Source organism: Dermochelys coriacea, chromosome 11, assembly GCF_009764565.3.
Source record: "Dermochelys coriacea isolate rDerCor1 chromosome 11, rDerCor1.pri.v4, whole genome shotgun sequence".
NCBI classification, from domain to species: domain Eukaryota; kingdom Metazoa; phylum Chordata; order Testudines; family Dermochelyidae; genus Dermochelys; species Dermochelys coriacea.
In genome coordinates, this window is record NC_050078.2 from 34,208,819 (window position 1) to 34,280,907 (window position 72,089).

Consider the following 72,089-nt stretch of genomic DNA (forward strand, 5'->3'; position numbering starts at 1 on the left):
CTTCTGCATTTTCAAATATATTCATTTCAATTACAACACAGAATACGAAGTGTACAGTGCTCACTTTATATTTATTTTTATTACAAATATTTGCACTGTAAAAAACAAAAGAAATAGTATTTTCAATTCACCTAATATAAGTACTGTAGTGCAATCTATTTATCATGAAAGTTGAACTTACAAATGTCAAATTATGTGCAAAAAATAATTCAATGTATTCAAAAATAAAACAATGTAAAACTTTAGAGCCTACAAGTCCACTCAGTCCTCCTTCTTGTTCAGCCAATCACTCAGACAAACAAAAAGAAAAGAAGTACTTGTGGCACCTTAGAGACTAACAAATTTATTTGAGCATAAGCTTTCGTGAGCTACAGCTCACTTCATTGGATGCATTTGTTTCCACCAAATGCATCCGATGAAGTGAGCTGTAGCTCACGAAAGCTTATGCTCAAATAAATTTGTTAGTCTCTAAGGTGCCACAAGTACTCCTTTTCTTTTTGCGAATACAGACTAACACGGCTGCTACTCTGAAACCTGTCAGACAAACAAGTTTGTTTACATTTGCAGGAGATAATGCTGCCCGCTTCTTGTTTACAATGTCACCTCAAAGTGAGAACAGGCGTTCACATGGCACGGTTGTAACCGGCATTGTAAGATATTTAGCCAGATGCACTAAAGATTCATATGTCCCTTCATGCTTAAACCTCCATTCCAGAGGACATGCATCCATGCTGCTGATGGGTTCTGCTCAATAACGATCCAAAGCAGAGCGGACCGATGCATGTTCATTTTCATCATCTGAGTCAGATGCCACCAGCAGAAGGTTGATTTTCTTTTTTGGTGGTTCGGGTTCTGTAGTTTCCGCATCTCAGGTTTGCTCTTTTAAGACTTCTGAAAGCATGCTCCACACCTCCTCCCGCTCAGATTTTGGACGGCACTACAGATTTTTAAACCTTGGGTCGAGAGTGGTAACTATTTTTAGAAATCTCACATTGGTACCTTCTTTGCATTTTGTCAAATCTGCCGTGACAGTATTCGTAAATCAAACAACATGTACTGGGTCATCATCCAAGACTGCTATATCATGAAATATATGGCAGAATGCAGGTAAAACAGAGCAGGGAACATACAATTATCCCCCCAAGGTGTTCAGTCATAAATTTAATTAATGCACTAGTTTTTTAACAAACATCATCAGCATGGAAACATGTCCTCCGGAATGATGGCTGAAGCAGGAAGGGGCATACGAATGTTTAGCATATCTGGCATTGCAACACCAGCTACAAAAGTGCCAGGCTCTCACTTTCAGGTGACATTCTAAATAAAAAGCAGGCAACAGTATCTCCCGTAAATGTGAACAAACTTGTTTATCTTAACGACTGGCTGAACAAGAAGTCGGATTGAGTGGACTTGTAGGCTCTAAAGTTTTACATTGTTCTGTTTTTGAGTGCAGTCATGTAACAAAAAAAATCTACATTTGTAAGTTACACTTTCATGATAGAGATTGCACTACAGTAATTGTATGAGTTGAACTGAAAAATACTATTTCTTTTATCATTTTTTACAGTGCAAATATTTGTAATAAAAATAATATAAAGTGAGCACTGTACAGTTTGTATTCTGTGTTGTAATAGAAATCAATATATTTGAAAATGGAAAAAACATCCAAAAATATTTAATAAATTTCAATTGGTATTCTATTGTTTAACAGTGCAATTAATTGCAATTAATTTTTTTAATTGCTGTTAATTTTTTGAGTTAATTGCATGAGTTAACCACGATTAATCAACCGCCCTAGTATGTACAAATATTTTCAGCTGATTTTTCTCTTGGCATGCTCTAACGAAGAATGTTTAGAGAAACGGGGGGACAGTGTTTGTTTTTTCTTTTTAAATTCTCCTCTGAATCAAATGGCTGAAGGGTTTTTTTGTTTGTTTTTTGTTGTTGTTTTTTTTTAAAGTTTTCCCAAATAATTTACCTTTGGGAAGAAAACAACCCTGGAAAACGACAGCATTTTTCATACAGTCACAAGCATATGAAAAAACATGGGTGACAATGGAAAATGGTTTGGATTCCTAACTGAAGCAATTTAAAGTGCTACTAGGATGACATTCACCTCCTGGCAGCAGGCCACTCCAAAGCCTTTGCACCAGATAGAAAAGGAGTACTTGTGGCACCTTAGAGACTAACAAATTTATTAGAGCATAAGCTTTCGTGAGCTACAGCTCACTTCATCGGATGCATTTGGTGGAAAAAACAGAGGGGAGATTTATATACACACACACAGAGAACATGAAACAATGGGTTTATCATACATACTGTAAGGAGAGTGATCACTTAAGATAAGCCATCACCAGCAGCAGGGGGGGGGGGAAAGGAGGAAAACCTTTCATGGTGACAAGCAAGGTAGGCTAATTCCAGCAGTTAACAAGAATATCAGAGGAACAGTGGGGGGTGGGGTGGGAGGGAGAAATAACATGGGGAAATAGTTTTACTTTGTATAATGACTCATCCATTCCCCGTCCCTATTCAAGCCTAAGTTAATTGTATCCAGTTTGCAAATTAATTCCAATTCAGCAGTCTCTCGTTGGAGTCTGTTTTTGAAGCTTTTTTGTTGAAGGATAGCCACTCTTAGGTCTGTAATCGAGTGACCAGAGAGACTGAAGTGTTCTCCAACTGGTTTTTGAATGTTATAATTCTTGACGTCTGATTTGTGTCCATTCATTCTTTTACGTAGAGACTGTCCAGTTTGGCCAATGTACATGGCAGAGGGGCATTGCTGGCACATGATGGCATATATCACATTGGTAGATGCGCAGGTGAACGAGCCTCTGATAGTGTGGCTGATGTGATTAGGCCCTATGATGGTATCCCCTGAATAGATACGTGGACAGTGTTGGCAACGGGCTTTGTTGCAAGGATAGGTTCCTGGGTTAGTGGTTCTGTTGTGTGGTTTGTGGTTGTTGGAGAGTATTTGCTTCAGATTGGGGGGCTGTCTGTAAGCAAGGACTGGCCTGTCTCCCAAGATCTGTGAGAGTGATGGGTCGTCCTTCAGGATAGGTTGTAGATCCTTGATGATGCGTTGGAGAGGTTTTAGTTGGGGGCTGAAGGTGATGGCTAGTGGCGTTCTGTTATTTTCTTTGTTGGGCCTGTCCTGTAGTAGGTGACTTCTGGGTACTCTTCTGGCTCTGTCAATCTGTTTCTTCACTTCAGCAGGTGGGTATTGTAGTTGTAGGAATGCATGATAGAGATCTTGTAGGTGTTTGTCTCTGTCTGAGGGGTTGGAGCAAATGCGGTTATATCGCAGAGCTTGGCTGTAGACTATGGATCTTGTGGTATGATCTGGATGAAAGCTAGTGGCATGTAGGTAGGCATAGCGGTCAGTAGGTTTCTGGTATAGCCTAGTGTTTATGTGACCATTGCTTATTAGCACTGTAGTGTCCAGGAAGTGGATCTCTTATGTGGACTGGTCCAGGCTGAGGTTGATGGTGGGATGGAAATTGTTGAAATCATGTTGGAATTCCTCAAGGGCTTCTTTTCCATGGGTCCAGATGATGAAGATGTCATCAATGTAGCGCAAGTAGAGTAGGGGCATTAGGGGACGAGAGCTGAGGAAGCGTTGTTCTAAGTCAGCCATAAAAATGTTGGCATACTGTGGGGCCATGCGGGTACCCATCGCAGTGCCGCTGATTTGAAGGTATACATTGTCCCCAAATGTGAAATAGTTACCTGTTAATCTGCTGTGTGGTTTTATCAGTCAAGGAATGGAAATAAAGCTCCAGCCCCCTCACTATTGCAATGCCTTTTCCTCAAGGCTTGATTATTATCCACCAAACAATCACAAAAGCAAATCAAGTGAAAAACACAAGACAATAATTTCCCCAGAGACCTCCCCCTTTCCCTTTGATTCACCCTAGTGGCCAGGTATCCAGCTGGAACTTGGTAATCCTTTCCAGACTGCAGCATCTTTACCTTCTCACACCCAATTGTGGAGTTTTAAATGGTAAATAGGCCTTATAAACTCAGTTTATAAATTTCACTGTACATTTTTTTGGTGGGAGAAAAGTATTTTCACTAGAGATAAAATTCACCCAAGTCCAAGGTCTGTAGCACTTAAGTCCCTTTAGAGCAGTGGTTCCCCAACTTTAACAACCCGTGAACCCCTTTCATTAAAATGTCAAGTCTCGCAACCCCCCTCCTAAAAATGAATATTTCTGGGGATTTTCTCCTTTACCTGAGTATAAATTATAAAAGCAGTGATCTTGGAAATATAAAATTTGTTTTTATGACATGCTTATTACACACTATTTATTATTAATTATTATTTATCATTACAGTACTTTTATTACATTATGAAAACGGTAACACTCTTCCAAGATCTCACTTTTGTAGCTTGTATCACTTTGAATAAGCCTGTTATAAGACAAGGCTCCTATGTTTCATCAAGGAGTATCAGATGTGAAACAGTATGAAGGTATTTAAGAAGCCAACTCAAAGAGTTCCTCCTACACAAGCATTCAGGTCTTGAGCAGTCCAGGCAAACAACGCATGTTACAACAAAGCTTAAACTTGTTCTTCACAATAATTTTAAAAACAATACTAGCTGCCTGTTTAATTTTAAAAACAGCTAAAAATATCCACCTCCCCTTTCCATTTCTTGTAAGAAGTCTTGAAGTTTAAATCTCTTCACTGTGATAGATATGCTTGCTTTGATCTGCTTAGCCCTTGGAAGTCCAGGGGCTCCGGGCTACTGGCCCCATGTTGCCCGGGGTCCCTAGGGACAGCTCTGTCCACCATTAGGGAATTTTTTCCCGAGAACCCCATGTAACGTTTCACAAACCCCCAGGGGTTCACATCCCCAGTTTGGGAACCACTGCTTTATAGCTTAAATGAGACTTAAGTGGTGCCTAGGTTTTGCTCAGGCTCTCTGCAGAGTGATGAATTACACCCCGTACTGACATACCATATACATCTAATCTCTATATATTTTATCTAGGTATATACAAAGTTGTCGCTTTTTACTATCAGCATGGTCAGTGACACAGACTTCATGTGAATTTTGGGTCCAAGGTTTAGCAAAATATTAGATTTTTTCCCCCCTATCAAGAAATAAAAAACTAGTTGCAAATGGAACAGTTATATTAGCTCTGAAGAAGCATCCATTTAAATTAATAGGGCCTGATTCTGCAACCCTTACTCACACAGAGTAGCATTTACTCATGTGAGTGGTACCATTAAAATAATTGGAACTACTCAGAGTAAGGACTGCAGGATCAGGCCCATAGCTGGTTTACAGAGTGTCTTCTGCTAAAAGGCTCTGTTGCGGGCAATATCTCATAATGATTGGTTGTTTGCAGCTGCATACAAGGAAGTTCTTACGTGGGGGATTTCTCAGTGGAAGTTCCCAGCTATCGTCAGTCATAATCAATATAGAAGACTGACTGAGCTGCATTTCAAAATCCTGTTGATAAAGCTTCCAGACTACATAAAAATTGCCTATCTTGTTACTGAAGAAAATGACTGAAGAAAAATATTCTTAAAGAGATTACTTACAAGGTAATCAAAAACTTTAACTGCTATAGTTTATAGGCAAAAGATTGCATGCAGTCAAACTGAAATAATTAAACAATGTCAGATTATGATTTTCTCCTATCTTTATTGTCTTACTGTATTGCTATAGTAAGGTTGCAAGAGGAGATGTAAATACTGTAATGGTATTCGTGTTTGCATTATTATTATAGATTACACCAAGGTGTGTTTTTTTTTTTAACCGCATTTAAAGATAACTGTTGTTTAGCTAGTCTCTGGAACTCAAGTTTTCTGTGCATTTGTGTCTGCTATGAAAATATTCCATGCAAAAACAAAACCAAATTTATGTTACATATAGCTAAAGTTTACAGATTACTACTTTCTCAGAAAAAAAGTTAGTCTCCTCTATTTTATAACAGTTCTACAGATTCATTTAAATTGCTCCACAGTTCTTTCTCCTTCTCCAACCCAGAGGTGATACTTTCCATCTGCATCAATGTACTGTAGATCCTCTCTTTAACGCTGTGACCAAACTTTAGATTTGGTCTCCTCTCTTAGTCTGATAATTCTGTGAATATCCAGAGTAACACCAATTTCTCAATTCATATTGAGCCAAAAGCTGTGTCTGCGCCTCACAATGTACTATGCTTTCCCTGTAAAAGTTAATAGTCCTGGGGAAAAAAATTAAACATCTGACGTGGGCCACCTAGTGTTTGAAAATGTGGATACATAAAGAAGCTTGGAGAAACATTTTAACCTTTCAGCTTATGAAAGTTGATTTGTAGAAGCCAATTCATATATGAGCAATACAACATCATGAAGGATCATCCTTAAACTAATAGTTAAATTTAATGTTCCTGAAGCTATATTGCATTGCAAACATATGTGTAGTAAGTTCTATCCCACAATTTATTGCTACTTGATTTACAATGGCAGTAGTCTGACTGATGTTATCTACAATAATATGTTTTGTATATTGACCCCAGAGTGAAGTATTTGTTTCTTTTGTTAAACTGTCCTTTATGGCAGGGGTGTCAAACACCCAACCTGAGGCTAGCTGCAGCCCACTTGAAGTAGTTATGTGGCCTGTCTGACCTATTCAGTTTGTGCAGAATGTGAGCCACAAAGAACAACTTCCAAACATAGACCAAGTATAACAAATAAGACTGCAGGCAGCCTGGAACAACACTTTAGAAATGTGAACTCCTCCACCCACGCTAATCTCATTGTGACGTTACTACTAAAATGATGCCACTTGAATATCATTAATGATAGTGTCAAATAGTGATGTGGGAGTGAAGCCCATAGTTGCTGCAGGGAAGGATGTACAGAGGGGAGAGGAGAGGAGGCACAAATACAGTGAAGAGGAAGAGAAAGTGAGATGGGAAAAAGAAACAAAGGGCAGAAATATCAGTGATCGTATAGGGGAATATATTCTTCTAATGAGTGATGCTAAATGTGAAATAAGGTTGTAGTGGGCCCACTGCCCCCAATACACTCCCTTATGTTGTAGGCCACAGCACAGGCAGCTTGCCTCAGTATCCCATCTTGTACTGTTCAAGAAACTCAAACAATCCATTCCCATCCCTTCTTAAGTGGTTTAACTTTATTAAATTGACAAACATTCAAACTAAAGTTTTCAAGCCCATCAAAAAGTCCACACAAATGTTTCTCTTTTTCCTCCTGGCTCTTCCTGTTTTGACAGGCCACACCCCGGCCCTACCTGGCTGGAGCCTCAGTCTTAACTCCCCAAAGGCCAAGTTCTACTTTTATATCCCAGCCCATGGACCATAATGAAAAATAGAACTTGGCCTTCTCCACCAAAATATTTTCACACCCCTGGTTTCCAGTAATCCTGTTAGAATGTATAGATTTTTACACTGTGATTTTAGAGTTACTTTTCTTTTTAGAAAGGCTATAGAACTAGATTTTTACTTAAGAAGTTGGAGACTTCTGAGGAAAATTAGGATAGGCCTTTGTACAGCATGTACCACCTTATATATCAAATCATACTTGGGGAAAGAGAAAAATAATGCTAAATATGGATCAAGGAGGAAAGACTAGCTTTCCTTGTGGCATATCACAAAATGATATTACTGAGAAGGTGCTAAATAGAAGAATAATGTACATGTATTTGGTGTCCCTCGCCTCTGTTTGCCAGAAGCTGGGAATGGGCAACAGGGGATGGATGATTACCTGTTCTGTTCATTCCCTGTGGGGCACCTGGCATTGGCCACTGTCAGAAGACAGGATACTGTGCTAGATGGACTTTTGGTCTGACCGAGTATGGCCGTTCTTATGAATTGAAAAAAATTCTAAATGGTTGTCATTTTTTGCTCAGGCAGCTTTAATAAATTAACATGAAACTTGTACTGAGTAGTATTAGAGTTTGATCAGAGAACTTCTGTTTCTTGTAAAACCATCAGCACATACCCTGAGGAAGCTGTTCATCTGGTATACATTGTCCCACTGACATCTACAGCGCTATGACAATTTACACCAGCTGAATACTTACCGGATTATATTCACTGTTGTCAGATAACATTATTTGATTTATAACACACTTAGCCTGTTTTTAATGTGGCTTAAATTGTACTAAATTTAGCACAGCTTGAATTCAATACAGCAGCTCGGGAGGTCTCTGTTATTTCAGCTACTTATTGGGGTCATTTTCATGAGCAGACAAATTGGAGCTGAAGAGCAGAATGCTGAAGTACAGACATAGGTGGCAGGACTGAATCGGTACAAAAAAATTGTGTAAAGTAAAAAAAACAAAACCGTAAAAAGCTTTATATACCCCCCCCCCAAATAAATTGCTTGAATTTGAGCCTTCTATGTCTGGTGATGGTTAAAGCCCCGTTAGAGGAAATTGAGGGCCTACTTCCCCCTTGCTTGTAGATGTCCAGGGGTCTGTAATGGGAGAGAACCTTTAGCAAGCTTTAGGAGACTTATGAGGGCCTCACCTGAGAAGGGCTCAAAGACTAATTAGGTTCCTTGTGGCTGTCTTCATAGCCATAGTAGCACTAAATGGGCCAAAACAGAGTTGTCAGCCTCTTATCAGTAAAAATTGTTTTATCAGGGACTAACTACCTTGTGGGAGACTGAGGGTAGGCCTCCATGAGCCTCCCAAGGCTCAGAGGGGCAGGGGATGGTGTGGGTCAGAGTGGCCCTTGATTCACCTCCTAAGGTCACTGGGTAGCTACCCCACAATAAGCCTTAGCTTCCCAAGAGGAATATGCATGGGACCCAATGACCTTCCTGAGGCTTACCAGGGGGTATCCTCCCCTCCTGCTGACATCAGGAGGGCCAGAGGAAGGAGATTGGGGGATGACCCAGATCTTCTCCCAGGTCTAGTCTCCTCCCCTCCCCAAGGTCCTAAAATAGATCTACAGGAGCTGGAGAGAGCAGTGTATGGGGCAGAGGCAACACAAAGTTATAATGAGGACTTAGTTGCAACCTTGGCTCTGGAGCGATTACTATTCATCCATAATTAACATGTACATGAAATGATTGATTAGCTTATTTTCTAATCTTATTTTCAAAAAGAGACAGTGCAGTGCAATTTAGAGAAACAGAATTATTTGCCCAAAATTAATTGTGTGGAAAAGTTTAGTATCACCCTAAACCAATACACAGGATCAAAAGATACTTTCAAATCCTTGGATGAAAGGTGCTCTATTGAACTGCAATGTATTATAATCTCATACATTTATCACACGTAGGCAATTTTACAAACGGCATGAACAGAGGAATCACTCCATTGGGCATGAAAGCGCAGCCACTTTGGTAGGGAGTGTGTGTGTGTGGGGGGGGGGGGTAACAAACAGGCAGAAAATTGGCACATAATACTGCACAAAGGTGAATGGAGGAGAGACGGCCAAAGGCACGGAAACAGTCTTTCTCCTGTTCTTAAGGAAAGCGCTGCTGGCGACCTTTTAACGTGCACGTGGCAGCACGAAGGGTGTGTTTGCTCCAGTTACTAACATTTACGTTAAGTCTGGCTTAACCATCCAGCAGCTGGTAACCTCTGACCTGGGGGGAAAGGGCAGAGCTGTGATGCTCGCCTGTACGCTGTCACATGGGCTGGGGCTGGCTGGGGCGGACACCACAGGAAGTAAATGCTGGTTCCTGGGTTAGAGCAGTCTGCTCCTGCCCGGCTCTAGGGAGAGGTGCCGCCTGAGCCCCGAGGAGTTCGTAAGTTTAACTCACTTTTCAGCCGTTGTCTTTGCCCTGCCGAGCCGAGCCGAGCAGCCGGGGCCTGAGCGGCCTTAGTGTCGCAGCTGAAGTTAGCGCCCAGGTCTGAGCGGACTCGCCGCACGCCCCCGAAGCCACTCGGCGAGCTGCTCCTCAGTCGCTCGCTCCTCTTCGTTTTATTCTTGCATTTACATTCGGCTTGCGTCTCCTTCGCCCGCGCCCCCCCCCCCCCGGTTTGGGGGCAACTCGTGCCCCCCTCCCCCTCTGCTCTGCAGCTCGTACACACGTAACCAGGGCAGCCTGCCTAGGGGGAGCTCTGCAGTCACCGTGCAGATCCGGACAGAAAGACGGAAGTGAAGCGCCTGCCTGGGGAGGAGGCAAAGGGGGATGGGGAGTCGGGGTGCTGGTGAGTCCCGCCAGCGCCCTGTTTTGGGTTTGCAAGGGGCAGGGAGACGTGCGGGCTGCTTGGCTCGTCTGGGGCAGGCGTGGGCGGGGGAGGAGTCGTTCTGGGGGAGCCGACAGGCGGGGGCTGAGTTCAGAAGCGGCTGCGGAGGTCCCAGGGCAGAGGGGGTTTGTTCGCTGCTCTGTGAGCCAGGCATGGGAGAAAACGATCCCCCCCCCCCCCCTCCGCTCGCTTCCACGGGTGGTTTTACTCTGCAGGGGCTGAGCACAGGTGGCTGGGACAGGGTGAATGAATGGGAGACTTTTCAGATCATGAGGGGGAAATTCTGTTGAAAGAAATATGGGGGGAGAGACTTTCATCACATGACTCTTTTCCTGGACCTGAACTGGGGGCCTTCCTTGGAATTTCTTTGCTCAATTGCCTTTTTTTAAAGGAAACTACCATAAAATTAATCAACAGTAACAATAATCTGCATTTATAAGACCTAAGAACAGAGGTCCTCAGCATTGTTCACAACAAGGCAGAGTCACTGAACTAGAGGCTTTGGGTATGATTCTGCTCTCACTAGCGGTGGTGTAAAATCAGGCATTTTGGAGAAAAGAGCCCATCTACAGTAACAACTCCTCAACTTTTTTTGAATGATGACTTCAGCTGCTTCACCAGTTCTCACTGATGGTCTGATTGTGGCAAAGTAATTTTAAAAAAATATTTCCATGGAAGAAAACTGCATAGAAAAGTAGACGAAATGTAGAGAAGTGCTTGCTGCTGGAACGGCACCAATATTCTGATGCGAACCTTTTAGCATTAAGGGGGTGTGTATACACTCAATTTGATAAATTTGTTTTTAAACATTTTAAGAAGGCTTTTGAGGAGTTGCTGGCAAGGACACTCATGGTATACATCTTCATTATCAGTATGCTGGAATATGAAGTAATACATACATATATAAATAGTAACAAACTAAGTTGTTTCTACTTCTTTATAATATGCTGAATGGCTGTCAGCTTAGTGGTACTATTAATGGAACAGCATAGCACAGCATTAAGGAACATGCTGCTTTCAACAACTGAAATCAGTCGGAGTCTCGTGTGCAGATGGCCATAGGCTCTTGTATCTTTTGTTTCCTCTCTCATGTACAATGTCTGGTGTTGTGCCCGTCACCATGGTATCTGAGCACTTTCCAATGTTTTGTTAAAACTATAACTTACTAGTCCTGGTACATGTAGCCATTTCTTATTGTAATATATTTTGCATGATATTGTACCATCCTGTAGCAGAGCAGTGTCATCAGACCTACATAAATATGATTGTGTATCTAAACAGGAAATACTTACCAAGGCCCAGTTGGGACTCCATGTGGGTGCAGCAGTTCACCTGCGAAGATTGGGCCTTATGGATGTCACATAGACCTTAACTCCCCCCTCTTCGGCATATGCATTTCAATAAATATTTAATCACATGATCACAGAGTTTGTACAGGGATGTAAAAGTGCTACTTAACACTGTTAAATGATACTGTTTGGCAAATGCAATATAATAGATGCATATGGTGTACACAGCATTTTGTATTGCTCCCTCTGTGCTGTGATTATATTGTAATTAAGGGAGGGGGCACAAACTCAAAGTTTGGAGGATCAGACAAGTATCCAGAACTGTGCATGCTTGCTCTAAATCTTTGAGGGCCCTGTTCGTGACTTGTCCTCCTTATGTCATCTCCTCTGACACCTCCCATTAACACATTATTTGGGGGAAAGATTGATAGTAAAATTGGTCTGGAATTTGACAATTTTGTTGGAAAAAATGCCAGTTTGTTGTAACTGACCAATCTCCTGACTTAAGCTTTTTGAAATGTGCCAATGTTGTCAAAATGTCTTGTTTTGACATTTTCAAAATGAAAGTTTCCAGTTCAAAACAGCTCTGTATTTAGAAATTTAAGTCTTAGACTGAACGGCTTTTTTTAAGGAAAATGAGATTGATGTTTTCTTCAGATTCAGGATGAGAAATCTTCTCTCAAATATGGATTGGACATAAACTGTTTCCTGCCTAGCTCTACTTGGTAGCCTTTCCCTTCATGCTTTGAGACCAGAATGAGTCTTCAAGGGAGATTTCTCAGTCCTCCCCCAGCAGCAGGTATCAGTGTTGGTAAAGTGATGCCTCAAAAGGCCAAGATTTGTGAGATGATTTTTTTTTCTAGGGTTCATTAAGTACTGTCTAGTCTTCTGACTTGAGTGATTAGTTAAATATTAAACAGTACATAAGGAGCCTGATCTCAGCTGGTGTAAATCACTGTAGTTGTCTTGACTTCAATGATGTTGCATTGATTTACACTGGTGGCTGACCTGGCCTCCTACCTTCAATACTTTGTCCTGAATGGTAAGTCTCAGTACTTAACATCTCTAGTCATTGGGTTACTGCCTCAGAGAATTGGATGAACTACGTTGCCCAAGCGCAAGAAACTGGGCTAAAGGTATTTTTGGAAATAATCCATCTAAAGGGTCTTCATTTTTGTACAGAATGTGAGTCATCTAAAGCTAAAAAACATACCTTCCTATGATATCTTCCTTAGATTTCTCCTGTTCACAATTCTTTCAAACTCCATTACAACCAGTTGTCAATTTTTATTTATTTATTTATTTTTAGTACAAGACATAACTCACAACAGTTTGCCTAACAACCTGTTGGGTGACTTGAGGGAAGGTATACAAAAAGGTATAAAAACAGTTTCATTGTCCTGTGCAGCCTTTCAGGAACATAAGAGCATACTTTCAGTTATTCTGATTTTTAACAATGCTTTTCCTTTTTTGCTTCCTGTAAGTTATGCAGCTAATTGCCTGCCCATCTATAGACTACAGTGAGAACTGTTTCATTTAGAGGAAGACTGCTAATCTTTGGGAAGGGGAAGAAATAGTGTACATTACACAAGATGCCTCGAGGCAGTATGCATTGCCCTTACGTTGCATTGGTGGAGGACAACGATGCCCATCATAGCCTACAATCACACCTAGCTACTTGTATTATTATTATCTTACATCCACATGGTGCCTTTTATTCCTAAATATCCGCAAGTACTTCAGAACCTAGTATATAGAAATAGCTTCACCTGCTACAAAAGTGCAGTCACTTCTAGGTTGAAATTCATCCAATTCAACAGCACTCAGAAGTACTCCACAACCGTGAGAGAAGAGTTACGTTATTCAACTGCATGTGCAGTGGGAAGTTTCGGTAGGCAGAATGTAATTATACACACACACACGGCACAGTCACTGGTGCTGTCACCCTTCATTCTTGTGAAAGATACTTGTGAGATTTAATGATCGGATACTGTTTTTCTTCCAATACCTTTACAGACACAATAATCTGTATTTTATATCTAGAGAACAAGAGTGAGGTCCCAGCAAGGGAGCACCCAGTGAGTCTCTCCTCTTTGGTATGCATCTGATCACAAAATAGATATAGCCTCTACAGCAGAGAAGAGATCTCCTCTCCCTTTAAAAGAACAGTTCAAATAAAACAAATTAGAACAGATACAAGATACATACCCAACAGTTAAGGTTTCTGGTTCACATTTCAGCTGAAAGATGACCCTTGAAGCAGTTTGAGGGCTTGTCTACACACACACATGGTACTGCTTTCACTGTACCAGTTATACACCCCCCCCCCCCATATGGACACAACTATATCAGTGTAAAATTATTTTATTCCCCATATGGGAAGGGGAAAGAGCTATACTAATATAAGGAACCTTTATACTTGTATACCTATGTCAACAGGAGGGATTGCATTGAGAACTATTTCAGTAAAAGATCACACCCCTGAATTAAGAAATTAGATCAATACAAAAATTGTGTAACATCTGACTACCATGCTGGGGGAATGGTTACGTTACTGACTCAGAGGTAGTAGTGCCACCTTCTGAATCACCAACACCATTTCCTGCAGCACCTGGGTTTTCCTATCTTCTATGTAAGTACTGACCTACCTTGACCTTATTTAGCTATGGTAGCTGAAGCAACCACAACCATAGGTGATATTGTAATGTGAAGAGAGAGCTACCATAAATGCTATGTAATGTGTATTTCCTTTCTCTGATACAATACACAATGTGTGTGTTTGTACCTGTTAGCATATTTGTAATGAAATGTTATTTATATTCAGTGTTAGAGTGACTCTCAGAGCTGATAGGACACAAATATAATGGTCTTAAAAATACTGAGCCAAGTTCTTTGGCTGGTGTAAATCACTGTGGTTCTTTAACTTAATGGAGCTATGCCAATTTACACAAGCTGAGGACTTAGCCTGTATGGCCAGAATTTTCAGAAGGGCTCAACGCCCATAATTGTGACAGTCTTTAAGCATTCAACCCAGCACCTCTTATTAAGAACAAGGAGACCAGCTGATTGCTTTTTAAAGTTTGGCTACTTTATTTAGTTGTCTAACTGGGAACTGAGTTTTTTTTTTTTTTTTTTTTTTTTTTTTTTTAAATCTGACCCACTTGTGTGTGCTGAGCCCTGTTGGAAAATTTGGTCCCACATCTACGTGTACTTAATTCCTTTCCTGATAAGACTACTAGCATTCCCCCATAAAGGATTGCAGCACTAATTAAACTGTCCACTTTGTTGCTGGTTGCTCACCAAGGAATAATCACAGAATTGTGATTCTCCTTATCATGGTCGCATGCATCCATGCATGTTGTATCCTCCCTTTTCAGGTCTTGTATATACTCTTGAGTATATAAACACAAGAATATAGATGGCCAAAGCATATGTTGCCTTCTCAGCCTGCTAACTTGTACAGCTTTAAACTAGTATCCCTTCAGTTTATTTAAATGTACTGTTTTCTTTCCATGGTAGCATAGCTTAGATAGTCATGTCACTAAAAATTCCCATACTGACGTCTTCCTCTTGTCATCTTACTAGTTTCACATCTGTAAAGCCAGACTGTTTTCTGTTCTTCTATTAGGAAGATAAGGAACTTGATGATTTTTCCCTAATAAAAGCCTTATATAAAGCATAAATTGTTTGTTTGAAACATTTCTAGTATGAAAGATTATCTCGTGTATTCTGCCTTATCTCCCCGTGAGTTTCCTTGCTTTGAAGCTTACCAGGAGCATAATTTGCTTTGATGTAGCAGGGATTGTGATCTACAATAATACTTTTGCTTCTGCGTTACTGAACTGAAGTTTCATTTAAAGTTTGCCTAAGCTCACTCTTTAACATCTAAAAAGAATGTTAGAAAAGTGCTGTAGTGGTAGAAACACTGTTAAGTCATGGTCATGCTGAATGTGGGTGTTCTGATTATAAGCTGTATTTAGAGAGAAACAATGAACAGTGTCTCAGGTGCATCTTCTGATTCCAATTCATTTGAAATTAAGTTTTAATTTTCATGTCATAATTCCTGTAGCAATAGCTGTCATTCCAGCCACCTCATTAACGTGAATTTAGTGGAAGACACAACTGGCCTAACCCTCAAAACCATAGGATCTGATTTTCTTCCCCAAGCCAGGGGCATCGGTGTAGAGGGCTACTGCGCTGCTCAAATGGAGTCTCGCAGCAAAGACTCACCACTACCTCTAAAACAACCACCCCTTTATTGAGGTTGTACTGCATGGAGGGCATGCCACAAAAGAAACCCCCCAAAAAACACTAACCACTTCAAAGTGCAGTTTTTGATGGATTTCACACCAAAGGTTCAGTGGTGGGAAGATGCACATCCCTGTTCCCCTTTTCCTGGTTTACCCTCTCTAGGACTACATCCAGATTCCTCCACAAGCTTCAGGAACATAAGTTTTCCTTTAATAAAAAATTAATGTCAAAGCAAAAGATTTATGGCATTATGTTTCATTCTGTTTGAAATAAAAATCTGCCCCAGTTGTGTCCTGGGGACTGTTATGTTTGGGAGAGGAGGGGTCACTGATTTTCAGCTCTAAGAATTGGTATTGGAGCTGTTCATTACATACAATACACGGACATCCTGTAACAGAATAGGCTGTCTCCAGAGAACCCCCTTATGGCCGGAGGTCACTCTGTAGTACCCTGCCTCTATTTCCCTCCCCTTCAGGGTCCATTACATAGAAGAAGTGTATGTTCAAAATACGCCTCCTGGGGGTCTGGGTTTATTCACAGAAGATTAACTCAAACTCTACCAAACACATTTCTGTTACCCCTTCCAGGCCTTTCCTGCTTTGGCAGGCCACTATGAAGCCCTACCTGGCTGGAGTCTTAGTCCCAATCTTCTGTTTGCACCTGCTCACTCCTTGTAGTCTCTCATTCCTGAACAAACTACATCTTATCATTGCAGCTGCCAGTTACTGTTTGTAGGGGAAATCACTTGATTCCTCTCAGGTGTGCCTCTTAAAAGTAATCAGAGTTGTCTAACCCCTGACCCTCCAGCCCTTACAGTTACACATCCTAATATATGGAGAAGGGTCTGTTGTGAAAATTGGTCTATAACTTTTGCCTGCTTAGGAATTTACCATGGAAAGTAGATCATTATTTTCAATAAAGAATGTTGATTAAAAACAGGTGCAAGAAAACCAACAGAAAAACTAGATTAGTGCAAACAACAAAGCTTAATAATATGTTGGACTGTTAAACATGTCAGACTTAGTAAACAAGGAAATACAAGTCTGGAAATGAATAAGCCAAAACTGCTGTGTCATATTAGACCTAAGTGGTTGACATATAATGAGGAGATGGGCTATTCCACCCATCACACCCTTTTTTAAATAAATGGGGCAGGAAACAAATGGCGGCTACTGGAACAAGTTTCCCCATCGTAGCGGCTGCTGCTCCCTTCTGTTTGCCCCATCACCTGGGACCCCAGACCATCTTTATCTTAATCCTGAGGGATGTCATGACCAGCTCAGGCCAGTGCGAGGGCTCCAGATGATATTGCCACGCCTACCAGCTCCAACTGAATCCCAAACACCACCTAAAATGAAACAGGATTGGATTTTTAGCAGCAACAGCTCCAGCTCATGCCAACTAACTTCTTTTACCCAAAAAGACAATTTAGTACAATCTCTAATACCTTCTAAAAGACTGTCAAACTAGAGACTCTTTCCTTCTAGTGGTCTCCAGCTAAAAGGAACAAGAATGTTGTTAAAATAAAAGCCTTACTTAGCATTTTACACTTCAAATGCTTTAACTGTTTTTATTACTTTTCTGTATCTTTAATAAATGGCTTAGAAAATGTCAATGGTGTATTTGTCATGGCATTCAGCAGACTGAAGTCTCTGTACACCAACCCCGGACCTGGTTTAACACCTTTGAATGTTAACACCTCTGACCCATTTATTCCATTTAAATTAATACAGCAGGTCCTAGGTTTTTCGCTAGTTTTCACTGCTTGTTATTGTTAACCTGTAGATAAAAGGTGTTCTGAAATTCATTGTAGTGTTTCTTATATTGGGCATTCTTGGATATGACGGGAAAGGGATGTGTCCATGTGATATTGTTTACATGGTGGTTTTTATTTATTTACTTATTTTATTTTCTGTTCCATAATAGAAAACTTTCTGGTGGTTGGACAGTTGAATAATCATTAAAATCCTCAACACTTGTGTTTTGTATATCATCAACTTTCTGATTTCAACAATTACTCAGTCTTGCAAACACTTAAAGATGAATAACACAGTGGCACTATGCATGTGCATATATAGCTTGAACCAAAGCCAAACTGACTTCATTAAGCCTTGATTCAGGCCCACACTTGCACCCTAAGCATTTGCCTGGGCAGGACCAGACGTAGTACATGACACTGGGTGATTCTGATGATTTGTCCCATGTACTTGATTGTTTTAAGTGTCTGATATTGATGCAAGTTGTTACGTGACATGATAAAATTACAAATTTACCTTTGTATGCAGTGTTTGTTAGTCCCAGGATATTGGAGAGAGAGAAGGTGAGTGGAGTAATAACTTCTACTGCACCACCTTCTGTGGATGAGAGAGACAAGCTTTCAAGCTACACAGAGCTCAACAGGGAAGAAGAACGGTACTGTGAGTGTCACAGTTTAATAATACCAGGTGGAACAGATTGATTAGTATAAGTAGTTTGGCCACTCTCCACCTTGGATATGTGCTGTTAACACCTGTGCAGTGATGGGACAAAAAGGGGAAGGAGAGGTTGGTTACAGATTAGTCTAATAAACCATAAATCCAGTGTCTTCGTTAGTACCTAGCAGAATTAGGAATTTAAGCTCCCACGCGTATCTTTTGAAAGTGTGCAGGTTTCCTTTGGGGATGAGGACTAATAGATTAGATAGAGTGATGGCTTTGTGAAAAGTGTTCACCCACAGGTGATGGGATGTTTTTGTCTTTTTTTCATTTTTCTGTGTGAGTTCATTTGAAAGCGTAGTGATTGTCACACCGGAAAACAATAAGACACAAACATCCCATCACCTGTGGGTGAACACTTTTCACAAAGAAGTCAGATAGATATAAAGTGATCTATCAGTCCTCATCCTCAAACCTGCACAACACTTTCAAAAGATGAGCCTGGGAGTTTAGATTCATAACTCTGCTAGACACTAAAAATCATGGACTGAACAAAGAGACTGGATTTATGGTTTATTACAGCAATCTGTAACCCACTAACCACACCCCCCTTTTTTTGTCCTATCACTGCAGAGGTGTTAACGGGCCACTCTACCTTACATGGTCCCTTTTTTTTTTTTTTTTTGGAATATGTGCTAACTACTTATGTTAAACAATCTGTTCCACCTTGTATTTAGCTGTGACACTCGGAGTACCTTCCCTAATCCTGAAAAAGAGCTCTGTGTAGCTCGACAGTTTGTCTCTTTCACCAGCAGAAGTTGATCCAATAAAAGATATTACCCTCACTCACCTCGTCTCTCAAATTTACCTTTGTTAATTAACTATCCTCTTTTTCTGATCACTTTTCAGGTCTATTAATTTGTCCATCTTTTCAGTGATGAGACAGTGCTGGGAAGTATGGATAAAAATATTGGAGAGCAGCTTAATAAAGCTTATGAAGCCTTTCGACAGGCATGCATGGATAAAGACCATGCTGTGACAGAACTGCAGCAAAAAGTATGTGTTGCTTTTGTTTTTAAAGCTATCCGTTCTGTTGAGAATCAAAGTAAATGTGGAGACTTCAGTTTTGCTTTACTTCAGCAACTGAAATTTCAGTGCATCTTGTTAAAGATAGAAATTGCAATTAAAAAAACAAACTACTAAATCAAAGAATAGCACATTATGGTGTGGAGAAGAAACTCCCAATATGCGTGTGTATCATCTAGCATGTCTTTAATCTTTTTATTTATTTGTAATTTTGAGGTGGTTTTAGGTGTGGGAAAGGTGTTGTCTCCGGAAGAGCTCTTTAAAAATGTAAATGTATCTTTGTATACAGCAAAGTATCCATCTTTCATGGAAAATATTAAATCTAATTTCTTACTCTTATTTTACAACAAATTGATAGGGAAATCTGAAGGTCTTTCAGACAGTTAGTTATTTATATTGTTATTACCTGACACACACATGTGCCTTATAAGTTATTAATAATTGAGATATTGGGGTCTTTGGTCACTGTACTAGATAATTAAAAATACTTATGACAGAAACTAACTTACAAGTTGTTTTAATATTAGCACTTTTTAAAATACAGGAGTCAAACTGTATACTTGTATCCTTTTATCTAACAATGAAGCAGTGAAGAGGGAGGTTCAAGGAAGATTCTGAACAGTTTGTAGCATTTTGGGTTTTTCAGAATTTTGGAATGATGTGAACAAGCATTTACAACGATATATTGCAACCATCATGTTGGACACAACAACATTTCCATGAGTTGTCTGGAGCTGCTAGCCACGCATGCAGTCCAGTACTCTGCAAAAGCAGCAGTTCGTGGCTTTGTGATACTGCCTAGCTCACGGTGATCTCTAGAGCATTTCAAATCCTGCTCTTGAATGAGAGACTTCATTGTTCATCAGTTCACACACAGTTCAATGGAGGTTCTATGGTGGGGGCCTGTCTGGAGGAACATGGGTCCTAAATTATCTTACAGTTCAGAGAGAGGAAGTTGGAGGTAAGGGAATGTCTGCCAGAGAGCATGCTTTATTCTGAAATCCAGTAACCCTCCCTACCGCGTCCCCCAAAAAAGTCCCACTGCAGAATAGCGTGGGTGCTCAGAGCACTTATTTGGATGTGAGAGACCTCAGTTCAAGTGCATTCTCTGCCTGAGACAAAGACCAGACGCTTGAACCCTGGGTCACCCACATGTTAGCTGCGTGCCTTACCTGCAAGCTGTTTGCTGTTCTGGACTGGGGCTCTCGCTCTTTCAACACAACTGAGAAGCTCCTAAACTCTAACTCTGCGTTCTTTGAAATTAATTGCTAAATTGTAAACTTAATTTTGTTCTCTTTGGATACATATGCTGCACTCAAAACAAGAAAATAAATACATGCTTATGGAACAGCCTTTCTAAAGCTCAATGGAAAATTGGAACATTCTACAGTGACGGAAACAAATTTCTGTGGAATTTTGTTGTGCGTTTCTCTTTTGTTTAGAGACTAGCAATATACAGATCTTCTATAAAGTGTTCAAAATAACTTATCTTTGCCCTAATCAACCCTCAGCAATCAGATTCTCTGACTGCAGAAAAGAACCATTAAAGGTAAAAGTATTTCCTAAGGGAAGTCAACCTATAGAAACTGCAGGTTTTCACGAAACATGAGATTATTTATTTATTTGGGATGACCTACATATGTTGCTTGCTCTAATGTTTCCTTCCTCTTTCTCTGTTCACTCCATAGCCTTAGCACTTTGTTGGCTTGTCCATCATTTTGTTGTTAACAGTTTACTAAAGTTACTGGTAGGCCACTTGTTTTACCAGTTTCTAGAGTTGGGAGCCATGTCAAACACACAGAAGCCAGAGTCATCTTGGCCAGATGGTGTTTGGTACAGATGGATAGTTGGTTGTCATGCAGATCTTCTAGTTGGTAACTTGTTGCTGCCATCTGACTCAAAGAATAATTTGTGCACACTGGCTGTCAAAAGCATCTTCTCTTCTGTCTGTTTTAGCTGTCATGTCTGTGCTCTGTACAGAAGTGTTGACAAGACATTGCTGTTGTACATTTTCAATTTGGTTTTCAGTGATTTTTCTGCTTCCTGAGGTCTTTTATAGTTGCTGGAGTGCACTGCTCTATGATCACCTTTTTTTTTTTTTTTTTTTTTTTTTTAATGCTCTCAGTGCAACAATTACTTGGCCTTTCAGAGTAACCTTTAGTCAGATTGTAGGTTTATTCTTGGTGTTGTATGGATTATGTATGCAACTTTTCAATAAGTCTTTTTAATTTAGTGAGGCTTCCAATACAGTAGTACAATAACAGTGAAGTAACTCCTTAAACAAATCTTGCCCCCACTCTTTCTGTACAGTAGTGTATCGTAATTTCAGAAAAAATTCAAATAATCCTCCTAAAACTTTCTTCTTAGAATTTCACAAGTTTTCTCCCTTAACTTCAGCACTATTAGCGATGTGCCATCAAGAATGGGCTAGTGCACTCATGTATGTATTTTAATATTTGTTGTTCAGCTACCTGAATGGTAGCTGATTGTTGTTCAGTTAACTGGCTGACCAATATTCATCTACCTGGAGTAGCTCAGTGCTCTTTTAGGTTCTAACAGGGCAGGTCAAGCTAGGGGAAAAGATCAGGCAAAGTCAGATGAAGAATAACACTGAGAAGCTATTCTTTACTTTGCTAGTTGGGCCTTCTCCCCATCCCTCTTCCAGAAGCCTTGGAAGGCAAAGGTAGCCAAGACATGCAGTTTGATGTATTAAATATAGACATGTATATTTATTCCTGGTTTGTTTGTTTGTGTGTGTTAAACAGCAAACATCAGGTATGGGGAGTGGAACTAATATTGTTTCAAATTAAGTTTGAAAAAACTAATATCTTAGATTTATTTCCTGAAAAGTTAAATTGATAGAGTCCTTATATAGATATAACTGGGGTAACTAACAGATTCTGTGAAAGAATAAATAAATATCCAAATCCTAATTTTAAAACAAATTTAATTTGTGATTGACTGAAAATTGCCTCCCGTATAAACGTTATCCTGACATTTACTACCATCGCTGTTAACCAAGAGCAGTCTTGTTTTATCTAGTAGTTTACCTTTTTCCAATCAGTACAGACTTAAAATTAGACCTGTCACAGGTGAAAACTGTCGAGTTTCTGTGCACAAATTGTAGCCGCAGGCATCCCAAAAAGAAAGCTGATAAACTGTATCTGCTAAAATTGAAGCACTTAATCAAAACAAAATAAGACTAATGCTAATTAAATTATTGTATTTTCAGATAGATAGCTATAAGCAGCAAATATCTGAACAGCAGGAACAGATAGCGTTTCAGAAAAGTATGATTACAAAACTTAAATCACAGTTGGCTCCTGTGAATGCTAACAGAGGTACGTACTCTAATTTGTGTGCTTTATATGTCTTTCCTTTAATCATGTATTGTACTGCAGAATAGTTTTGACTTCTTTATTGCTTCAGATTCTACAATATGTAACCACAAAAGGACTCTGCGGTAATGCTGTGATTAAGGGAAATAACTGCTTTTGTTCACACAGAAATAGTCTTAACATACTTTTGCATTTTCAAATTTTGTTTATAAAATGAAAAATCTTTGGAAACTTTTTTGTTTCTTCTTCAAGAAGAAACTGAAGATTTTTTTAAAAAAATTTACAGCTTGCTCACATTGAAGCCAATGGACTTTGGGTGAGTAGAGTTGTTAATTGTAACAAATTATCTGCAAACAGCATATGATTTATTTTTATGAATATTTATTACAATTGTTTGAATAATTTGTGTGAACAAGTTTTAGACTATAGTTTTTTCTAGACCTGGCTATAATAGATGTTTACTTTTTATGTTGTGTGACTGATCAGCTAAGTTACATGGCACTCTTTTTTGTTAACTTATTTGTTAAATATGTATTTATTGCTGGATTTGCCCATCCATCTGAGATTTGAGGGCAGAATTGGGCCTCTGTTGGATTAATACTAGGTCCAATAAAGGAAACTAAAATAAACTTAATATGTATCTGCAGTGATACTTGGCCCAGTGAAAATACCAAACTCATATGATGCATTTAAAAAAAAAAAAATCCTAACATGGTTGGTGGGTAGAAAAAATGCGGTGATGCTCAGAAACTTGTTTTTATTTTACAGGTAGCACACATGGCCACATTCTAGTGTCTGAAGATAGTGAATCATGGAGAAATGACACCTCCCCTAATTTAACTTTTGATCAGCTCCATGAAAAACTGAAACTAGCAATGCAAAGAGAGAAACTTTTAAAGGTACAGTATCTTGATTGTCTTTAATGTGATTATTATATTTATGCTTTTAAGCTCTAATGGAGAAATGAGCTTTCAGAGATGCCCAGAACTGCTCCCTTTCCAGGGTCTTCTGGACTTTATCCTCAGCTGATGTCAATTATCATAGCTGCACCAAAGTTGGTTGAGCTGTTCTGATTTCCACCAGTTGAGGATAAGGCTTCACTTTTTCCAGTTCTGTTGCTGTTTGGCAGGGTCGATCATGGAAATAATGTTGACTCAGGAAAAAAAAAGGGGTGGGGGAACCTGTCTGCTCACTTATTTCTTCACCTCACATATGTGACAGTCAAGAAGGAGCTCCCCTTTCCTGTAATGAGAATCTGTCACAATGCAGTCGGGGTGGGGATGGGGACTTGGCAACTCTGCGCAGCAGCAAGTGATTGGGGTGAGAAGTGACTTGCTGCGAAAACTGGCTAGATGTATTCCTTCCCCTACCCGCTGCTGGCTGAAGCCACACAAGGGTTTTCATCATCATGAGGTTGGCAGGGATAAGAATAGAGCAGCAGTGTTCAGGAGGGAGGAAGTGATTTACATGAGGCTCCCACACCCAGAGCAGACCTTGTGCACCAAGCTGATCCCTTCCCTGAACTGGTTGGCCTGCTGCATTTTCTGGGGCTTGTACATCCCATAAGGCTGAATTGTCAGTCTGAGCATGACTCCACAGTGTTGTCTTAATAAACCTTGTAAAACCAAAAGCTCAGACTAAAAAAGTTAATTTTGGGGATTTGTTTGCTAAATCTGAGCTATGGACAAAGTGATCCTGCATTTTGGTGAACTAAGCACATTTTAATCAGAGGTGTTAATTTGAAAATCATTTTATCGGATTAGTGACAGTTGCTAATTATCTTGTAGGAATCTAATTTGAGATTTTTTTATTTTTTTTTTTAATAAGCATTTTCAGTTTGTTGTTATTAGGGACATTTTAGAATGAAAGGAGCATACAAGAATTCTCTCTTCATATGGTCTCCGCCTCTGGGTTAGCACTTGTAACCCCACAATGTAATTTCCTTGGTAGTTCTTTGTATTTAATTAGAAAATTAGAGTAGAATTTAATTGGAGAGTTAACTCCTTGTCAAAACATCTTTGCAGGTCTTTCCATTTCTCTGTATTGAATTTCATTATTATTATGTGTATTCTGGTAGAGCCTAGAGGTCCAACTATGATTGAGGTCTCATTGTAATCTGTATTGTACAAATATTAAGAGACAGCCCCTACCTTGAGGGTCTTAGAATCTATCTAAATAAGACAGAGAAAAGGAGTGGGAGAAAGGAAGCTGAATTATCCCAATTTTACAGATAAGGACCTGAGACACCAAGATTATATGATGTGCTTACACTGTCATGGGAAGTCTATGGCAGAGCTGGGAAATGAACTTTTGATCTTCTGAATTCTAGTCCAGTGTCTTAACCACAAGACTGTCTTTCTTTTCGAGGCACAAACTACCTATCGGTACCTGCTCCTAAACTATTCAGGTATCTCTCTGATTTACAAAATGATGTGCATGAGTAAGAGGTGTATCCGTTGTAAATTTAATCGCTTACTTAATATGGATCTTTGGTATATATTGAACAAAATTGATCCTCCTAGTATTGCATTTTTCACCCTGCCCAATCTAAATTGCCTTCTCTGGTACACGCTGTCTTCAGTAGAACCACCAATTCTTCATCAACCCAAGTATGGTAGTTCACTTCCGTTTTGTTTTGTTCTATCAGATTTTTTTCCCCAAAACCAGGTAAACTATATCCACAGCCATTGTCCTCCACCACATGAACGCCTTTCTGCTACATCCCTAGCAAAACTGTCTCATTCACTAGCTGTATAAATTCAGTATGGGTAAATCCATGGTGGTGGTATTTAAATTAAAATAGTTTGTGTCCCCTCATTCTGTCTCTAGTTAATGTTTAGATTTATAGTGGATCTGAAACTGTGGGTCAGGACCCCAAAGTGGGTCATAATCCTGGTTTAATGGGGTCACCAGGGCTGGCTTAGACTTGCTGGGGCCCAGGGCCAAAGCCCAAGCCTGAAAGCTTCAGCCCGGGCGGTAGGGCTCAGGTTACAGGCCCCCTGCCTGGGGCTGAGGGCTTGGGCTTTTGTCCCTTGGCCTGGGGAGGTGGGGCTTGGCTTTGCCACCGCTTTTTCCCCCAGGGTGACTGGGCTTAGGCAGGCTCAGGCTTTGGTCTCCTGCTCCTGCAGTCCAACATAATTTTTGTTGTCAGAAAGGGGTCACAGTGCAATGAAGTTTGAGAACCCCTGGTTTAGAACATTCCCCAGTTATGTAATTACCCGGGTCTTCTCTAGAACTTCACTTAAATACACAAATTGTCTTCACTTGGGTCTACTGGAATCTTTCTGTTGGCTCAATCCTGTACCCACTGAAGCTGATGGAAATGTTGTTTTTGACTTTAATGGGTACAGGATCAATCCCTGATTTCTAGCGGTTCAAAATGTTGTTTGCTTAGATGTTCAGAGATAGACAGTTGCACTATTCAGGGCTAGTAGTGATTCTCAACCTTTCCAGATTACTGTATCCCTTTCAGGAGTCTGATTTTTGTCTCATGTACCTCCAAATTAGCCTTTAAGTGAGGTGTGTTTGCTTACACAATCAGACATACAAATACAAAAGTGTCACAGCACGCTGCTGTTGAAAAATTGCTTGCTTTCTCACTTTTACCATATAATTATAAAATAAATCAATTGGAATATAAATACTGTACTTGCGTTTCAGTGTATAGTATTTAGAGCAGTATAAACAAATTATCTGTATAAAATTTTAATTTGTACTGACTTCGCTAGTGCTTTTTATGTAACCTGTTATAAAACTAGTCCAATATCTAAATGAATGAATTTACCCCCTATAAGACCTCTGTGTGTGTATCCCTTGTTGAGAACATGGCTCTATTTCATCTGCATTCTGTTGACATTGTAACGCAAACAGATTTCCCAGATTGGCATTCTTATACATTGATCAAGAGGGGTGACAGAATAATTCCTATACAATCATACCTGAGAGTGACCTTGGGACATATGAGCATTGCTCAACATATCCCTGTGGATCCTCTTGCAGAGGAAAAACCATAGCCTCTCAAGAGAAAATTTGTCTTCTCTGCTGGAATCTGCAGATGTGCAAGCTACACCTCATAGTCAGCCTTTCACCTTTAAGTACTTGTATTTTTAGTTCCTAGGTCTGAAAGAACTATCATTGATATGATCTTCATACATCCCAGAAGGGGATTGACCAAATAGACTAGTGCAGTCTCTATACCATACCCAGGCTAAAACCAGAATGAAGTCATGGAAATCCGTGGACTCCTTTATATCCAGAACTGCCTCACCACAGCCTTCTCAACAATCTTCCGTCAGAAAAGGAGATTAGAGAGGGTGATAACTGGCATAATTATGAGGACCCAGAGACAGTAAAGAATGATGAAGGGACTAAAGAGTTATTTGTCAATGCTTCCCTTTAGGAAACCAAGGGGTCAACATCCCATTCCGTTCCAGGAATGGTCTTGAGTATTTCCCAGATAGATCTTATCAACTAGGAAGGGTCCACTTTTCATATCGCAGCCCAAACCTCCCCAGGATAGCCATGACCTTTGTAGGCAAAACTACATGAAACCCAAGCAAAGAAGACCTTGGATTTCTCTCCCCTAAACACAGCTCTCCCCACAAAGGCAAACAGTGTCATGTGAATCAGTGTAAATTTATCTGTGAAGCATGAATACTTGACTCCACAACCAAGACAACACAACCATATTTCCCATGCTCTTCACGTTCCTCCCAGAAATATTCCAGGACTTTAGATATTATAGCAGAAGGGAAGAAATGCTTCTACACCTCAGGCACAGCCAGGGCATCAATCTCAAAAATAATTTTATGCTGCAATAAGTTACTTTGTGGTTTAAGTTCTGAGCTGTTCAGAGCATAAGCAGAGTGGTAAGGATTGTGCTATCAGTAGTCATTCTGTGCCCCTGATCCTGGGGCTGAAATGCCGCCCCGCCGTGTAACTTAAAGCAGCCTGAGAGGCTACTCTAAGAAATGCTAGCTGGGGCAGTCCTGTGGAGTGCTGTGTGTTCCAGCCCCTCCCACCCCATATGCCTCCTCCATTCCACCTACCTCTGAGATGAGGGAGCAGCTGATGGATAGCTGATACACTGGGTTTATACCAGCTGCAGACTCTCCTGCACCTGCCTGTCGGAGACAGCTTTAAGCCTCCTTTGTGCACCACTGGACTGATGAAAAGCAGAATTAGTCAGGTGACCTCTGAAGCTGAATGGGACACTTATTATAGTGAGATAAAAGATGGTTAATGTCCCATAAGGTCATTGATAGCAGTTGGTCAGCTGACGAGCATTCTTCCTTAGGGCCATCTGAAATTTTACCTGTTCCATTAGCTTCCTAGGACAGACCATTAAAATAGGCTACCATGCCCTGATGGGAAAGATGTCATAATGGAGAGCTCCATGACAAAGGTATAATTTCTATCCCTGCTGCTAATCCCAGTACATGGCCAGATATGTTAATTGAGCCAGATACCATCTAGACAGTCCTATAGCTGTCATGGGATCATGAGATACAAGATATATGAAATATATCATGAATTCATAAATTAATCTGGGAGAGTTATCATATTGATGTTGAAGCCACCCAGACCCAATCAGTCTTGGTGACTCTAGTTCTTAAAGGTTGAATTGCCACTGTTAGTGTCTGTAAGATATGGGAAAGGCAATATCATGACTTGGATGGATAATCAAATAGAGACCCAAAACGTATCCTGCTGTAATGTCATGACAGCACACAGTGATGCCGACTTTCATCAGTATGTGATGAAATAGCTTCTTCACAACAACATGATGCTTGTTTTAGTACACAGACAGGCTGTTGTGCTGGTATGTAGTGACTCTCCCACTGAATTTCTCTTCTCTCTGCCTTCCTTATGCCCCATTGCCTTTGTTCTCCTACCAGAGGAAGACCATAGCAACTCCCACACTGCTTCTGGTGTTTACCTTGTGTTTCAGGGGACACTCCTGTAATCTGTGCTCCTCTTGCTTTGCCTGACTTTTGGCCAGAGCAAAAAGAGCACAATCCTATTTAGACTCTGCAAGAGCTGTGTGCAGGGACTGAAGGAGCCATGAACTAAGTGTTGTTGCACATTTGCCTGTTTCTAATGTATGTACTTAATAGATTTCATGCTTAACCCTGCTTTACAATTGTTACATTTTTATTTTTAACTTTACTGTGTAATGTTTTTCAGACCTCCTTATGCTTTATAACCTTTACTCTTACAGCCCTTTCCTCACTCTTTAAGAACTTCAACCTTATCCAACTCCTGGCTCCACCATAACTTCCTTCAACTTCAGCACATTCAAAACTTGTAAGAATACCTTAATCCAAAAACACCACTCACCCAAATGGTCAGGAACCTGTGTTTTAAACTTCAGCAAAGTTCTTACTTGCTTCCCAACTCACTAAATGTTGATCCACATCAAATATTACCTTGACTACAGAAACTTTTTGTGCCTTCTACTCCTCTCACTTTTGTGATTATTTCCTTTGCTTTCCCTAAGTCCCTCCTAAGTCAAATTCAGATTTAGCTGTCACATTTTGAACAATCTCATCTCTCTCTGGAAGTTGGGAACACATGACCATGAATCTAAAATCTTCAGACTTTCTATCCATTTCAGAACTGAGTACAAATATCTCTTCATGTCCCGTCAAGACTAACCCTTCTCTTGCTGCATCTTTTCTCTTCATCCCATTCCTTGGACTCCTTGGATACTAGACTTCTTTCTACTCCCTGTAATGGAGTGTATAAATCCTAACTTGGACAAGCACAGAAAGGGGTTAATGGCCTGTCCTGGAAACAGGTACTGAAATCTGTCCCACAGTACCTGGCAGAAGCATCAAACCTGAAAATAGGGTCCTCTAGCTGTAGGAAATAATCAGGAAGGTAACAGCATATATAGATGTATGAGGATGGCCTTAGAAATGGGTTGTCCTGACAATTGAGAGCATCAGGGATTTGCTAGGACTTCAGCCAGCCAGGGAGATGAGGGGTTTCCCTCCGGTGGAGAGAACCCATTTTAAAGACTGTTTTGACCACTCAGTGAGTGGAAGAAGCTGACGGTGACTCCTTGAGGCAAGAGAAGGCCAACTATGGACTAGGTAATTTGGGGGGCGGGATGAGCTGACCTGGAGCACTGACTCTTGGTTAACTGGCTTAAATTGTGAAATTTAAATATAGAAACATGTCTTCTTTAAATTTCATCCCAGAATGTGTCTATATTTTTTACTCTTACAGCAGCCTCTTTGGGACTTTGCTAATGGATTATCTGAATACACTCCTCTCCTTGTATCACCACACCTGGGGCTGGCTCCTTCTCCATTGCCTCCATCTGCCTCCATCCCATGTACACATTGTACTTCTAGTTCATTGTATTTGCATGTACAGGCTTCATAAAACATGGGGGGGGAGTGTTTTTTGGGGGGTTTTGTTTGTTTGTTTGTTTTGGTGAACCAGACATACCTTGGGCCTAATTCTTTACTCGGTTACTTAAGTTTTATCCTGTTGGAGGCAGGTACCTGGCTTAATATGGCTCATCCCTTGAGCATTCTTTATCTGTCTTCCCATTGACCTTGTTTTTAAAATAATTATTTTTCTAGGTGGTGTGACTTGCATTTTGGCACATTATTTATCTTGACATTGCATGTGACTTTTCCAGCCCTGGGTCAAAGTCACAGTGTTTCTATTTAACTATTTTGATCAGTTAGATCCATGCACTTATAAACAAACATTTAATTTTAGTGGGAAAATAAGTCTCAGAAATGAAACACCTGAATTACTCTGTTATTTGGATGACTTGCAAAGCAATTTGAAATTTTGTTTCAGAGAAAGACTTTTGTATCCAATTTCAAAATGATAAGAGCAGAACATTTCTGGTGTATTTGGTTGCTTCTGGACAAATATAATAGTAATTTGAATCAAGTGATGTTTGTCTCCTATTTGCATTGTACCATTTTAAAAATACAGTTCAGTCATCCATATTCAAATAGTTCTCTTCCATAATTTGCCTTTTCTTATTTGACTGCCACGGTGCTTCCTGAATCCTTCCAAAAATAACTGCCCAAATTCCCTTTTACTCCCCCTTTTTAAATGTGTTTATACCCATAACTGGATAATGGTAGTTAGTGCTTCTATTGTCCTCTTCAAACTTTCTAGAAATCCTGTGCTTCCATTAGTATAGAAACTTTGGGTATAGACATTTCTACCACTTTCAAGGAAAGACAGCTTTTTAGCTGTTGTAACTATGTCTCTGTGTCGCTATCCATATATTCTTTTACTGAGAAATAATCCAAGGATTGCTTCCTTATACTAAAAAACCCTAAGTTCTCCCTTTTGGTGTCCTGATAGATTTTCTCTGTACATATTAATTTCTACAAAATTCTGGTTGGATATTTGGGATAGGGCCTACGCTTAAAATGTCTAATTCCTTATCTTTTCAGCATTGCATGCAGCTTGGGTCTTTGGAAATCTAAATCATCTAAGTGATAAAGAGCTACATTTCTAACTGCTCCAGAAATTAACTCTGAAGACTTTGTCACCTTCTTTAAAATTGCTGTAACTTGATGTTTAGCATGCTATGAAACTAAATGTTACTGCACACAGTGTATATTAATGAAGTAAGACAATGTCTTCCACTTTTTTTAAAACACTAATGTGAACATCTGCTGGTTTGGCTTTTATAAACTCAAAACAGCACACAATTGTTTTGAGTAATTATCCATGATCAGACATATCTGTATATAGCACTAAATGGCCTTTTAATTATTTCAACCCAAACTTGACATTAGGGAGTAGATAAGACTCATTTCATTTAGGTTGCCAAGACTTAATTTAGTATATCCCAGGCTGTTGCATAATGATATTCTTCCTATTCTGGAAATATTAACCAATTGTGCTATCTTTAGGAACAATTGGAAACAGAGGGCATTAAATTGAAGCAAACTGAGGAAGAAAACACTCTAAAGGAAAATAAACTTGTATCTATTATTGCCATTAAAGAAGAAGAAATAAGGTTTCTAAAAAACAGATTAAAAGAAAAAAGTGAAGCACAGGATTGCATACATATGCCAATATATGAAATGGAGGTAAGTAAATAAAATGAGACACCACACCTTTGCAAATAATTATGCTTATTTAAGATTTTGTTTTATACAAATTATTCTGGTTAACAGATTTTAGTATTACAACTGTATGTAAGTTGCTAAGAAAATTGTTAAAATATATACAGTAACACTAGCTGTAACGTTCCTTCAGTTAAGCCATAAAATACTTGAATCTTATTTTGTGCAACTTAATTATCTTCATATTTTTATTTTAAATTGTTATACAATTAAATATTATATTGATGGAGAAAAATTACATGGCTGTATCGTAGTTGGTCTTTACCATTCAGACTCGGATTGCATATTATACCTAGCTTCAATCTTCCATTTTTATCCCACTCTTTTGGTCAGATTGGGTGTTTCACTTACCAGGAAAAACATCCAGGGTAGAGCAGTGGTTTTCAACCTGTGATCCACGGATCCCTGCTGGACTGTAGACTGTCTAAGATTTCCAAAAGAGTCCGCACCTCCATTCGCAATATTTTAGGGGTCCACAACTGAAAAAAGGTTTAAAACCACTGGGGTAGCCTATATTTAGTGAACAATTTACAGTCCATAAAAAGAAAAGGAGTACTTGTGGCACCTTAGAGACTAACAAATGTATTAGAGCATAAGCTTTCAAGTACTTTCAAGTACTTGTGGCACCTTAGAGACTAACAAATAAATTTGTTAGTCTCTAAGGTGCCACAAGTACTCCTTTTCTTTTTGCGAATACAGACTAACACGGCTGATACTCTGAAATTTACAGTCCATGTAATACTAGTCAAATCCACAAGGTGGTAGTCCAAGGTAACAACTTGTATAAAAGCATGCTAGATAATTTATCAGCCTTTAATCTGCTTGTTGAAAATGTTTAGAGACAATTGAGTCTTGAAATTTAAAATATATCAGTTCCTTAGAAATGAGCCTATGATATGATACATGATTAAAACTGAATTGTAATACAATACAACTTCTGTGCATTAGCTTCCCTACCTATAAAGAGGAGGATAATGCTTACCCCCGTATTAAAGTCCTGTGAGAGTCTCAAACATAGGTGCCGACTTCCCCTCTTTTCTGCGGGTACCTGACCCCCCCCCCCAGCCCCACCCCAACTCCACCTATTCCATGAGACCCCGCCTCTATTCCAACCCCTTGCCCAAATCCTGGCTCCGGCCCTGCCTCCTCCCCCCAGTCTGGAGCTTGCTAACACCACCAAAGAGCTGTTTGGCAGCTGGGTGGGAAACACTGGGACGTAGGTGGAGGAGCAGGGATGGGGCATGCTCAGGGGGAAAGGAGGAGGGGAGCTTGGCTGCCGGTGGGTGCAGAGCATCCTCTAATTTTTCCCCATGGGTGCTCCAGCTCTGAGCACCCACGGAGTCGGTGCCTGTGGTCTCGAATGAAAACCTCTGTATAAGGGCAAAATAGTGGCATTACCAAATTTGTACTAGAAGGGATTTTAAAATCAAAGAATGAAACATGAGATTTCTTGTACATTTGTTTTCTAAATGGCTTCTTGGGATACACGTAAGATTAGTTGGTTCTGCTGATTGTTGAAGAATGTTGAGACATTTGTTAATTTACCTTTGTGTTAAATCCATGTAAATGTAAGAATTGAAATTCGTACATCAGAACAAGATCCCTAATCCCATGTTTTACTTTAAGATTAAACATACGAAGATTGCTCCAGCTAGACAGGATTTATCTCCAGGGATCCCTGGTATTTTAACTGTGCATGAAAGGTAAATAATTTTACAGCGTTTTTGTAAAAAATGTTCACATTTGCTAAAAAGTAATAAGGCCAGCTGCTTCCCTCTCTTTTCACAATACAGAAAGAACAGAAAAGGGTCCAGAAGCATCGTAGGGATGGAAGCAGAGCCTGTGTGGCATGTGGACGCATAGCTGGCGTTCTGTGGATATTCAGGGATATATCAGGAGGAAGAAAAAACTACTTGATGCAGCAGGGGTTTAAGCTCCATGGGAAATAGCTATGGATGTTAATGCTGGTTATTGTATCAGCCTTAACTCCTTTTGAGGGCGAACATGCAGCCATGCTGGAATAACTAGTGCAGCATAGAAGGGCAGTGCTGCCAGGAGAGGGCTCAACAGATTGCACAAGCGACTAATCCTTCAACTTTATGGTTCCAAATCTGAGTGTTTGGGACCAGGTTTAGTTATGGAGCCTCTGCCCACAATGCAGAGGAGGCCTTGTGATCCCTGAATAATGAAAAGTCGGCATCACAGAGGTGTATGAAACTGAACCTCGCTGTATTTAATAAGTGAGTATTGCCCTTCTGCATGTTTTATGGTGAAGGGAGTTGACCAGAGCCTTAGTAATATTCTCTTGTGAAAAGTGTAGACCTAAGGCAGGTTTTTACCAACCTTTGCTGAAGGATCATTTAGAGGGAGAGTCTTAAAGGAGTCACATGGGGTGAAAAAATGGGATTGTGCTTTTTGCTACTTTTATTTTTTTCTAGAGCTTATTTGAAGTGTCTTTTAAAAAAAAAAATTATTCCCTTTTCTCTCCCCCTCTTCCTTCCCCTCCCCCCCCCCCCGGCTCATGTTTTTTTACATTAAAATTCAGCTCTTGTATGCCCAGTTCTTCTCGCAAGGCTATGCGTGACTGGAGAATTTGCAGGATTATGATATGGCATCAGAGAGAAGCAAGTGAAATCTGATTGAATAAAATATCTATGGTATCAGACTATTTAAAGCTTTGAGTGGAGTTTGGTATGTTTAACTACTAACAAACTGAAACACCTGAGAAACAGTTGGAATGAATACTAAAACCACTCACCAGCTGTCCTCATTCTTCTGAGTGAGTTCCTAATCCACATCTCTGGGTCCTCCAAAGGACACCTCCAGCAAAACGAGGAAGGCAGCACTTAATAGCCCAAACTGCAGTAGGGTGAATAAAAACACACAAAGAAAAACCTTTTGATAAAAGCAACAAAAAAAACCCTGTGGCATAAAGGAGCAAAATAAGACACACACACTCTGAGTCTCTCTCCTACCCCACCTTAAATCTTCAGTTCACCTTTAACTAAAAGTCCTTTTTGCAAGTTCTAGGAACTTACGCTTTATTAGTGTGTGGTCTCATGTGCCTCAATTCAAGTATTTGTGATGCATAAGTTAGCAGGATAATGTAATATGCCATGTTTTTCAAGAAGCCAAAAACTGCACTTGTATGAAGAGCTATGTTTTCCATTCTTAGTGTGATTTTACTAAGTATTTGACAGCCATTTAGGAACCTGTGAAAGGCCCTGAGGGGAAAAAAAAGCAAGAGAAAAAAGCTAGGATGTGCAGAAGGGAATGGCAACGGACGCCATGTCTACACTACACAGCTTTAGTGACATGGCTGTGTCACTACAGCCGTGCCTCTAAAAGTCATGCCATGTAGCCGCTGTTTGTTGGTTCTGCTGCTGACAAACTTCCACCTGCAACGAGCAGCGTTTGCATTGTCTGCAGGAGAGTGCTCCTGCTGACAAAGCGCTGTTCACACTGGCGCTTGTCGCCCGTAAAACTTTTTTGTCTTTCAAGGGGGTGTGGTTTTTGTTGTTTGTTTGTTTTAAACACCTCTGAAAGACAAAAGTTTTGTCTTTCAATAGCCAATGTAGACGTAGCCTAAGTGAGGAGTTCTCCAGCCCTCTGCAAAAATGTCACATAAGCAAGCAGAGGAGGGAGCCAGGGAACAGCTGCTTTTGCATAGCATATTTCCTTTCCTGCATGGACTAAAGTCCACAGCAAAAATGAGAAATAATATTTGTTCACAACAGCATTCGCTAATTTCTCTGGACTGACCCTCGCATAAACACAGAAGCACTATAATTGCCAAGGATGTGTTGTGCTGCCAATGCTGGAGGGAACTCGGTGAAACACGAAAGGTCTGTGGCTCAGGTTTCCTTTGAATCCCTGGCCTATAAAGGTTTATTGCTCCATTCCATCATTTCCATGCAGGGGGCCTATGCATGTGATATGACTAGAAAGCTACATATTTCATCATGTTTGACTACTTTCTTCCCTTCCATTTGCTTTTGCAAAGGAGAGTGTGTGTGTGTGTGTGTGTGTGTGTGTGTGTGCGCGTGCGCCCCTTAAGGAGAAGACTACCAGCAACATTTTTCTGGTAGTCAACGCTATCTCTGGCTTACAGTTGTGGAATTTTTTTTTTTTTTAATTCAAGGTCATGAAAGAGCTGAACTCACTGACACTTTTTGATTTAAAATATTGAACTTTTAGGGAAGATCTAGAGATGGTTTTCCAGGAGATGAAGGAAGAATGTCATCGAATATGCACACTAGCAAGAAAGCAAACAGACCAACTCAGTAAACTTAACATAAAGAGAGAACCTGTAAATGGTAACATCTTCCTTTAGCTCTTATTGTGATTCAACTGTTTGAAAGCTTTGCTTTATATTTGAAAATACTGTAAATTACACATACATTGAAAGTACTTCTACTGTTTACCATCTGCTTCTTTCAAGTCTGCTCACATGGTGCTCTGCAGTTCACTAAGAAAATGCACCATGAGTTTTGGAATTGTATGAGGAACATTCCAAATTACATGGGTAAGAGGCAGTCACCATGTAAGTGACTTCTTTTTTTTGTCCCTTGAAGTAGATCATTGGCTCTCATTCAGTCTGATGCCCCACCATGCTCTGAGTGATGGCACTTTTTTTGTTTTTTATTTAGCTCTGTTTATAAAAATGCCCATTATGAATATTTCCAGCCTCACATTTGTCAAAGAAGGCTGCTGGCATGTGGAGAGGTAGAGGACTTTAAGACAAAGTGCCTGGTGCAGATTTGAAATGCGCTTTTTTTTTTAATTTATGTATTTATTATTATAAAGACTAAAGGTCCAACTCTCACCAAAATCAGTGGAAAAACTGACTTCAGCGAGAACTGGACTAGGTCCTATGAGCCTGATCCTGCTAACACTTATATTGGACATAGTATATAATACTAGAAGTAGTTTCATTAGCTTTTGCGTGCTAGTAAGACAGCAGGATCAGGTCCTGATAGGGTTGTATAGACTGCTTTTCAAGCCCTCACAAAAAAAATTATTTACCTTACTCTTCCAGCTCCCTGCAGATGTCTCCAGTACATATTGACAAACTAGATGTTACAACTTCACATGAAATAAGAGCTAGTGGTCCATGACTTCCAGGGGGGGAAAGGGTAGATGAAAGTTGATCTTTTATTATGTGCCAAATGTGCCCCTCTTATCTCTGATTTGGGGCTCTCAGCAAGTTATTCCAAAGTTGATGTTTTGTCTTTTCTTGAGGCAAGTACAACGAAGTAGTGATCATGACTGTGATATATATTTATTAATAACGTGACTTCCAGTCCTAATAAGATGTACATTGGACTCCCTTAAAACTTGTATTCACTGTCTAACTGTTAAATGGTAACCATATTTGTGATAATTTCTCATAGATAACAATTAAAAAGATAAAATTTTAATGGTACCCACTTATGGCTGTACTCAGCTGAAATCAATATGTACAAGTATCTACTTCAGCTAAACCTGGACATCAAATGCCGAAAAGAAAATACTGAAAGAGTCTAAAGTTATGCTCCTAAATCCATATTTTAATATGTAAATAAGAGACCTGATATTCCAAAGTTCTGGGTATCTGTCAAGCTGCTTCCAGCTAATTAATAGATGCCTGTAAAATTTATTTCTGCGGGTTTTTTTGACACTACATTATTGTGTATTGTTTGTGTAGAAAAACAATATGTCCTCTTTTTCGCGTTAAAAGATTCTCTGCCTCATTCAGGAAGAGACAAGTTGGGTGAGGTAATATTTTATTGGCCCAACTTCTGTTGGTGAGAGAGACAAGCTTTCAACCACACTGAGCTCTTCCCCAGACCTGAAGAAGAGCTCTGGGTAGCTGAAAAGCAGAAGTTGGCCCAATAAAAAGATATTACCTCACCAAACTTGTGTGTCTCATATCTGGGACCTACATGACTATAACTAGTTTTAGAAGGGGCAAATTCACCCTATAATTTTAAAAAAATATATATCTGTAGTATAGAAAGCAGTAGACTTACCATGCCGGTTTCTGCCTGTGAATTTATATGGTGTCTATCACCATAGATTGGAGTGATTTCAGGAGGACTTTGCACACATGAAATATATAGTAAAACTATTCCCCAACTTGATTAGCAGTAAATATGTAGATTATTATTTGTAGTTCTCGAATGCACTGAGAGCTCTCAAACACGGAGGAAGACCATCCCTACCGTGAAGGTCTATTTACTTCAAATACTTTTGGACTACAGTGCCTATCACACTGTTGGCACTCCATAAAACAATATCTTGAGTTACAGCTATTTCTGTCAGAACACTGTAGTAAATGTACGTGAGTGTGTGTTGAGAATATGGGGCAACCTAAGAGGGATAGAATTGTTAGAGTAAATTAATCAAGCTCTGTTGTTTCACATTCTGGGTTTTTTTGCCCTTAGGCTATCATTCTTGAATGGGGTGACGAGGGTGGGAGCATCCCTCAAATTATTGGCTTCAGGAACATATTCTAAAAAAACCAGGAAAGAGAATCAAGAAAAATAACTGATCCACACGTCATCTGTGCTTTAACAATTACTTTGAAATATTATTTCCATATACGGCGTCTGACAATTTCCTTTTTTCCCCTTTACAGAAATTCCGTTTTCCATGCCTATTCAGTGTACTGATAAAACTGATGAACAAGCAGAAGAACTTTTTAAACCTCAGGTTAAACCAGATATAAATAGAGGTGTATCATGCACAACATCTATCACACCAAGAGGAGTGGGCCAAGATGAGGAAGACAACTCTGTAGAATCACTTTCTAAATTGAATGTCAAGTTTCCACCTACAGACAATGACTCTACTTTCTTACAGAGCACTCCAGATAAACCAACAGTTCCTTGTACTGCAATAGCTGAAAATATACTTCAAGATCATCATTTTAACATGAAGCATGAAGACCATACTATGAACCGGAGTAAATTGGAATGTAACCCATTTGAAACTCATGCAGTTGACCACATAACTATGCAAAACCTAACTACACTTGACAAAACAAAACCCCCAAGCCATACAACCATGCTCAAACAGAATACTCGGGACAAAACCCCATGTTTGAAAACAGCAGACATTGGTACAAAACTTGTACATCCGTACACAAATCAAGATGCCACTGAATTAAATTTTCCCTCTTCAGAAGCCACTGGGAGGGCTGTCAGAGGACCTCAGCAGGTATCTTTATATTGATATTGTATATTTTAAAGATTAATATTTCATTTAAACAAGTGCTGTGCAAAGGTCTTTCAGGCAGGAATGAAACCTATATGAATCACACCATATATATGGTGAACATTTGATTTTTATGTAGATCTGCTTTCTGACACTAAATTTTGTGTACATTAACTACATTTTCAGTGAAATAATGGAGGCATTAAATTAGATTTAAGAATATAGATGTTTGCACAAATTTCACTTCAGGAAGATATTAAGTAACTGTTTCTATATCCATTGCAAAATTGATTTTAATCACAACTATCCAAAACTTCTCTTTACCCAAGTATTTATTCCATAGAATCAAATAATGTGCATCTCTAAACTTTTCAAAAATGTACAATTGAACATTTGGGCATGTGCTATTTTTAAAAAAATACCAGATTTTTTTTTTTTTTTTCCCCAGAAGGAATTATCTTTAGATCTAATGAGGGACAAACACAGAACAACTTAAAAGGGATAAAATACTTTAGAAGTACTTGTAGAATAGGAAAATATGTATTTCCACAAATAGTCATAAATGGAAACTTAAGGAAATACAGGCAAATGTATATCTACTTTTTAAGTAGACACTAGAGGTGTGATTTTTCTGAAGTATGAACGTCCAGAACTCCAGCTGAATTCAGCGTGAGCTGTAGATGCTCAGTATCTCTGAAAATAAGGCCCTTTGGCCAAATTCAGCAAAACAATTGTGTGTCAGTCCCATTGAGTGCTCTGCTTAATCAGAGCCTTTGGATGACATCCTGGCTCCATTGAAGTCAATGGCAAAACTTCCATTGACTTTAATAGGGCCAGGATTTCACTTTTTGTCCCTTTCTCATAGGAGGAAGTGTTATCCAAAGGCTAGAGCAGATATTGATATTTAGGATTTTTGCATTTTCTTCTCAGATCTTCCAGTTATTCCCTTTGACCTTGGGCAAATTGCCTTAATCACGCTGTGCCTCAACTTTGCCTTTAAAATAAGGAAAAGAGGAGCTGTGAGGCTAAAATAACATTTACCTTGCTCTAGAGATCCTCAGATGCTGTAGATGTATTCTTAAAACTGACCCAGCCTAGTTCTACTGTCTACCTTAGTCTTAAATTTAATTTCTGAAAATTTTTGGCAGAGAATCCGAGATTTGTAGTGCTGATTTACATAATTTATTTTTTTAATTATCATAGATTCATTGTTCAAAGTGTGTGATTATATTTTCGAGATATTGTTTGTGCTGTGGTAGATTTTAATTTTATCCTGAATTATTAATTACATACTCTTTTTATGGTACTTTATTTTCCTCCAAATTCTCAGTTATAGTTGGGACTGAGTAAAAGAAATTAAACAACTTTTTTATTACAAGTAGAATTCCTGTGGATCTATGAAGCATCCATTCTACTACTTGTTGGGTTGATTTTTTTTCCCCTTTTTCTCCATTATCTCTCCTGCTTGTTCTTTTACTAGCTAGTCTGTGAATTCATTTTTCAATAGATGGCACCCTGCATTGTATATTACAGCAAGTGAAACAGCTGGTGTGTGATTACAAGTTGATAGGGAAGTATGCAGCTTTAAAAGTGCAGGAGAGTTGGTGGACAAGAGAGCATAGGGTTAGATAATTGGTATTTGTGAAAAATAAGGAAATTACTTTAGTTTGAGGGTATCATTTTAGAATGTGAATGACCAATATTACAGCTCTATGGGGAGATTTTAATATTGAATGTTACATTTAAAAAGAAAACTGGCAATACAAAATAGTTTCAATATTTATAAGTTGTATCCGTGTAGCAAAGTAGAACACAAGGACATTGATTAAAATGTTGCATCTTATCCAGAAGTTTTTGACAGAAGCCAATATTACTTTAGAATCCATTAAATATACATGTGTGTATATTTAAATAAAGGTGATGTATATTATTTAACTGTTTCCCCAAAATGTTTTCATGCATTTTGTTTTGGGTGAATTGAATTGATCTGATGTCTTTTTACTGTATATAGGGTTAGAGATTTGCTCTTAGCTGAGTTCAAGTGCTGAAGTATCATCCAGTTAGATGAATACAACTTCTTTACGCTGTATTCACATTGGCAAAACTTGGGCATGTAATTCTCTTCACTGGGTGTAGCTGCAGCAGTTGTGCTCTAGTTTAGACAGTGCCCAGATCTTTTTTACCACCTTGTCATATAGGGACTAGTAATAAACATCCAAGCCCTGTTGATACCTATTCCAAGTACTTGGAGGCCTGCCTGCGCCCTGTCTATAGTTGCTACTGGTGGAGCGCCAACAGTGGTGAATTACATGCTGGATTTTTTTTTTCTCCCCTAGTATAGACTAGGACTTTATCATATTTACTATATATGTTAATTTATAAGATGGAACAACCCCTTAAAATACAATATATTTGGCAACAATGAACCTTTGGAGCTGCTGCTCTCAGTTTGTGGTAAATTTTAGCTTTTTCCTGTTTTATGGATGTTAAATGGAAAACTCAGTGCTGTTTCCATAGGGTACAGGGCTGCACAAAGATTTTGGAGGCCTGGGACAAAATCTGAAACAGTCTCCCCTTCCCCTCCTCCCTCACGCCCCCCCCAAAAAAATAAGGGTGCAAAAACACTGAGGGGAGGCTGCAGCGGTTGGGTGTGGAGAGTGAGCCTACCCCACGCTTACTGTGTAGCAGTGGCTCTTGTACTGCGGGGCTGGGGCTGGCGCTGGCTACCCACCCTGGGCATTGTGAGCTGCTACACGGGGTCACAGTGCCAAACCTGAGTGGCACTGCAACCCCATGCGCCCAGTCACAATGCTATTCAGTTTAGGGGGGCCCCCTGCAAAAAGTCCCTTTTCCTTTCCTCTCCTCTCCTCCTCCCTTTTCTCCATCTGGGTGGCCCTGTTAGGATATACTACCTCTTTGAAAACAATGTGATTGAAACATATGGCAGATTACAATAAACATGCATCTTATTGGACCTAAGACTTTACAGATTTATAGTTAACTGTGTTTGTACATATGTGCACACATTTACAACTTAACGTCTGATTCCACAAATATTAATTATTGATGCAGTGCTTTATTTAGTGGGACTGCCAACCCTACCGAGGCCACAATTCAGAAAATCATTTAAAATGCATAATTTTAGGCACATGAATAGTCCATTGACTGTAATGGGACTACTGTTGCTTGAAGACAGTTAAATAGATGCTTAAGATCCCAATTCAGCATAATGCTTAAGCATCTCCTTAAATCTATCCCTATTCAGGGAAGCTCTTAAGCACATGCTTAAGTCCCCAAGATGTCTGTGGTATGAAGTGGGTTTTTCTGGATTGGTATCTAGGCCTGGTAGTTCCAGATTGTAAGATTAGAACCTTACTTTGTCCCCAATACATTTCAGCAAATTTTACAAGAACTTTTTTGGCCACTTTAAATATCATGCCTCTTTATATGGTTATTAAAAATGCCAGTTTATTCAAGATGGTGTTGCAAGTGAGTAACTACAAACACACTTCTGTAGGAATATTTAAAAGTATGTTAGTGTCTAGACAAATTTCATATGAAATTTACATCAACTACCCACGATATACAATCAGTAGATTGTATTGCAGAAGGAAGTGATGTAATTACACTTAATTATTAATGAACAACAGCCCCCTGAAATGCTAAACATTGTTTAGGAAGGGAATTAACTCCTAAAAGAAACTGCATTTGGTTTAGAAATAAGAATTAACCACTGTGAAAGCCAGGTTGGTAGCACAGTTTGTTGCCACTGGAGGATTAAGCACCTGCTTTTTAGCCTGGCAAAGTTTGGGAACATGAAAATTGAAGCTCTTTTATGGGGATGGACAGCAAGAGACTTAACTTCAAGGGAAACGGCTTGCCTTTCTACTGCCAAAATACTCTTTCCCTTCTGAGCATACGTGAGGTTATAGCAAAAAGACTGTAGCAATCTCTCCTGCCACTTACTTGCTGCCATTCAGTTTGAGTGCACTTTGGCTTATAACTTGATGCCAAGTAGGAAGAAGAAGCAGAGACTCCGACATCTCAGGCCACACAGTCTTTGTGATGAAGAAATGAGGAGTGCAAAGGGAGGTTAAGGATTAATTTAATTTCATTATTGTAATATTAGCAACGGATAATACAGAGGTAAAATATAAATTACCCTATATTGCCAGGGTGATTGCTTTCTGATTAAATTGAAAACTAGATACATTCCAATAGGGGGAATGTAAAATAAAATCTTCCTCATGTTAGTCTTGTATGGTAAACCTATGCTGTACTCTAATGTAAAATGTATATTGCTTTTTTCTAAAAAGGGCAATATTATCTGTACAGGAATGTTTATACAGTATCTTAGTACAGAGACTACAGATGCCATGGTTTAGTTTTCCTACAGTGATATATTTGAAGTCCATAAAAAGCCTTAGTATTTATTACACTGACATTGTTGACAAAGGAAGCTTTAGTTGATTCTCATGAGTGTTTTTTAAAATCTGACTTCTATTCTTGTATTTGACACAGTGTTTGCAGATGTAAATGTATAAATGTTTAGTTTCCTTCTGATTCTTTTACTTTGCCAAATGTGAAGTCTTTCTTTTCTTTATTTTTAATGTAATGAGAACCAGAGATGCCATTTTTGTTGTTAAAATATATCATGTATGTACAAAATCTAACTAGTGCAAAACAAATGCTGGTAACTTTTTTTTTTTTTAATATTTAGAACTGTATTCATTTAAAACACAATAACTTTTTTGCCTTTTTCCCCCCCCCCCCAGCCCTTCTGGAAGCCATATCACACTCAAGATAATAACTTACTGGCACAAGATTATACAGACTCAGAACTGAAGCAGTCTGGAATATGTGAATTCTGTCAAAAAGTTTTCCCACCATCTACTACATCCAGGGGGGATTTTCTCAGGCATCTTAATTCACACTTTAAAGAACAATCAATGTATCCGGAAGCAAGCTGAATAAGACTTCGTAGAGATACTGGGTTGCACTTTTGTATATGTTTTTAATTCAAGTGAGTGTGTTAATTTTAGAATTAAGACTATGTTCATAATGTCACTGAAACTGTTTTTCTGTTAAGTTCATTTCAATTTTTTAAAATTACATTTAACATTTGTAATTTTACACATTTTAAGTTAGCCAGTAGAAAACTGTAATTCAGTTTCACTTCAGGTTTCAGAGTAGCAGCCGTGTTAGTCTGTATTCGCAAAAAGAAAAGGAGTACTTGTGGCACCTTAGAGACTAACAAATTTATTTGAGCATGCTCAAATAAATTTGTTAGTCTCTAAAGTTTCACTTCAGTATGTCATGTTGCAATATGAGCTTTGGGCCTGATCCTACAAACCTTTTCTTACGCAAGTTATCTTCACCTGAGTAGTTCCACAATAATTAATGACTGCTTGTGTAAGTAAGGACTACTTGCATGAGTACATGTTTGCAGAACTTGGCCTTTAATTTGGGAAGATAAAGTGTGAGCAGTCCTATCCATTTTCCTCAGTACCCTAGGGCCTGATCCTACTCCTATTGTAGTAAATAGGAGCAGGAACAGGCCCCAAGAATATCTGAAAGGCTAGGGCAGAATCTCTAAATTTGACTCAAGACAGGTTCAGTGTTTGTATTTATATTGCAGATAAGGTTCTTATAAAAATCACTAGAGCAGCCAAGTAACAGGTATGTCATACTTAAGATACAGTTGTCTTCTGTTTATTACATCACTGGCAGAAATCAGTGTAAACAGATTTGTCTCAGATACAAAACAATACTCGCGCTCTCTGGCTAAAATGAAGATAGCAATGGTATGTATCTTTGGCAGAGGTGCACTGTTAAATAACGTATATTGTTAGCATTCGTAACTCATGGAAAATACCTATTCCTCTGTGGGAGCTGACGCATTCTTTTATGTAGAGAGACGATGAGATGAACCAGGTTACGCTTTCCCCCAAAACTACACGTTCAAAAGAGAATAGCATTTCTTGTGGTTCCCTACTGGCTGTTACTCAAAAAACGAGGGAATTTTTTTTAAAAATTGAACACAAGTCTTCAGACCAAAATAATCTCTCTCGGACTAGAAATCACTTTTAAACTACAATTTTAAATTTTGATGGCTGTGTGCATGTATTTTATGAATGCTAGATCAGCTAGCTTGCCTTTTGTTTTTAAACAGTTGACGTGCAAGGATCTCTTCCACCAGAGCCGTCTGCAATTTGACTGGACAGTTCCAGTCCAGACCAAAGTGGTTGTAAGCATTAATATATATTCTATAGCTCCAGGTAAGCATCGCCCTAACTTCTCTCTTTTCAAAGATTTAGGCGGTGATGGTCACCATTTTACAAAGCTAAGGGAAATATGAATTTGCATCATTTTTAGAAGTGGATTTTTAAGTCACTGGAACCAGTGGCTCCTACACTAAATATTTTTCTACAACTATTTACCGTAGTTTTAAGTGCCTGCTGTGTATGTGACTAGCTCTTGGCTGATGCTGTAGTGTAATAAAGTACAGGGTACAGTGCTTGTCTGCTCGTGTGAGCTGGAGAGTGCGTTTGTTAAAAGCCCTTTTCCGACGTCGCTCCGTGGGTGGAAGGGTCTGAGGCGGGCACGTCTTTGGGCGCAATGGGGCAGGTGAAGTTCCCGCCCCGTTATCGCTGGGAGGTGGGCGCTGCTGAGGGTGCTACGTGGGGGAGGGGGGCAGAGGGGGAGGGACTCGCTCTCCTAAACAGGCCGACACCCAACTGCCTTGTCCTCCGACCCGGAAGAAGCAAGACCCGCAGCTCACAGTGGCAAGAGCCGAGCAAATCGCGATTTACCTTTTTAATCCCTGCCACCTTTTTTGCGCGTGCCCGCTCCCGCTCCGAGCCGCAGCGTGTCCGCCCAGGGGCCAGAGCTCTCCTCTCTGCCCAGCAGGGGTGGCAGGCCTGGAAACGCCCCCCCCCGCTCCCCCCGGCGGAAGAAGCCAAAGACGGGGAGTCCCAATCCACCTTGCCTATCCGCCTCGGGGGCCTGACTCCGGCGGGAGTTAAATCTGCCTTTCAAACACTCCTGCCTGAGGGGCGCCACGTCCAGGGCAGTTAGCAGGGCCCGGACCACAGCAAGGGGTGCAAGCATCAATTTAACAACCCCCCCCCAGCCCCGAAGCACCCCTTGGCCAGCTTGGAGCAGCGGGAGGTGAGGGCGCCGCTCTCCTGGAGGAGGAGGAGGAGGCGGCGGCGGCGGCGGCTCACGGGCAGCCGCTTTACTACGCTCAGCCCAGAGCAGGTTCAGCTGCAGCGATTTCCCGCCCCGGAGTTTAACGCAGCGGCGGAGGCCGAGTCCGGCGGGGAAGTGCACGAAGAGCCCATGGCGGGTGGGAGGAAGGAAGCAGCATGAGGGCAGGAGCAGCAGGTTGGTGCCAAGGTGCTGCTTTCCTCCCTCTCTCGGCTCCCCTCCCGCCCTCCTCTCGAGTCCCCGCCAGCCCTGGCGCTGCCGAGGCTTACGAGCCTCCGCGGCTGTCTCGCTGGCCGTCCTCTGCCCCCCGGGGAGGGAGAGAGGGCGGTCGGTGGCGGCAACGAACGCACGTGTTCAGAGCCCGCAGCCAGTGAAGATCTTAGTGGGTCTGACCCCCACCCAGGCAGGGTGTTTCCCCTGCCTCTGCCGAGAGGTCTCCCCGGGGGTAGTTGGGGCGGGGGGTGCCTGGTGCTGGCGGCCCGGCAGAACACAGGTAGCTCCTCTGTCTCGCAGCTACCGCGACAGCTGCGTGTAGCTCCAGTCATTCGCCTGTCATGTCAGTGCTCCTTAGAGGAGAGGAAAACGCGCCTGTGCCAGATCCTCCGAGTCCTCCTCTGGCTGATTGCGGAGAGAGGGTCGGGACGTTAATTGAGGTCTCTGAGCTCTGGAATCGGCCTCCTCTGCCACGCTCCAGTGGGAGCTGTTTCCCTCCCCCCAGATATCCGCTCAGTCGAGGAGTCTCAGCTGAAGCTAAACTCTTTCCCCCTCGGAGCAGGAGAGAGTCTCCCCATGGCCATTGGACTTTCAAGCTCCCCTCTCCGTACCACAAGGGTAACTAAACTGAGGCAATGCTACGGCCCCCCCATGAATTGAGCCGGTGTGGCATTCAAAGTATCCTTTCCCCCCCCCCCCCACGGTGAATTCAGAGGCGACTCGGGAGAAGCTAGTCCCTCAGGAGAAAAGGGCCCTGGAGGCTCAAACGAAGCTATTCCTCTCTCCCACCCATGGTGAGCTCAACAGCTGGGGCTCAGAGGAAGCTCTCTTTCTTTCCCTCCCTGCCGAACATCCTCCTTTCCCCCGCAACCCGACAAGGTTAACTCAGCAGAGGAGTTTCAATCCAAATGGCAACTGGGATTGCATTAAAAAAAAAAAAAACTGAAATAAGGGGGAGAGGAAAAAGTCAGAAATAGGGAAAGAAAAGAGAAAAAGCAGCAGGCTGATTACGAGGTGTCAAAACTGCCAGGAGCAAGAAGGTGATAGCAATCAGGGGTGAGAAGAGTGCGCCATTCGTGCGGGGCAGCTAATTATCCGTCTCATTTGAGAAGAGCAGCATTCGAGGCAGCAGCGTTCGCCTGCTGAACGGTGACAGATTGGCGCGGAGGAGAGGGGAGGTGTTAAAACAATGGAGCCGGGCTTGCGAGCGCTTCTGCATGCTAATCAGCCCGGCCTCCCTCCGCCCGCCCGCCTGCCGCATGGCAAGCCCAGGGCCCTCCGCAGCCACAGCACGCGCGCGCCGTGTGTATCGACTGTAACCCGGCCCGAGCCCCGGGGGCACCCAGCTCCCGCTGGCCCGGCCTTCCTCAACCAGGCCGGCGTGAGGGGCAGTCCCCTGGGGGTTCCTCGCACGGCAGTGCGCGCTCCCCTCCCAGCCCTGGGATAGGCTGGACACGTTAGTTCCCGGCAGTGTAGCGGGCCGAGGAATCAGAGAAGAGGTGCCCCGGCGGGAGAAGCGCACGGCTGCGCTCTGTTACTCGGGCTCCAGCCTCTGCCGCTCCCGACCCGGGGATCCCTGCTGTCTGTGTGTCTCGCTGGTAGGCTCCGGCGATTAGCAGCCTGCCCCGGCTCTCCTTGAGCCCAGCCTAGTGCCTTGCAGACCGCTCGGCCTTGCAAGCCTGAAGCGCGGCCCATGCTGGTCCCGCTCGCTGGCTGCGAGGAGGCACAAAGGGAGCTGGCCTTCGAGTGGGGTACAAGGTGCTCACGTCTACATTGCTTTACATGCGCGGAAGGCCGCCCACCCCGCTCCAGGCGGGGAGGGAAGACGCTGTCTGCCCAGGCCCTGCTCGGCCTTGCTCACTGCCCGCCACTTCCAGCACCCCGGGAGTTCACCAAGGCAGCTCCTAGAGCGGTAGCATCTGCGGCACTAGTCCAGCTAAATGCGCCATATTCCTAGTGTGAGGCAGAAGAATGAGCGTTGGATTGTTTACTGTCAAATGTTTCTCAGTTTCTATTCCATCCTGCCCCTAAAGATTTTGATTACTATACACTTCTCCTTAACATTAAAATATTATTTATTACAAATTTACACAAACTGAATGTTTTTATGTTAAGGGAATAACATATTGGTGCTGTATTACTTGCAGGAGTGTATATGAACGATGTAATTTCTGCATCAAGAGGGAGAAGGTGGTTCCTAATAATACACACCCCTTGTTCTCTGGCATAGACGGGAGAAATATGTACAGGAGGATTTTGTTCAGAATACTAGTTCATCCCAAAGTCAGCCCACCACCCGGTTCCTGAGCCTAGAGTGCTTTACCGAAATCCACTAGCCACACGTCTCGGTTTAGTTTAAAACCTCTCGTTTACAAGAGATATTTAAAACCATTTTGGTGTGCCTTACCAGGGGATTTGGAGGTTAAGCAAACAAAGAAAAGTGTTGGTTTTAGGCCTCTGATGAAGATCCTGCTAATCCAGGTTGAACACTGCTTTCCATAGCTTTTTAATTGTTTTCAAATATGTATATAGCTAGTTGTTGTTTGTTTTAAATGATGCTACGCCTTTATTTGAGACTAGTTGATGAGAATTTCCATGAGCATACAGATGGTGAGATTTTCATGCGTCTGTGGCTTTCTGACATCCCAGGCTGCAAAATCAATTCTCCAGATCGCTACAATACCCAGGGTGCGGAGAAGTCTAGTGCCTAGCGATGATCAGCATTAGATTTCTTTACATTTTTGGAAACGTTAAAAACTCTAGGTGCACAATTTTGTATATGCAAATAATGCTGACCTCCTGGATACACAAATAGGGAGAGACATTCATGTTAACCTTTGTGCCCTTTGCTAAATAGGAGATTGTTCATATTTGCTTCTGAATCTAGCGATGGGGGATGAAATCTCGGCTCTCTTTATATTTTATCTACATGAAATTTTTTAAAAAAAATATTTGCACATAAGGAGACAAAGATGAACTGATATTTGATCCCTAGGGCAAACCGGTTAAGTTCCCTGAACATATGGCTTATTGGGCTGTTGCTTCCTTTGACATAATTTTCCAAGATTGTTTAACATATACATCATCATATGATACACATATTGGCCGGAAAGAGGAATGCTGAGACTGTGGGTTCCACCCTGGCTATCATATTAATCACTTCTTTCATGCCTAAGAACGTTCAGTGGGGACTAACCTTACCTGCAGAAGTGCCTTGCATCTCTCCAGCTATTTCACTGGGAAAGAAAATCACCGAGCAGTGATTACCCTTGTTTGGTTACTATCTGCCCAGAAAATAAAGGCGAAGAGTGCTCTGATTTAGAAGGGATTCTGAAAACTGGCCGAATTACAGTTTTATGTAACAAGGTGACATGGTGAAAGTGAACTAAAACGGAAACATTTTGCAGAGACAAGTATATACTTTCAAAAAGGTTATAAATGTTCAGTTGGTGAAAAGAACCACGTACTTGTAAAAACGTGCGTGTTTCCCTTATGCTTAATTTGCCAGTCCGAACAAGTTTTTCTTAATAAGCTCTATTGTTTCTTTCTGTTTTGTGAAATTTAATATGTGTGAGACAGAAGGCAGACGCGGAATGCGAATGAAGTCTTTTTGTTTGTTTTACCACTTTCTTTATAAAGATCTATAAGTAAAGGGGATGTATAGAAGAAAAGTGGCGTGACATTTCTGAGGTCACGAGCTGGAAACGTTAAATGTGAATCTCACCTGCTAGCTTTTTCTCTGTATCTGATTGCAGTACAAAAATCTCGCTAAGCAAAACAGTCGCTGGCTAGCCATTAGACTTTACTCTTAGCAGGGACACAGAGGCTTTGTTAGGGTTTCATTGTTTGTTTGAATGTGGTTCATTAAAATACTTTAATAAGCGTCTCGTTGTTTTAAAATCCCCGCACTATCACCCACATACAAACATCTATATTATTCCATCCTGCCGTATCAAAAGTACAGTCTCTTAGGGCAAAAGGTTATGGAACCTTCATAAAGATTCACACTTGTTATCTGGTCATCCTAGTCAGCAAGCACCACACCAAGCTCTCCAGGTGCTGTGAAAGTGATTTTTCTCCCGTACACTCCAGCCCAAGATGCCATCCTCTTAATTACAAGCACTAGAGATCAGGAACGCTATTATGTTTCCTGAGGATTCACAGAAGATACGCAAAAAGAATTTCTTCTCCTGCTAACTCCGTTTGCCTGCCAGCGGGGACGTGATTCGGTACCTCCCCACAAACTGGAAGAGATGGATGCACCAGGGCAGCCTGTACGGCTGCACGGCTACCCTTCGGACAGCACTATGCACTGGCATTACAAGCGTCTTTTTCATACTTGAGCGTGAACATTGGTGCGACAAATAATGTAGCTATTTTCTGACTGATCAAATGCCCTTGTCGCCACCACTAGGCGCATGCACATCGGCTATTAAAAACAATTACTAATTGGAGAATGGAATTAAACAAGACATTGAGATCCTGGACTTAGAAGCTGTCTGTAAAATATGTTGTGTTTACAGCAGGTGCTTTGAAAAACCATTTAAAGCTATTTCTAGGGTCAATACATGTGCAACAGGAATGCGCATGCAGATTGCCTGTGTGAAGTCGAGTCTGAGAGTGACAATACAGTGCCTCCATAGCATAAACTGAACCGTAGGTAGGATGGGAATCCAGTCTAGAAATTTAGTGCATTAGCACTTGTCCCAGAAGTGGCATCTAGTTGAAAGGGCATCCGAACTATCAACTTGTGAACAGCAAGTTATTTGTGGTGGATTAAAGAAAACTGCAATATCCACGTCTTCCTTTAGGAATTACCCTAGTCGGAGGAGGTATATAATGATAAAGAAGCAGAAAAATATAATCCCAGTTTTATGCATATCACCCAGTACAGCACTAGATCAGTCGAACTATCTGCTTGGAGAGCTATTTTCCAGAGCACAAATAGATCTGGTGTGTATGCGCCCCAAAAGCCTTTGTTAGCCTTGTCAGCCTCAGCAGTGTAGACTACATTTTCAGTATGTGGAAATACTGTACATAACTGTGGACATAAGGGTGGGGGCGTAAAAAGCCAAGTCCAAGCTCAATAGGAGCAGTGGAAAGAAACCTCGGGCTCCATGCCATTCAAGATGTGAAAGCCCACGGAGACTCACCAGCCAAAACCACAGAAACTGAATTTCTAATAAAAGTTCTCAACCATGTGTCCATTTAACTACAGTTTGTATAGAGTCTACCAAGCACACTTGTTACTCATAGATTCGCAATTGCTTCAAGTGACAACAGAGACTGTGGCAAAAGGAATGTCATCCCTAATTTACTTGCTCATGGAATATAGTGCCCATAGGCATCCAAGAAATGGTAAATATTCTTAGAACATTCATCCTTGACAGCGTAGTCTGCCAGATCTAGTCATCTCTCAACACTGCGAATAGGCACGGCAAGTTTTCTTAGTAATCAAAGTGGCTTTGCATTCCTTTGTGCAAATCTTACCCAACACACTAATATCAACATGTTTTCCGAGAGGGTTCCGATTAATGTTTTCCTAATATTCTTTCAGTCCGAATTAATGGAAAAAGAAAACGTGATTGGAAAGTAATATGAAAATTGCTTCTAATTTGGCCTGAAATATCCTGCAATAATCTATTAAGATTTTAAGGCTCGAGCATTTTATTGGAACTTGTTTGATTACAACTTTAAAAATTTCACAAACGTTAGGTATTATAATTTCATTGCAATTGTTTGAAATAATTTATTTCTTAATTCTAGAAGCTCATTTATGTAATCACTGCCCCAACCAAGAGCAGTGTGGGCCGAAGTCAATCAATGGTGACATTTCTTTTAAAGGTAAAGCGAGTCCACTTGGACTGTGAAACATAATTGTTTTACTCTTTAAATATGTATGTACCGTTTCTAGAGAGCCTTGGCAAAACTCCCCTTGCCGTCATGGAAGTTACCTGGCCACTAAGCATGTAGGGGGGCATACACATTACACACAGAGAGAGATTTTTGTGTGTATATGTGCTCACCTGGTGCCATTCTGCATCCCTTGTGCACCCACCATGACCACTGGAATGAATAGCCTCGATCCTGTTTATTATCCCTGGGAGCTGGAGGTGCATAAAGAATGGTGGTGTTCTTCAGCTGATACTTAAAAAGAGCCTGCAGCCCTTTCTCAAGCTCACTGGCCCACAGCACGCCAAAGGCAAGTCAAGGGGTTTGAGTGTAGTAGGCGTTTATTCATTATTCTCATTATTTATTTTATTTGTATCACAGTAGGGTCTAGAGGCAGCAACCAGGATGGCACGCCATTGAGTCCGGCCCTCTGCAAACACACAATAAGAACCAATCCTTTCAACTTTTCTTTGCAGATGTAGAAGAGTAAATAAAGGCCCGCGGCACATGTGCAGTTTTCTCAAAACTCCCACTGGCCTCATAGAAGTCATGTGGCCGCCATCCAGGCAGGGGGACATTCTGTTTTTAGCAGAAGCACACAAACTTTGGACAAATGTTTCTTTAACTTGTTTTTAGGCTGTCTGTTAGGAGAGAAGAGATTGCTGGTGGCATGGGAGAATAGCAATCCTCCGGCTCTTTACCTGAGTGTAACGGGACCAGAAGACTGTTAAGACTTCCATAACATTTCAAAAAGATCCACATTTCCCTCTGTGCCTCCTTGGCTTTCCCATGTAAAGTTGAGGAAATGTTACTAACCAAGAGGCTGGCTACGTCCTTCCTCTAATGGGTTAGAAGCCAATAAAGCAGACACGTGGTTGACTTACTGGATCATTGACCTTGAAAATGGTTCACTTTCTGTTTTATTTTTCCAAACTTTTCGACTTTTCCCCAAAGGAAGTTAATCGGTTGTTGGCTTCCTTTAAAAAGTGGAGGACATTTGTTCCACTTTAAATAATCACGTGGAAAGTGGAGATTGATTTGTGACTTGGGAGTCCTAATTAAAGAGTAAGGAACGGCCTTTCTATTTTTGCGGAAGACGTGGCAGGATGTTTGGATCTGGTTTCTCACACAGGTAAATATAGTGGTTGCGATTATTCGTAGAAGGCCCGAAAATTCTGACCAGCTGCATTCAGATCACAGTCTATTTAAATCTATCATGCCAGGAAGGATTTCAAAACGCTTTTGAAAGAATAAACTCATTTTGCCTTTTAGATCCAGAGTTGCAGTTTGTATTGGACCACCATTGTAAGTGGGTGGGAAAAGCAGGCTAGTTTACTTTCTGAAAGTTGACTTCGGTGGCATTTTCTTAGCTTAACTGTGTTCCCTGTGATGAGATGCTGTGAGCAATATTGAAATTCTCAGGAGAACTTGTCCCTCACAGAGCTGGTCGTTACCTTAGCTGACATCCCTGGTCTATCAGCGGCTGGGATGTACAATGGACTGACTTGACTATCTTATTTAAATGTGGTGATTTTCTCATTTGTTACATTGTTTGTATTAATAAGAATATCTTGTTCTGTTTGTTTTGTCTCCTGGGAGCCAATAAAGCTGTGAAGTTTTTCTTTACACCAAATGCAGCTCTACGGGCGATCAATCAATGGGTCGTTTTTGGATAATCTGTGAGAGTGAGAAATCTAATAAAGCAAGCAACTAAAAAAGGAAAACAGAGTCTATTTTCTGTTAGGTTAGCTACGTCCGGCCTCTTGCTTTCCCGTGGGCATTTCAATATTTTTAAAAAAACATATTTAAGTATCTGAAACATTTAAGGATCTTGCTGAATTCACTGCCTTGCATAAAAAGGAAAGTTTAGACTGTGACCTCAGAAGCAATGCGGGTGACTTAGTCTTACAATTAAATTTGCTTTGACACTTCCATTTCCCCCCTCTCCTTCTCACAGTTGATTTTCAAAGGAAGCCAACAGGAAACAGGGACCAATCATAAAGTGAGAGAAAAAATAAGTGAGTTTTTAAAATTACTATTCCTCTGACACATACCAAACCTTATCTTTTTTTAAAAAAACTGGTCACCCAAAGGTAGTCACTGCTGGCTGGTAGGTTCTAGCAGAGTACGAGGATCCTGCCTATTAATTTCAAGGCAGCAGTTCTCTTACCATAGCAAAATGATTTATAAACAGATCAAAATAACAATCTGAACGATCTAACATTAGCAGCTGAACCGAAGAGCCCCAGATTATGCGATGAATTATTAAATTGCAGGAGCATTGTTTTGGAATTGCTAATTAAAAATAAGTAAACCCCCATGACTCTGGATATGACAACTGAAAATACCCACAAATTATTTAATAAATGAAGCGTCTAACAACTATAACACTTCCTGGTCGCCTTGTTAATAAATGTAATTTGAGGTAGATTTAAAAAATCTCCCATCTAAACAGTGAATTCATTACGCGGCGTTCAGATCTCCAGATGCCTATGGACTCCTCCGAATTAGGTGTTAAATAGACAAAAGTGAACCAAACTGCCTTTAAAAGCACAGCATGACCATGTAATTCTTTTTCCAGTTTGTGGTAAAAAATGATGAAACTTCTTTCCAAGTAGCTATCACCCAGATTTAGTGTGAAAAGTAGTGTAATTGTAATTCACGCCATCAGGGTCTATCACTGATAGACTATCAGCTGTTCTGTAGTTAGGAAGGCTTTCTTTTCAAATAGGAAAGCTGCCAAGTGCTCTGTGATACCTCCAGCAAGCTTATCGGATGGGAGATCAGAGCCAAAACAGCAGCTGCACACATATGCAAATTGGCAATTAATAGTATAACATTCTGCTAACAAAAAAAAAAAAAGATTTTTGAAAAAAGAAAAATAGAGCGGAGCTACCTGAACATTAGCCTTAACAGTGACAGGGGGCTTCTAGTCTGAATGGTCAGGAATTAATTACCCTCTGGAGAGGACTTTCACTCTATTACCTTCCCTTCTCACACAAAGCTCAAACCTTTGTTGTCCTGCCGAGTTTGCCTGTATCGTGAAAGATAACAATAGGATACCCCAGGGGGAAAATACCCAAGGCGCCTCGCTTCCAGCGAGTAGGGGAATCGCTTCTACCGGTGATCCTGCCCTTTGTTTTTTCGGAAATAACTGCTTACCATCTTTCTACAAAGCAGATGAAATACTTGGGATTGTGCCGTTGGAGCCTTCGGACCAGCTCCTTAGGGCGACTTTGCCAATGCTAAAGCAATAGACAAGGATATGGATTACAAATTTCACCCAGCCTGCCTCAGCAATCCAGGCGAAATTCACTTAGCCAAGCATATTGGCTCCCAGTTGATGAAGCCTGATTGTTTTATTTAGCGCGTTTCATTTCTCAGCATTCTCACTTGATCCTTTCCTTGTGCTAGGGGGATGAATTTGGAAAGCCCATCGCAGGACTACTGCATTTCACACCAGACTGTCCCCAGTGCTTTCCCAACGTCTCTCTCTTCCAGCACGGGGATGGGGTGATTAGCTAATGTTTTCCATAATCTGTGAATTCGTAACAGTCATATTTTCACGTCTAAAGCGCTCAGCGTCTCTGGAATTCGGAGGAAAAGGCAGATTATAAAACGCTGCAGCGTGAATGCAGCTCAGAAAATCGCCATTTCTGCTTTCTTTTCTCGGTGCCATCTACGCTCACACACTTACTAATTGCCATTACATTGCTAATTAACTGTGTCTTTAGTTGAAAATCCTTCCTGTTCTTACACCCCCAAGGATACCTGATTTGCAAGCTGAGACAATTTGGGAACGTGATGCAGATGAGATGTCACCATAAAGGAAGTCTATTTAATCTACCTCCAATGTACATGCAGATCTGTAAAGAGAAACTTCATGCCCAAGAGAGGGAAGGCTTTACAAACTATCCATGCTTTCTAATAACAACATCGAATCGCCCTCCAACGCTCACCCAGGCGCCCAAAGTAACTTCCCACTTGTCTTCAAAACAGGGCTTTCCCTTCAGAGCTTCAGACTTCCAGACAGCTCTTTAACTAGACTCAGAGAAGAAAAATAAAGTTAAAAATAAAGGAATAACTATCCATTGCTGCATACTTTTTTTAAGATTCCTTTTCCCAATAGCCCCCAAAGGATAGGTGGATGTTTCCTTACACCGAGTGAAGAAAATATTAATGTAAAGAACGTGAGTCATACATTTCGATTTTCATTTGGTATATGCACTCATTTGGCTTCCACTCATTAGCTCCTTAAAACAGTAACTTCTTTGGGGAATTGTAACAATTAAGGAAACATTTGAGCTTCCAGAGTTCAAATTGTTGAATCCTTATCTAAACGGAAAATATCAGTTTGGTTTGACTTCTTTAAATATTAATTTAACCAGGGACACATACAGAAATCCATACACCGAAAATTCAATAAACAATAATTCCACACAGATGAGTTTGTCACCTCCGTGCCTGCCTGTGTATTGACAATGCTTGCCAATTCTCCATAAAGTCTTACCGGGTTGTCCATCCAATGTACATACACACACATACACAAGGTGGATTTAATGGCTTTGTCTCCTACATGAAAAATCTATTATTAAACACCTTGTTAGTGCCACTACAGTTAATAGTCTTCTGACTGCATTTCCATTACAAACCTAATTCTCCAAGTGCGCGTATACCAAATATCTTAGCCCAAATAATTTTTTAAGCCTGTATTACAAAGTCTCCACCTCAATATTTTTGTAAAAAGTTATTTAAGAGTCTGATTAAGAAGTGAAAAAAAAAAAAAACTGTAAATAAGTGAAATAGTTTCGGCTGCATTTTTGTATTCTACACCAGCGGTTCTCAAACTGGGGTCGTCAGGGCTGGCTTGGACTCGCTAAGGCACAGGGCCCAAGCCCGAGCTCCACCACCCGAGGCCAAAGCCTGAGAGTTTCAGCCCTGCGTGTTGGGACTCAGGTTACAGGACTGCCTGCCTGGGGCTGAAGCCCTTGGGCTTTGGCTTTGCGCTTCCCCCGAGTCATTGGGGCTTGGGTGGGCTCAGGCTTCCGTCCCCCCTCCTGGGGTTTCAGAGTGGTAGCCGTGTTAGTCCGTATCAGCAAAGACAATGAGGAGTCCTTGTGTCACTTTAGAGACTAACAAATTTATTTGGGCATAAGTTTTGTGGGCTAAAACCCACTTCATCAGATGCATGGAGTGAAAAATACAGTAAGCAGTATATATATTTTACAGCACATGAAAAGATGGGAGTTGCCTTAGCGGGTGGGGGTGGGGATCAATGCTAATGAGGCCAATTCAATTAAGGTGGACGTTTCTTCTGGGGTTATATAGTAATGAAGGGGGTTGCAGTCCGATGAAGTTTGAGAACCCCCGCTCTATATAAGGAATATAAGGGACATTACATAAAAAAGTTAGAAAGGCTAAAATTACTAACGTGTGCAGAATAGTCTGTTTTTGTCTATATTAAAACCCTAATGGTTTTATAGTCTGTAAGTGCTCTTAAGGATTCATAACTATTAAAGGCCTCGATAACTTTCCAGTTGAAGGTTTTGTCATTGGCTTCTGTTGGATGGAGCGGGACTGGACCTACCTAATAAATATATACCTTATGTATTTCAATTCATATTAATACCAGACAGTAAGATCAAAGGAGCCATTTCAGTCTGTTTAGTCAACACAATTCCAGAAAAGCATGTTAATAATACTATTTTTTTAAAAAAACCTAACTCTACAAAAAATAAGCTTGAAGAATTTTTAGGATTCATCTTTAACCAACCAGAGAAATTAAGAGTGAAGTTATGGGACCAAATGCCTGATAAAGGGGAGCAGAATTTGGTCCTCTGTCATTAATTCACTCCAGTATGTGATGATTTTGCAGAACATATTGCATGTTCCGTAACAGGGTATGCCTTCCTTCCTCTCTTCTTGCCCCACAGAAATTGCACAGATTACTCATCGTTAAGGCTGTGAGACTGTCATGGAGGTCATGGAAGTCACGGATTTTGTGACTTTCTGGGACCTCCGTGACTTCTGCAGCCTGCAGGTGTGCCTGACCCCAGGGCCACCCGAGCAGCTGGCTGCGGCGGTCCTGGGCCGGCCCCCGCCAGCAGTGGCCACGGCGGTCCCAGCAGGCCCCCACCAGCGGCGGTGCTCCATAATGGCCCCTGTCAGCAGTGGCAGTCCTAGGCCATCCCCCCCACCCCCGAGCTCCAGCGTGCACCCCAGATCACACCCTCAGCACCTTCCCCCAGCACCAGTGGGTGCCCCGAAGCTCCCATGAGCACAGTGGGCACCTTGGAACACCCCCTCTCCCCAACACCAGTAGCCCCAGTGGCCTCTCCAGCATCAGCAGTGCCCACGGAGACCCCCAGAACACCCAAGATTTAGTCAGGGTATACAGTACAAGTCATGGACAGGTCACGGGGTTGTGAATTTTTATCACCCATGACCTGTCCATGACTTTTACTAAAAATACCTGTGACTAAAATGTAGCCTTACTCATTGTGTTTTCACAGCACCATTCGGTTGAGTTCCCTCCACCAACACTACAGTCCCCATGCAACCATCTATTTACAATACTGTCTGTGCTTTCAGCCCTCTCCTCAGGAATTGAACAGAGCAGAGGTTGCCTTTCCCTGAAGCCTCTATGAGTATGTCTACACAGCAATTAGACAGCCACAGCTGGCCCATGCCCTGAATCTGGCTGGCAGGGCTCAGGCTAAACCGCTGTTTAATTGCAATGTAGATGTTCACAGGGTCCTAGAACTCAGGTTTCCGCAGAAGCCCACATGTCTACATTGCAAGTAAACAGCCCTTAAGCCCGAGCCCCACGAACCCGAGTCACCTGGCACAGGCAAGCCACAGGTTTTTAATTGCAGTATGGACATACTGTATGAGACTTGGCCCAGCTAGCCCTAGCTCTGATCTCCCCAGCACTTCCTTTCTGTGTCTCTTTATCCTTCCGTGCTGATAAATCTTTATCTTACCCAGCCTGCCAGCCTCCCTTAGGGATGTCCTATTTTCCTCCTGGCTTGTATCTTTAGGTCTCAGGTTTTCTGATTTTTCTATGTCAAGCTCCTTTGCCCTGTTTCTGATTAGCCCTGCTTCCTGTACCAGGGGACTCTAGACTTCCATTTTTCTCTTATAAGGGAAGGGTTTCCATGCTGTCCCTATAACAACTGGATGAGCAGTTTATCTCCCACCCCCATCAGCTTCCACTTAAATGACCCCTTGATCTCTAGGGATATCTCTCAATTAGACAGAATCTCCTCTCACCTAAAATGGATGCATTCTCGTTTTAAGCTCTCACCTGGCAGCATCCAATGGGGCTTCAATAAACCTCTTTGGACCAGTGAACATCCTGAAACAGTCTCCACCAGTCCCCTCTGATAGCTCCTCCCCATCTTTACAGGGATGCTATGAGTTTTTCTTTTCTGCCTGTCTCTGCTAGCCACAGTCCACCCACAAAACTCTGTGAGCCCACATTCCATAACCACTTTATATGCCCTGGGCATCCATATTGGTAGCAAATCATGCCCCACTTCCCTGAATGAGGTCTCCTCATCACCTCCTTTTTCTTCTTGATTGTCGTTGGTGTTGCAAAATTGCCCCCCTTCTTCCCTGAGTTTGGACCCTGAAACAGGTGTAATTCCTTCTTGAGAAAGTCCATGTCCAAAAACTCTTTTGCAAGCTTCACTGCTTCCTCTATGGCTGTTGGCTGCTGCCTCCAGACCTAGAGGCAAGCGCTTTCAGGGTGGCTCTGGAAAAATTCCTCTGATATTAGTGTTTATTATTTCCCCTTCACTTTGGGTATCTGGCCTTAGCCCGTGAGTTGCCCAGTCTGTTAATTTTTATGCAAATGCCCTGGGCTGCACACTTCCAGTCCATCTAGCAGCCTGAAATTTCTGTCTGTATTTTTCAACGGAGAGGCCTACCCTGTACAGGATGGCCTTCATTACACCATAGTAGTCCCAGGTCTGTTCTTTACTCAGGGTCATATAAGCTGCCTTTGCTTCCCCTGACAAATAGGATGCCACTCGGAGAGCCCATGATCTCTTATCCCATCCGGCTTCCATCGCTACCCCCTGAAAAGTGGATAAAAATGCATCAAGGTCAAACACTGAGCCCATCTTACACAGGATAACCCTGTGTCTTACCGCTTTTCCCCACTGTGGGACTCACCGCACTCTGTATCCATTGCTGTTGCACCTGCGCTGATTCCTTCATGAACTCTTGCAGGCTCATCTGCTGCTTTGTCTGCCAGGCAAGGAGGGACTGCCTGTTCCATCCAGTGGGACTGCTGGAACAAATGCATGATGTTGTGCATCTTTTATTGTTGTTCCATCAACCATTGTAGTGTCTGTTCCATTGCCCAAACACCAACTCCTCCCACCAGCTTCCCACTTCTGGTCCTCTGTCACCACACATGGGGAAAATCATGATCCTGGACAGTACACCACATCTAGTCCTGTTTTCTTGTCCCACAGAAACTGCACAGACTCTATAGGAGGTGCATTCACAGTGCCATTTATTTGAGTTCCCTCCATCAATACCACTACAGTCCCCATTCAACAGTCTGTTTATAATATCCCTAGTGTTCCATGTTTTCAGTTTTTACTTGTAAAAAAATCCGGGAATTTTTCAGTGTTTATTTTCCAGACATTAAAACTGGGATGAATTCAGGTTAAAAATTGAAAAATCAGGGTAAAAGAAAAAACAAAACAAAAAACCTTTTCTAATGTACACATTTTAATATAATATAATTGCACCTTTTTAAATGTACAAAGGTATATTTTGTCTCTCTCAGAGCCAGTAGTTTTTCCAGAAATCCTGGTGTGTGTATGCTCTCATAATTTTCTTCAAAGAATCCTCACTTATGTTGAGCCTTTTGCTATCTTGGAGGTAGTCCAACTTTGAAAATATGCAATCCGCATCAATAGATCTAGGGGGTACACTCAAAGCTCGCCATACCACTTTGCTGAAGTTGAGAAATGTGTCTTGACTGTTCCAAAAAGCCAAGACATCTAATTTCACATTGTCAGGGTTAGGCAAGTTCATGTAAGTAGTAAATTCCCCTTTAGGATTTGAAATTTCATCTTTAGTGGCAAATGGTTGAAACTCTCTGGCATAACAGTCATAGTCTGCTGCAAAATTCACCTTGAGGAAGGGCTGCATAACCTGGATGACATTTCAAAAATAACATTTTGGGGTTCAGATTTTGGGCAATGGTCATCTCCCATTTCTTGCTGAGCGTTGTGAGATCACCTGTGGCGGAACCTTCTATGTCTGAATCTTGGAGGAAACAATGTGGCCATATGTACTGATTAGTGCTATCCAAATACTGCTACAAAAACTTCCCTTGATATTAATTTGGAATTTTAAATTAATTTGCTCTAGCTCTGTTCACACTCCTTTTGGGTTAGCTTGAAGGAATATTCATTGATGCAGCAAATTTTAAGGAAATACTGCAGAATATTCACTGAAAGAGAATTCTGAATGTGTAGTCATGAGTATTCACACTGTCAACCTGATACATACTATCAAGGAATAGAAAATTAACACATGGTCTTTTTGTCTGTGGGAATGTGCCATCTCCTCAGGGATAACAAAAGGAAAATGAGGGGAAAACATAACAGGAGTTCACAGTATTTACCAACTAAAAGAGAGGGAGAGGCAGCAGCCAGCTGCAAAAGAACCATTTTAGCATTACAACTGGCTGTCTCTGTCAGATTTAAAGGGTCAGCTCCCAGGATGGCATGCTGGGAAGATAGTCCTTATAAAGAACTACTTAGCGGGAGTTGGTCATCATCAAGGAAGAAGCTTGTGCAGATGAGAGAACTACTGTGTTGTTTGTATCATTATTGTATCTCTGTGTCCGGTTAAGACAGAACACCTTTGAATAATAGATATTCACAGTATACTGTTCATAAACATCTGGCCAATAATTATTCACAGTAAATAATGAATCAATTTGAGAAAATCACATTCTGTTCACGAACAGTTCCTGAAAAGAAAGAGGTGAATTAATCATGATCAATTATTTGACCAGCTCTAGCAAGGGGATTGTAAACCCACCTTCTTACAGATAGACAGATTCATTTGTACCATGGTACCAAGTAAGTCCCTAACCATACCACGGAATCCTTGTTGGAGGACCCTTACACCTATGCAGAGTCCCACAGACCTCAATTAATAATTCTGAGAAACAGGTCTTCATTTTGAACCTTCCTAGAGCATGTTAAGATGATGTGAACACTGTTAATATATTTAACGTAAACTGAGTTTGTTTTGTTTTTGTAAATAATTTTGCAATAAATTTTAGTTATTATATTCCCAAATTTATTGTCCGCTATTTCTGAAATGTTAGAGATCTTGAAACAATGAATACTCTAGCAAGGTCTACTTGCCTTGAGAACCTGATATACTTTATGACCTAAATCTCTAAGATCTGCTAAAGTCTACTTAAATTCTGCATAGAAAGTTGAGTGATCAATCTCTGATAAAGTGCTGGCATGTGAGACTCCTGAGAAATTAGATAATGTGTCTAATCCTGCTTCTTTTCATGGACTTCAGTGGGAACATGAGCAGGGCCCTAAGTTTCATATTATAACAATATTTAATAATTAATAATAGCTTTTTTCTTACTATTGTCTAACTTATTACAAACTGTTCTAGTGTCCCATCCTACAACAATACTCAGATTAGTTATTTAACCCATTACAGTAGTATTTGTTTTTAAACACACATTGATATCACTTTATTTTACAAATCACATTTATCAAGCTGACATTATTTTAAATTACAAAAACTTGTTCTAACTGAAGAGCACAAAGTAACACAAGTTCACTGCCTAGGAGTCACTGTAAATAAGATCTAACTCTGAAGGAAAAATAGGCACAAAATCAAGAGGAACCAAACAAATCAATTATAGTCATTACAAGGTCACTAATAGTAATGTATTTCACCAAACATATCTGTAGCCACTTGACATACTATAAGTGTAAGGGTGGGTCTTTTCATTGACTTCAATGGGGGTTAGATTGGGTCCTAAATCAGGATAAGATGTGGAACATAAAATCTTGCGTTTGGAAAAAGGTTTTAAAATCTAATTGTAAATGTAATGGTTTGCATTTTAAAAGGTGCACATCTGTTGCTTCAACACTTACAAACACCACAACAGAGTTTTGCTAATGTAGAAATAACCCCTACTGCCAACACCACCCCTGAAGTGGCAGCCTACCCACCTTAGGCTGGATGGCCTGACTGTTTGCTGTCTGCTCCAGTCAGAGAGCTGGGCTATAGACTGCCAATTGCTCTGCCCCAACCTAAGGGGCCAGGGTCCTAGCCTCTTTGCTTACATTTACTGCGCTAATCCCCTATCTATTGGCTATCAGATGCTAGGTGGTGTAGCAAGGCGGAGTGTCCTCCTTTTGAGGCTGACAGGGCAGAACCACTCTAAACCACTACAATGGATAATAGTCTATTTAGAAATGATTTCACCACACTATCTAATATTTTTTGATTTTTGGCTTTTTATTAGTAAGGACATTCCTATAAAACTGGGATCTGTGCTTTTTATGGATTGATCTATTTTTACTGCTTATTCTTAACCTGAAGTCATAATCTTCTGTGTGATATCACAATCATGTCCACAGTGGTGATATCACTAAACAGAGGTTTATGGCTTCTGGTGGACAACAGAAGAACTCATGGAAATATCAAATAATAAAACAACACAGCATCACCACCACTACTGCTAATAATAATATGGAAATGGGAGAAATATAACCAGAACTCATCCTCTGTTGTGAAGCTAGAGGTTGTTGAGTAGTTCTCCACTCTCTCCCAGCTCCTGTTAGCTGCTTTTCTGACTGGATCAGGGAGGATTGTTGACTAGGTCTCAGTTCCTCCTCTTCCCCACAGCCTTCCATGACTAGAAGTGAGGGGTTTTTGGGTGGCTGCCTGCTCCCTTTCTATCACTCCCCCTCTTCAGAAGTTATCTTATCTCTGGAGTTAGGGAATTCCCTCAGTTTCTCCCACTCCTTTTGCCCCTTGGTGGGTTTCTAGTTTTTATACCCTGGAACATGAACAGGGAGTACTGAATGTTTCCCAGATTGTACTGCTTGTGTTTCCCAGATTAACAGGATTTAGGTGGGAAGGAGATGACAGATACAGAGGCAGCTGTGGGAGTGACTCCTGTAGTGAAAGACACATTGAGGATGACTGGATGTGGAAGCTGTGGTATGTACATGATCCTGGAGGGGGGAACCGGTAAGAGTTTTTTCTGCATGAAATGTCGTCTGATAGAGCTGATGGAGGAAAAGATCCGAGGTTTGGAGATGCAGGTGGAAAGTCTGGTTGAGTTTAGGAAGGGGTTTGAGCAGATGATGGAGCAAAGATATGACGTATCTGAAGGGAAAAGCTCAGACTCACAGATGGAAGCAGGGCTGGGGAATTTTGAGGAGAGACTGGATGAGGAAAGTGGTCAGTAGAAACATGTGACTCAAAGAATCAGGCAGAGAAAAAGACGGGCTAGTGAAGGAGAAATAGAGCTTAGGAACAGATTTGCAGAGTTGGAAAATGAAGAAGGGGCTCAGCAGGTACTTGTTGAAGGTGGAAGGGTAAGGAAGAAGAGAAGAGAGGCTAGTCCTATAGAAAAAGGGGAAGAGTCAAGGGAGACTACACCAAATATGAGCCCCAGGAGGATACAGGATGGGTTGAAGAGGATTGTAAGGGAAAATAGGAATGGAAAGAACTTGCAGCCAGAGGGAACAGAGGAGAGACTGGAGAATAGCACTGTCACCAGGAAAAGGCAGGTCTATGTGATCGGGGACTCTTTATTGAGAAGAATAGACAGGCCTGTAACTAGAGCTGATCCTGAGAATAGAAGGGTGTGCTGTCTTCCGGGTGCTAAGATACGGGATGTAGACCTGAGGTTGAAAAGGATCCTAAAGGGAGCGGGAAAGAATCCCCTAATTATCCTTCATGTGGGAACAAATGATACAGCCAGATTCTCGCTGGAAAGTATCAAGGGAGGCTATGCTAGGCTGGGGAAGACACTTAAGGAAATTGAGGCTCAGGTGATCTTTAGCGGGATCCTTCCTGTTCCTAGAGAAGGGCAACAAAGGTCTGACAAGATTATGACTGTCAACAGATGGCTTAGGCAGTGGTGCTATAAGGAGGGCTTTGGGATGTATGGCCACTGGGAGGCATTCATGGACAGAGGTCAGTTCTCTCGGGATGGACTTCATCTCAGTAGGGAAGGAAATAGACTTCTAGGATCAAGGCTGGCACAACTGATAAAGAGAGCTTTAAACTAGGAATTGGGGGGAGATGGATGGGAGATGTCCAGAAAATCTCCACGCCAGATTTTAGCATTGAGAGGGAAGAAGATGAAGTAAGAAAGGATACAGCCATGGGTAGGAGAATGTATATAAGGAGCGAGGGCGGTGTGGATACTAGTCTAATAGGTTATACTGGCTGTAGAATGACTGTGCCTAATAGGGTACAAAATGTGAGCGAGTCCAAACAGCAAAAATTAAGATGTTTGTACACCAATGCGAGGAGTCTAGGTAACAAAATGGAGGAACTAGAGCTACTGGTGCAGGAAGTGAAACCAGATATTATAGGGATAACAGAAACATGGTGGAATAGTAGTCATGACTGGACTACAGGTATTGAAGGGTATGTGCTGTTTAGGAAAGACAGAAACAAAGGTAAAGGGGGTGGAGTAGCATTGTATATCAATGATGAGGTAGAATGTAAAGAAATAAGAAGCGATGCAATGGATAAGACAGAGTCCGTCTGGGCAAAAATTACATTGGGGAAGAAAACCAGTAAAGCCTCTCCTACGATAGTGCTTGGGGTGTGCTATAGACCTCCGGGATCTAATTTGGATATGGATAGAGCCCTTTTTAATGTCTTTAATCAAGTAAATACTAATGGAAACTGCGTGATCATGGGAGACTTTAACTTCCCAGATATAGACTGGAGGACCAGTGCTAGTAATAATAATAGGGCTCAGATTTTCCTAGATGCGATAGCTGACAGATTCCTTCATCAAGTAGTTGCTGAACCGACTAGAGGGGATGCCATTTTAGATTTAATTTTGGTGAGTAGCGAGGACCTCATAGAAGAAATGGTTGTAGGGGACAATCTTGGCTCAAGTGATCATGAGCTAATTCAGTTCAAACTAAATGGAAGGATTAACTAAAATAAATCTGCAACTAGGGTTTTTGATTTCAAAAGGGCTGACTTTCAAAAATTAAGGAAATTAGTTAGGGAAGTGGATTGGACTGAAAAACTTATGGATCTAAAGGTAGAGGAGGCCTGGGATTACTTTAAATCAAAACTGCAGAAGCTATCGGAAGCCTGTATCCCAAGAAAGGGGAAAAAATTCATAGGAAGGAGTTGTAGACCAAGCTGGATGAGCAAGCATCTTAGAGAGGTGATTATGAAGAAGCAGAAAGCATACAGGGAGTGGAAGATGGGAGGGATCCGCAAGGAAAGCTACCTAATTGAGGTCAGAAGATGTAGGGATAAAGTGAGAGAGGCTAAAAGTCGAGTAGAGTTGGACCTTGCAAAGGGAATTAAAACCAATAGTAAAAGGTTCTATAGCCATATAAATAAGAAGAAAACTAAGAAGGAAGAAGTGGGGCCGCTTAACACTGAGGATGGAGCGGAGGTTAAAGATAATCTAGGCATGGCCCAATATCTAAACAAATACTTTGCCTCAGTCTTTAATAAGGCTAAAGAGGATCTTGGGGATAATGGTAGCATGACAAATGGGAAGGAGGATATAGAGGTAGATATTACCATATCAGAGGTAGAAGCGAAACTGAAACAGCTTAATGGGACTAAATCGGGGGGCCCAGATAATCTTCATCCAAGAATATTAAAGGAATTGGCACCTGAAATTGCAAGCCCATTAGCAAGAATTTTTAATGAATCTGTAAACTCAGGAATAGTACCGAATGATTGGAGAATTGCTAATATAGTTCCTATTTTTAAGAAAGGAAAAAAAAGTGATCCGGGTAACTACAGGCCAGTTAGTTTGACATCTGTAGTATGCAAGGTCCTGGAAAAAATTTTGAAGGAGAAATTAGTTAAGGACATTGAAGTCAATGGTAAATGGGACAAAATACAACATGGTTTTACAAAAGGTAGATCGTGCCAAACTAACCTAATCTCCTTTTTTGAAAAAGTAACAGATTTTTTAGATAAAGGAAATGCAGTGGATCTAATTTACCTAGATTTCAGTAAGGCGTTTGATACCGTGCCACATGGGGAATTATTAGTTAAATTGGAAAAGATGGGGATCAATATGAACATCAAAAGGTGGATAAGGAATTGGTTAAAGGGGAGACTGCAACGGGTCCTACTGAAAGGCGAACTGTCAGGTTGGAGGGAGGTTACCAGTGGAGTTCCTCAGGGATCGGTTTTGGGACCAATCTTATTTAATCTTTTTATTACTGACCTTGGCACAAAAAGTGGGAGTGTGCTAATAAAGTTTGCAGATGATACAAAGCTGGGAGGTATTGCCAATTCGGAGAAGGATCGGGATATTATACAGGAGGATCTGGATGACCTCGTAAACTGGAGTAATAGTAATAAGATGAAATTTAATAGTGAGAAGTGTAAGGTTATGCATTTAGGGATTAATAACAAGAATTATAGTTATAAGTTGGGGACGCATCAATTAGAAGTAACGGAAGAGGAGAAGGACCTTGGAGTATTGGTTGATCATCGGATGACTATGAGCTGCCAATGTGATATGGCTGTGAAAAAAGCTAATGCGGTTTTGGGATGCATCAGAAGAGGCATTTCCAGTAGGGATAAGGAGGTTTTAGTACCGTTATACAAGGCACTGGTGAGACCTCACCTAGAATACTGTGTGCAGTTCTGGTCTCCCATGTTTAAAAAGGATGAATTCAAACTGGAGCAGGTACAGAGAAGGGCTACTAGGATGATCCGAGGAATGGAAAACTTGTCTTATGAAAGGAGACTTAAGGAGCTTGGCTTGTTTAGCCTAACTAAAAGAAGGTTGAGGGGAGATATGATTGCTCTCTATAAATATATCAGAGGGATAAATATAGGAGAGGGAGAGGAATTATTTTAAGCTCAGCACCAATGTGGACACAAGAACAAATGGGTATAAACTGGCCACCGGGAAGTTTAGACTTGAAATCAGACGAAGGTTTTTAACCATCAGAGGAGTGAAGTTTTGGAATAACCTTCCAAGGGAAGCAGTGGGGGCAAAAGATCTATCTGGTTTTAAGATTCTACTCGATAAGTTTATGGAGGAGATGGTATGATGGGATAATGGGATTTTGGTAAGTAATTGATCTTTAAATATTCAGGGTAAATAGGCCAAATCCCCTGAGATGGGATATTAGATGGATGGGATCTGATTTACTATAGAAAATTCTTTCTTGGGTATCTGGCTGGTGAATCTTGCCCATGTGCTCAGGGTTTAGCTGATTGCCATATTTGGGGTCGGGAAGGAATTTTCCTCCAGGGCAGATTGGAGAGGCCCTGGAGGTTTTTTTGCCTTCCTTTGTAGCATGGGGCATGGTTGACTGGAGGGAGGCTTCTCTGCTCCTTGACGTTTTGAACCATGATTTAAGGACTTCTATAGCTCAGACATGGGTGAGGTTTTTCATAGGAGTGGGTGGGTGACGTTCTGTGGCCTGCGCTGTGCAGGAGGTCGGACTAGATGATCAGAATGGTCCCTTCTGACCTTAGTATCTATGAATCTATGAATCTATGAATGAGGAGGAGAGGCCCACAAAGCCAGGCAACAGGCCTAGAAAGAGCAGGTCTCCGCATTCTACCCCCATTGAGGGACTTTGTGCTGCCCACCACAGTGGAAGAAGAGGGGAGCTTAGGCACAGAGAGGACTGAGGAAAGAGGCAGGACACAAACCAAAGGCTGGCAACCACAACTACTGATTGGAATGAGAATTGGAAATGGGATTTTCATGCCAACACACCCCACTGGAATTCTTGTATGTCGAGCTTTTAGCAGCGTTGCCAACTCTTATGATTTTACTGAAAATCCCACAACATTGATTTGTTCTTAAAGCCCCTGCTCTTGGAGTGATGGGATTGCATGAGAAACTCAGCTTTCATTTTTTTAAAAAGTAAGTTTTTGGCGGCATGTTTGAAGAGAAAAGCTTTAAAACATGACCTAAAGGCTTAAAACCCAGAAAGCAAAGAGCCCCATAAGTTTCATTATTTTAAAAATCCCATGACTTTTAAGTTAATTTAATGATTATGGGGGCCTGACTCATTATATTTGAATGCTTGGTTTGGCAATACTGTCTCAGATTTACTTACAGAATTAGATTATTCTGAACTCTATTACAGTTCCAGAACTGATGATAAGAATAAACAATAGTATGTGGCACTTACAATACATAGTACCTTTGCCAATAATCCCAAAGAAACATTAATGCATTAAGCTTCACAACTCCTGTGAGACAGGTAAATATTAAACTCCTAAAAATGAGTATACAGATGTACAGAATGTTATATGACTAGCTCTAGGCCACACAGAGTTCATGATATAGATTCTGGCATTCCTCTTCTTGACATACATCTTTATTCTTGTTTTTTAGGGCCCTGAGCCTATTTCTGCATCATACTGCTGCTCTCTGTGAAAGGAGGAATCGGTCACCGGCAATATTCTGCTTTTGAGAAGTAAAGGGAAATAGACCACCAATGGCCTCTTTTTTTAAATTTATTTAATATAAACTTAAAATAACAGTATTTCATGTGTGAATAAGATAACTTTTTGTTTTACTTTCATTTCAGAATTCAGGGTTTGAGTAATGTTGACATGTACTGCTACTTTTATTTAGCAGAAATTACTACTTACAGAATTTGGGAAAACAACTGGTATGGAAAGGATCCTTAGATATCACAAATAAGTAACTCTTCTGAGAGCATTTCAAAGGCTTGGGCTATGTCTACATTAGAGAGCTTACAGTGGCACAGCTGTACTGATGCAGTGGCACAGCTGTAAGATCTCTCAGGTAGCTTCTCTATGCTGATGGGAAAGAGCTCTCCCATCAACATAATTAAACCACCCCCAACAAGTGGCAGTAGCTATGTCTGTCGAAGAAGCTCTCCTGCTGACATAGTGCTGTGCACATTACCACTTATGCCAGCAAAATTTATGTTGCTCAGGGCTGTGTCATTTCACACCCCTGAGTGACATAAGTTTTGCTGACATAAGTGGTAGTGTAGACATGGCCTTAGTTGTACTATATGACAGAGGAAAGACAATGAGATTTATACATATACTCTCCATGCACCATTGTGAAAATATAGCCCCAATGGGTCCTTAGACCTAAACCTACAGTTTTTGTATTACAGCATTTTGTTTTTATGTACTGATGTATAAGATGCATGCATGGCTGCAGTGACATATATTTAGCTCATCTACAGGAAACATTACCATTACTCATGATTATGCTACTCCTTAATTGTCCTTCTCATTAGTAGGTTAAAGTATGTCTGATCACTTCTGGGTGAATAATGCTATTCTATTACAATATTAATTAAATGGAGGAGAAAAAACAATTAGAAATCCTCTTACACATGCCTGGGTAATGCAGCTATAGTTAAATATTTCTCAGCTCTTCAGTTTACCAATCAAGAGGTTTATAGTTTGATAGTTTACATTTGCATACAAATCTTAGCCTAGATTTAAATAGTTTTCTCAGAGTTTTAAACATGACCATCCCTTTCTCCAAAATCATCATTTTTAATGCTTTTTATTATATTTCACTTAATTTTGAACAATCAAATTTGTCAGGCAGTTGGTCTATCATAGAAGCTAGAAATTGAAAAGACCTGTGAGGTCATCCAGTCCATCCCTCTCCCAGTGCAGAGTAGTTCCCCATAGTATATTTTATATTACTTTGTGAAAGGCTACCTTTAAATATTTTAAGTGGTAAGGCTTCCATCAATTTTCTTGGAAGTCTAGATCTCCAGTCTTAAATGTAATCTAGGCCCTATTGCTTTAAAGCAGATTAATTTTTCAGTTTGAAAAGCAGCCACTGCGTAAGCAGCCTGACTTAAATGTAAAAAGCAAGGAAATTCTGAATCCATAATTCTCCTTCCACCCTCTGACCCCACCAACCGCCATATTAGTGTGCTCCCACCAAAATACCAGCTTGTGTTTACAGTTTCATTTCTCCTGATGGCGTATGGGCGCGTGCACATGAGCACTTGCTCTATGTGTACTCAAAAGGTTCATGATCTGGAGAGCTGAAAATATAAACACAAGCTGGTATTATGGTGTGACTAGCGGTTTGTGGTTCTTTGTTTGAATACTTCAAAAATGGGCACACTGGCCAGAACAAAAGGCAAAAAACAGTGCTGCTGCTTTCAGTATAGAACATTAGTGGCTCCTGTAATTTCCACACATACACTTGAGGTAGATCAAAAGTCACCCTACACAACTGAGACTTGCCTTTCAACCATTTAGTTTTACTTAGTTCACTTTAATGCAAGTTTTGTTTTCAAGTATAGAACATGAATATTTTGCTTTTCGTTTCACATGTTTGCAAGCACCATGCTCATCTAGGCCCACATCTGGAAATCACTTAAGCAGAAGAATAGTAAGTCTGTTGGTACCTTACTCATGTGAATACGATTATTCATGTGTTTAAGTGTTTGCAGGATTAGACTACTAGTTAGGGTGATCAGATAGCAAACGTGAAAAATTGGGACTGGGGGTTGGGGGTAATAGGACCCTATATAAGAAAAAGACCCCAAAATCAGGACTGTCCCTATAAAATTGGGTCATCTGGTCCCCCTACCACTAGTGAGAATTCATTGTCTTCATAACACGTATTTCACCTATTGTTTCATGGAACTGGCTCTTCTGCTTGCTTTGGATTCTCTTTTATG

General features: G+C 40.9%; 1 protein-coding gene across 3 annotated transcripts; it reads left to right on the forward strand.

Moving 5' to 3' along the window:
- The first annotated feature begins 5,425 nt into the window (after positions 1-5,425).
- Positions 5,426-45,384, forward strand: TANK (TRAF family member associated NFKB activator). 3 transcript variants are annotated; one of them, XM_043505185.1, is made up of 10 exons: positions 5,426-5,556; positions 19,032-19,178; positions 22,441-22,549; positions 23,315-23,445; positions 31,447-31,626; positions 33,289-33,365; positions 35,860-35,978; positions 38,282-38,862; positions 43,635-44,040; positions 44,170-45,384. In XM_043505185.1, the coding sequence occupies exons 2-9, from the start codon at positions 19,080-19,082 to the stop codon at positions 43,827-43,829; spliced, it is 1,491 nt and encodes a 496-aa protein (XP_043361120.1). In that variant the 5' UTR covers positions 5,426-5,556; positions 19,032-19,079; the 3' UTR covers positions 43,830-44,040; positions 44,170-45,384. The 3 variants fall into 3 exon arrangements, with proteins under 3 accessions (XP_043361120.1, XP_043361119.1, XP_043361121.1); XM_043505184.1 differs by lacking the exon at positions 5,426-5,556 and adding an exon at positions 9,582-9,723; XM_043505186.1 differs by lacking the exons at positions 5,426-5,556; positions 19,032-19,178 and adding an exon at positions 9,617-9,723.
- Positions 45,385-72,089: the final 26,705 nt, after the last annotated feature.

Bases quoted from the DNA above. Each gene is read 5' to 3' on its own strand.
- TANK (XM_043505185.1), top strand. From the start codon at position 19,080: ATGGATAAAAATATTGGAGAGCAGCTTAATAAAGCTTATGAAGCCTTT. The intron at 31,627-33,288 runs GTAAGTAAATAA...TTTTACTTTAAG, and splicing joins TGCCAATATATGAAATGGAG to ATTAAACATACGAAGATTGC. The intron at 35,979-38,281 runs GTAACATCTTCC...TCCCCTTTACAG, and splicing joins AAAGAGAGAACCTGTAAATG to AAATTCCGTTTTCCATGCCT.